At 39.1% G+C, this 62,433-nt stretch overlaps 2 protein-coding genes across 3 annotated transcripts; one reads left to right on the plus strand and one right to left on the minus strand.

Moving 5' to 3' along the window:
- Nucleotides 1-4,531: 4,531 nt before the first annotated feature.
- Nucleotides 4,532-24,724, minus strand: LOC120424504 (xaa-Pro aminopeptidase ApepP). Its single transcript, XM_039588655.2, has 8 exons — nucleotides 24,095-24,724; nucleotides 6,918-7,024; nucleotides 6,054-6,847; nucleotides 5,720-5,987; nucleotides 5,217-5,664; nucleotides 5,094-5,162; nucleotides 4,864-5,036; nucleotides 4,532-4,803 (listed from the first exon to the last, which is right to left on the minus strand). Exons 1-8 carry the CDS (start codon nucleotides 24,126-24,128, stop codon nucleotides 4,576-4,578), a joined length of 2,121 nt encoding a protein of 706 aa, XP_039444589.1. The 5' UTR covers nucleotides 24,129-24,724; the 3' UTR covers nucleotides 4,532-4,575.
- Nucleotides 24,725-37,081: 12,357 nt separating this feature from the next.
- On the plus strand, nucleotides 37,082-49,611 carry LOC120424510 (lachesin-like). Of its 2 annotated transcripts, XR_005606388.2 has the most exons (5): nucleotides 37,082-37,415; nucleotides 43,869-44,125; nucleotides 48,192-48,855; nucleotides 48,921-49,018; nucleotides 49,079-49,123. XR_005606388.2 is itself a non-coding variant. In XM_039588663.1 (4 exons), the coding sequence occupies exons 1-4, from the start codon at nucleotides 37,361-37,363 to the stop codon at nucleotides 49,192-49,194; spliced, it is 1,092 nt and encodes a 363-aa protein (XP_039444597.1). In that variant the 5' UTR covers nucleotides 37,082-37,360; the 3' UTR covers nucleotides 49,195-49,611. The 2 variants fall into 2 exon arrangements, 1 of the variants encoding a protein (XP_039444597.1); XM_039588663.1 differs by lacking the exon at nucleotides 48,921-49,018 and having other exon boundaries at nucleotides 49,079-49,611.
- Nucleotides 49,612-62,433: the final 12,822 nt, after the last annotated feature.

Here is a 62,433-nt window from a genome sequence, read left to right on the forward strand (position 1 = left end):
CGTTAGTGTATCACCCGCACATCACCCGCCATGTTTTTACACATGATTTTCAAATTATTTTGTTCTAGCTGCTACGTCTGTGGTCTGTGATACAATGTCACTGAAGCCTAAAAAGTACCAAAGTCTTGGTGTCTATAGTGTCAAAATTATGGGGAATTGCACAATATTTGAATATTTTTTATTGGTTTCAGTTGGAATAGACACAAAACAACAAAATTAGTTTCTAAATTTGAACTTTTATGTTTAAAAACAGCTGTTCATAGAAGGCTTTCTGGTCGAAAATTTTTCAACACATCAAACCACGGGGTACCATAGAAGTTGGTTTGTTTGATTCAAAAACATGCTTTCTTGTAAACGCAAATGTGGTAAAATGTACCATGCTTCCTCGAAACTGGTAGTGAATACTAAATCATTATCATCTTTTCTGTATTGGAGGGTTAAAAATTGACAACGTAATTTATTCAAATCAAGTTTGTACGGTTTGTTTTTAGCAAAATACATCGGTGTGTGCCTCAATTTAACTCCACAATATGGTAGCCAGAACCATGGTTGGGCTTTCAGTGCATGATGATTTGAGTATTATCTAGCTTTAAACTTAATGTTACGATGATTTTTTTTGAGGTGGAAATTTTTGCTCGGATATCCCATTTTTTTTAGATGGATTTATCAAATTCGAGTTCCTGAGCCAATTTCAGAATAACATGTTTTTTAAACTAAAATTTTAAAAAATCTCCTTTTCACATTTATTGGAAATTAGGTTCATATCCAACAATACGAAATGTCAACCGACAAGAGCAGATTCTTATTTTTTGACTTTAATTTTTAAAGAGTAGGAAATGGATGGAAATCAACTTTTTGATTCTTACATGTCGCCAATGAGCTCTAGGTCGAAATGTCGAAAACTGCAATTTTTTTAACTAAAATGCTTATAACTTCCGTTAGATTTGAACAATTGGGATGCTTCACCCTTCATTTTGTAGCATTTTTTTAAGCCCTGTTTAAGAATTTTGAGACTCAATTGAAATTTGCCTTAGTTGCAGATATTTAATTTTTTTAGGTATTTAAAAGCCCAAAAGTTGTGTCCAGATTTGTCCCACTTTCCATTGAGCCAGAGTGCTCATATTTAGCCCAGATGTTAGTTATATAAGTTCACACAACCCCTGAATTTCAGGCAGATTGGTGAGCTCCATAACATCCCTAACAATGGGCTATGCCCTGTTCGTGGACTCGCTCTTAAGGTTTCCCAACAACATGGTTGAGCTCACATACGTTATAAACGCCCCAAATTGTAGATTTAAATTAACATTATGGACGGTTTCCACGCGAAAACGACCACTCAAAATCCGGACCATTTCCGATCTTAATAAAACTTGCTGGATCGTTTGTCCTACTCAAATCAACAACTCCTGTGCACTCAGTTTAGTAATTCACAATGGCATTTGAATTTTAGGAACACTTTTAGTTTTAAATTTTTTGTAATTACGTTTAAATTGGATAAATAATATCTTTCGAAGGAGATTTTAAAAAAATCGATCGAAAGTGTGTTTTATCGGAAATCGTGCGCTCTTTTCAATGAAAATATTTTCAAAAGCCTAAACTTTCATTTTTGATCAAAAAACAGCCAAAAATAAAATTTTCTTCAAAAATCAGGCTGAATACACCCTTTGATTCAAATTCTGTCATTACCATTCGAAAGAGCGGCCAATTTCCTACTTTTCTTCCATAGACACCAAGTTGGAGCGAAAGCGTTTTCGAGTGGTTTTTAAATAAAAACTTTTTTTCGGGTTTTTTTTAATTTTTTTCAAAAAGCTAAATTACATGTTTTACAACAAATTTTGTAACAGATCCCATTTTTAAACATGAAACAAAGTTCTGCTCCGTGTTTTTGAGTTTTTCTTGACGTACCAGTTTTAAATAGTAACGAAATAATTACTAAAGATAACCAAAAAAGGTGCACTTAAAATAACATTTCCTGAACCACTATTATTATGGAAAAATGTTTATCTCACTCGTCAGTGTTGTTAATACATGTAAAATAGTTTTTTTTCCTATTTTTTGTCATTACTGTGATGACAATTTTGAGTATTTTTTAAATAATCATTGTCAATCGCCGTTTCAACTGAACTAATGCGTATTTTTCCTTGAAAGCCTAATAAGTCACTTTTTTTGTACAAACCGGATAACTATATTTGGTTGAATCAATGCCAAGTAATGGTTTTGGAAATATGTGTTTTTTCTTGCGAAATTGCCATATTTGCCATTTTAAAACCCACCCTGACGCGCCAAGAACCACCCTAATGACCTAACAAAAATTATGTATAAAACTATTACTGTGTAGAGAATCCCGAAAATTTGATGCCGATCCGAGCACTTTAGAGTTAGGCCATGCCGTTTGCGTAGGAAATTGTTGTAAAAACAACATTTGTTTTCAACAATACACCTAAGTCGCTTAGCAGAATTTTGTATGATGTTCAATAATTTGTCAACGTGTTTTTTTCTACAGTTAAAATAATATTAGAATGCAACACAGGGGTTTTGATTTGGCATCCTAAAATTAAATTAATTCGTAGAAGACTAAAAGGGAATAAATATCACAGAATTTTTTAAATTTGCAGCTATTTCTACACTTAAATTGTTGTAACTTTTCAGAGATTTGATGAAATAGCATGTTCATTCTGCTAATTTATTCTGGATGTTCTTTGCTAAAAATCTACGCAAACAGTTTTGATAAACACGAATAAAGTTGATGTTTCCAGATGAATTTGGAAAAAAGGAAAAAAAAATACATGTATTAACAACACTAACGAGTGAGATAAACATTTTTCCATAATAAAAGTGGTTCAGGAAATTTTAATTTAAGTGCACCTTTTTTGGTTATCTTTAGCAATTATTTCGTTCCTATTATATGTATTTAAAACTGGTATGTCAAGAAAAAAAAACTCAAAAACACGGAGCAGAACTTTGTTTCATGTTTAAAAATGGGATCTGTTACAAAATTTGTCATAAAACATGTAATTTAGCTTTTTGGAAAAAATAAAAAAAACACAAAAAAAAGTTTTTATTTAAAAACCACTCGAAAACGCTTTCGCTCCAACTTGGTGTCTATGGAAGAAAAGTAGGAAATTGTCCGCTCTTTCGAATGGTAATGACAAAATTTGAATCAAAGGGTGTATTCAGCCTGATTTTTGAAGAAAATTTTATTTTTGGCTGTTTTTTGATCAAAAATGAAAGTTTAGGCTTTTGAAAATATTTTCATTGCAAAGAGCGCACGATTTCCGATAAAACACACTTTCAATCGATTTTTTTTAAATCTCCTTCGAAAGATATTATTTATCCAATTTAAACGTAATTACAAATAATTTAAAACTAAAAGTGTTCCTAAACTTCAAATGCCATTGTGAATTACTAAACTGAGTGCACAGGAGTTGTTGATTTGAGTAGGACAAACGATCCAGCTAGTTTTATTAAGATCGGAAATGTTCCGGTTCAAAATCGTATTTTTATGGTCGATTTCGCGTGGAAACCGTCTATGATGATCTGTAAGTTCTTTGGCCAAATAAGAATTTGCTGAAGATATTTCAGAGGATTTGAAAAAGACACCTGCTGGGAAGCTTTGCCTGAGACCTGATGCTGAAAATATATTGTTGTTGGCGGCATTTTTGGTTTATTTTAATGAAAAGAATCATTCTGAGCAGCTACAGGATTTTTTTCCAAAAAAATAAAAATAAATAATATTTATTATTGACCCTCTGAAATGTTATTCCCGAAATAGCGCCACCAAACATTTGGTGGCGACTTCAGCAAGCTACGTCAGTATCACGGGCCTGCCCAGTCACGAAATATTCTAGCAGAGCTGGTTCTGTTAGAATCCTGCTAGAACGGTGGAACATTTCTGCTAGAATGCTCTAAGAATATCCAGCTCTCTAAGAATTCTGCTATAATCCTGCTAGAACGTCGTGACTGGGTGGGTGCTGACAAGGAAATTTACAAAAAATCATCAGCAGATTGATTTTCATGGAGAATTTCGGGAGCGATTTTCTTTTGCGTGATTTGCCTCCTCTCTCTTTCGCGAGTGAAGAACGTTCGCAATCGAAATTGATTTTTGAATCTTTACTAAAGTGTTGTGTACCACGGACTCAAGGATTGGCTTATTTACATTCTTTATATGACAAGTTTAAACTTGACTGTCATCCATAATTCAAAACAAACTTTGTTTAGTTTCGGACTAGTACTCATTTAATCTCCAATAAGTTTCACGATTGACAAAATAAAAATATCACTTTGTTGCGCTCTGCCGGTAGTTTAACATCGATATAAATTAGATTGGTTGGTTTGCAATAAATAAGTTAACATTGAACAGCGTTTTTTGTATTTTCTTTGTTACTATAACCTACACTTAGATACTACAGTTTCTGGGGATAGAGAGACAGCGATAGTAGTGAATTTCTTAGATTTCGTTTTTTTTTTAGATTCTAGAGATAGATTAGTTTTAGATGGGTTTCGTTCTGATTTCGTGTTTTTTTTTTAAGAGAGAAATGGGATAATAAGAGATAAAATGTTTTAAGTCAGCGTTGATTAGGACACCATCAGCAACAAACTCGCGATCGCGGCACTGATCGCGAGTGTTACGATTTGCAGGTTAAGTGAAACGTGCCGGGCCGCGCTGTCCGCGTCCGATCGGTACTCGGGCACGTTCCGCGTCTTGTTCATCATCCAGTAGAACGCGTCCATCTTTTGCTTCCGCTTGAGCTCCTCCCCGACCAGGGTGCGAATGCGGGCGTTGTAGTCGTTGATCCATTTGACCTGGGTATTTTGGAAGAGTTTGTAAGTTTGAGGTTGTGAAGGTTTGAAGGTTGTGATTACCTCTGGGGCACTCAGCAAAGACCGGTCGATCATTTTGGGCTCAAACGGAACCAGCGTTACGTCTTGGAAGGAGAGGAACTTGGCCCCGGAGGGGTGAACCTTTCCGGTGTCGAGCACCTCTAGTACGTTCTCAAGTCGGATTCCGAAGTCGCCGCTCTTGTAGTATCCAGGTTCTGTGGAATATCAAGTAGATGTTGAGAGTTGAAGATCTTACCGTTTGAAGGTCTTACCGTTGGAGAAGAAGTAGCCTTCCTTGAAGCCGTAGCGTTGCTTGGAGGTGTACGAAATGCTGATTGGAGCTGAAACAAAGATTGCGGTCAGTTTTTTGAAGAAGAACAACAGTTAATACTTACATTCATGCACGGAAAGATAAGACCCAATCCCGTGCCCAGTCCCATGCGGATAGTCGTTCATATCTCCCCAAACCGGTCCCCGCGCCAACGCATCCAACTCGGCCGGTTTCAAGTTCTCCGGGAACGTCAACACCGACAACCGGATCATTCCAATCAGCACATTCGTGTACGCCCTAATCTGCTCCGGCGTAGGCTCGCCCAAATGAACCGTCCGGCTGACATCGGTCGTCCCGTCCTGGTACTGACCACCCGAGTCGATCAGCACCGTGCTGAACTCGGTGATTTCCACGTTCGTTCGGTTGCTCGAGCTGTAGTGCGGGATGGCGCTGTGCGGTCCGAACGCCACAATCGTCCGGAACGACACGCCCTCGTTCAGGTCCTGGATCTTGCGCCGCCGGTCGACCTCGCGCGACAGCGACAGCTCCGTGAAGTGATCGCCGGCGAGGAACTGCGAGTTTAAGGTTAGGTTTGAGATCAGAGTTAGTTGATTTGCGTCTACTCACCCGATCTTCCAGAAAGCTCAACACCTCGCACATCGCCGCTCCATCCCGGATGTGGGCCTTCTTCATACCCTGCTTCTCGACCTCGTTCTTCTGCGCCCGCATGAAGATAACCGGTGAGGGTCGGTCCAGAACTAGCTCGCGAGGAATCGCTCCGTGGATCGCCTCCGACGCTCCCATGTCGAAAACGGCCGCCGTCGGCACCAGGATGCGCTTCCAGTGCTGGGACAGGGTGCGCAGGTCCCGCCACACGTCCTGGTACTCTTTGAGTCTGTTCAGGGGGGAGATTTTGAGGTTAGAATCTATGGACGGGTTTGTGAAAGGCCTTGAGGCTTACTGAACGCAGTACTCGTTGTGACAGCTGTGCGACTTGAGGTGGTTGACCAACCCGACATTGATGCGCGTCTTGTTGGTGTACAGGATGATCTCGCGGTTGCTGATCAGCAGGTACGCCTTGAAGACCGGTGTGTACGGGATGTCGCTTCCGCGAACGTTCAGGATGTACGCTACCTCGGTGAGCGAGGTTATGATCATGGCGTCGCATCGCATCGCAGTGAGGTTCGAGCGCAACCGGTTGACCTTGGCGTCCCAGGAATCGCCGGCGAGCCACATCGGGTGAACCTTGACGGAGCCGGATCGAGGCAGCGGGCGTCGCGATCCCCAGACGAGGTCCACCAGGTTGCGGTGCAGCTTAACAAGTTTGATAAACTCCGAGTTGAGTTGACGGTCCAGGTTGATCCACAGCGAGTGCGGAACGAAGTGAGGATCGGCACCGACTCGGGAATCCCCTGGGAGTTCGTTCATAATCCACTCCCCAATCGTTGGATGTTCCCCCCGCCGGAAGATCTTCCAGTCGCAGTTCACCTCATGATCAGCTTGATCGTAGAACCTCGCGTCAACCCACAGCGCAGCGGACTTCCCCGTAACAACAGCTTCCCCAGAGTTCCCGCTAAACCCGCTCAAGAACTTCAACCGTTGGTCGGCCTCCATCAAATTATCCGACATGTGCTCGTCGTAGGACGTCACCAGGTACGCGTCCACCTCGGTACTCTGCGTCGAAGGCCTGGTCCGCATCTCGTTACGGATGGACTGCAGCCGTTGGTGTAGAACTTTGTCATGACCATCGTACAGCTACGAAACAAAGAAACACCCCCCAAATTAGTCAACAATTGATCAATCTGCTAGACGCCACGTCCCGTACCTGTATCCGATCCTGATTTAGACATTTGGCACGGCGTGGTCCCCGCTGTTGGTGCTGCTGCTGGCCATTGGCGGCATCCGCTGGGACCAGTGCCAACAGCGTTGAGGCTGCAAATTAGAAAACATAGACGCGACCATTAGTCATCGCGCGATCAGTCGGGGCGTTTGCCCCGCGGGGATCATCAGCTGCGCTGTTTTACAGACAAAGTTCAACGTGACGCTCGGGAAGAATCGAGTGCATTGTGTTTGGTCTATTCATCGAAGTTGGCCGCGTAATTTGGTGCAACGCGATTTATTGGCGGATCGATCAACGATGGCGCTGCGGTACATCACGTACGAGCACGTGCGACGCGCATTGGAAATGCACAACCAGCGCCTACTTTGGTGAAGTGTCAATTCGACATCGGTTGCTGGTTGGAGGCTGGTCGTGAATATTAAAATGCAGATCGCAGCGATTGGGGGTCCGCGGATGGGATTGATTTGGTAGTGTGAAATCGTGATATTCCTGATTTGCAAATTTGTTTATCAAGTTCAATGCTCAAATTTTGACAGTTAGCGGTTGGTAAAGTACGTAAATGTTGAATGACCTTGCCTTGGCAGTTCAATGTCTATAAACATGTAGGTAACGTAATGTCAAATGACGCTGATAAATAGGTTTGTTGAATAATCCTAAATTTGAAGAAGTATTCTTTTAAATTTCATCCTTCAGTCTTTTCGTTACAAATCCAGCGAACTGAAGCAATTCGAACCGCCCCTCGAATCAAATCAATAAATCACGGGAATGAAACGAAGAATCTGTCGGCGCATCGCAATTAAGTGCGTCACAAGTCGCTTAACCGCACCGCGGAATTCACGTTCTAGGTGAGTATAAGATCAATGTCAATGTGAACTCGCGCACACACACACTAAGTGCAGTGCCCAGGAATGTCACATGTTTGTGGATATAAATATTAAACCCCCCCCCCCCCATCTCTTCCCTCTTCCCACCTGTCAAAACCACGACCTACTTGATCAAAACGAAGATGAGCTCGTTTCGTGCCAACTGACATTTCGGCAAGCGCAGTGTCACGCGCGCCAACTTGGAATCACAGAAAGTGGTTTGTTTCTTTTCTTTGTGACAGCCGGCGCGTCGCGTCGGCGGTCTTGTTTGTTTACAAACACGACACGACGTCGTCGCGTGCGGCAAACCGTTTTCGAAGCGGAGCTTCTCAGACGATAGGGATGAAAACCAGAACGGAATCGCTAACATTCTCTAAATTCCAGGAAAACAAAGCCGATCGTTAATAAATCGAACATCAAACGACTTAACGGGCTGTCAAATCGGCTGCTGCCCTACTGACACCATTTGGAGGTTAAAAGAGTCTGGACGCCGCCACCAAGTCGACTCGGGGGGAAACAATGATCCCTTTTCAGCGGATTGCTTTACTTGGAATCACTGCAACCGTTTGCAGCCTGGACGCTCTGGAAAGTAAACAAATCCGGTCAGCTTCAAACTCAAAGCCATTAGTTGGATTGTTTTTGCGGAGTCCGAGCGCGCGCGCGGAGCATGTGTGTGAAGAAGCGGTTCACATCTGGCCGGAAGCGCGGCCTTGAAATCGATACATGAAGGAGAATCCGGGCGGATCGGTGACGCCATTAGGACACCGACTCAGAATGCAGATGGCATAGCGCGGTTGGTTTTTACGAAGATATTTCGTGGGTGTGCCCCTTTCGGAATGCTCAGTAAAAGCCAGTCATGTCGGGGAGGAAGGCCAATCCGCAACCATAATTAGTGTGATTTATTACATCACATTCTGATGGGAAGTAATTGGATTGGCCATTTTCATTATGGCGGATTTTGATAGATGGTAAGGGATGATTGTATTGCTTTATTAATTCTAGATTTTTTTTGTTTCAAACTTCATCATGTAGTTTGCTCTAAGTTGTGTTAAGTATATCTGTGAACTCAGTCAATTCTGTCAACTCTGTCAGCGCTGTCAATTCTGTCAACTCTGTCAACTCTATCAATTCTGTCAAATCTGTCAATTCTGTCAACTCTTTGAACTCTGTCAATATTGCAAACTCCATCACAGAGTGATGGCTATCTTCAAACAGAAGTATCAAATCTACAAATTACAACCAGCTTGATTTCCATGGTAATTTCGAGCATCTCATCAAAATATTTTGCCAATCATGGCTGCATAATAAAAGTCAATTATCTCCATACCCTTTCCCAACTCCAGCCAGGACTGTCCTAAGCCCCGCCGTCTTGGGGACGGTCGTCATTTTCCCACGAAGATTACATGTCCCAAAGCTCCCCCCCCTCCCCAAACCCAATCGTCCAAATGGAATCAATAAATTAAATGTGGAACCCAAGTGGAGCCACCCCCAATATCAGCCCCTCTCCCCCCATTTCTAGACAGTGTCCCAACTATTTTTTCGCTTCTAGGATGTCGTCATGACATTTACAGCAAGATAGCAAACACCAACCAGCCAAGAGAGTTTTACGAGGCTAGAATCACTGGCGCCAGAGGCCATCCGTTTTGCGGGCCCCGCACCGGTGCTGACTCCCCCCAACCAAAAATGGGACATACAAGGAGTTGGGGCCCTAGCAAAAACATTGTGTGGATAAGATTTTGGCGAGGTCACACGTGTTGTAACGGGCTGGGAATGGGGTGTCCTTGGGAAAGGAGGTACCTGTTGGACCTTTTTTTGGGATTGAGGGTTCTATCTTTGGATTTGTAGTTGCTTAAGGGGTTACATACATGTAAATCGGCAAAAAATTCAGAGGTTGGTTTGAGCACACGCTTAAACTTTTTTTAAATCTGTTTTCAGGGCATTAAAATATACATTTTCATCTATCAATAAAATAAATTTGAACACATTTGGTTGTATCATTGCCGAGATATAGTTATTTGAAGTTAGCAGTTTCAAAAAACGGGTGCCACGATATCTCAACACTGCTTTGACCAAATCGGCTCAAAATTTTGGTGAAGACTCTCTAAACTGGTCCCGTGTGCATGACGAAGGCCGATTTTAAATATGTCTTGAGAGTCTTCACCCCAAATTTCAGCCAATTAGGTCCATCCCATCTCGAGATATCGTGGCACCCGGAAATCAACTCGGTGTTCCGAGAAAAACGCTCACAAAGTTTGACAGTCAGCTTTGCACATGGCAAAATTTTAAACTTAAATCGTCTTCTACTCACTTAAATCACGACATATCTCCATGAAACTTTCAGGAGTGATTGGAATTCATCTTTGTAAAGGATTTAATAAATATTCGTAATTATGAAATATTGATTATTATTATTATAGTTTATTATTGACACTTTACCATAATGTGGCATTCGTGTCAAAATGAAATATTGAGATTTTCTACATGTATGTAACCCCTTAAAAAAAAACCTTTTATTTTTTTATGAATTTTAATTAAAATTAAATTTATAAAACAGATTCAAAGATCACGATATGATAAAGCGATATTTTTTCAATAAATGCATAATTTCAAAAACTATTGATATGATTTTTTTTTCACTTTTGTACTCTCATTCAAAGCACTCAGATTTGGTCTCATATAAATTATTTTCATAGAATTCATTTAATTTGTGAAATGATTCAGGACCATTCTCTTGCTATTTAAAGTAGTTCTTTTTGTCTTTGTTACTGAGAAAAGGTATATGATTTGCTTTTAACAAAATTCTGCATTCAAAGACAATTTTACCAAGAGCAGCAACACACTGCCTCCAAATAGCCTGTTCCATAATTGTGGTATGTTATTGTACCACCCACAATTGTGGAACACGTTAAAACTGATGATTTCACACACAAATTAGCACAACATCATGGAGGCATACAAAACTTTAGTTTCATTGATTTCAAACCTTGAATGCATGACTTTGTAAAAACAGTGCACTCTAGGAAAGATCCTAAGTTTGTTTACATCTGCAAAAAAAGTGTTTCAAAGTTGTGGATTTCAAGGGTCAATGTTTTGGTTCAAAAATTTGATATAAAACGTTGAAATTAACAGACAATCGATACATCATTCGAATGGTCACAAGAAAAGTTTTCAAATGAAGGTAGATGCGAATCATTTTATAATGCTCAATAATACATTTTCTATGATTTTTCAAATATGTCCGATCTGCAAACAGTTCCGAATATGAGGGAATTATTTCAGTTATGAAGTCACAAAAAAAAAAACAAAATTACAGTCCAGACTCGATTATCCGAAGCCTCGATTATCCGAAGTTCTTCGGGACTTCGGTTAATCGAATCACGAACAAAAAAAATCGTTTCTATATTTTCTTACTTTTAACATCAAATTCGAGTTCTGTAGTCCTATTTTAGTCAAATTTGAAACGATGAATGCCGATTAAATTAGAAAATTTATTTTTTGAAGATTTCATTCCTGCCATTTTGGCCGCCATCTTGGATTTATAAATTTTAAATCATTTTAGAGTAGTTTAGAGGTCAAGAATCAAAAATAAGACAACGAAGTGAAATTTTGCCAAGACCTTCGGATAATCGAGTCTGGACTGTATAAAATTATTAAAGAAATATTTGATTAAACTGCCCACCATTGAAAAAACGGCTAATATCCACTTTTGGCAAAAACGAGACATTAGCACCAGGAGGTAGAGGATGTTCCAACGCATCTTCTGGAACTTGAATTTTACTGAAATAGTGCTTAGACTTGGCTGCCAATGCGAAAAAACAAACGGCTAATATGCCACTCTTATGGGAAATTGCCTTGACGGAGATTTTGTCACAAACACTAAAACGCGTTTTTCTCGGAATACTTGATTTGGCATAATAGCCGAATTTTCAATTATGGGCAGTAAACAGATGATGTTTCCAAAATTTTAAGTTTTTTTTTAAGGTAATCACAAAAGTCAACTGTGGCAAGATTTCATAAAAATTGTGTTTAGCGCAGATCATTTTCAATTTTCTTTTATAAATGAGAATTGAATATTTTTTTTAAATGAGGTCATCGTTTAAATGTTTATATGAAAGATATGGATTTTTTTGGCTTTGAGTTACCCCGATCGTTTTGCTGAAAAATTATAATTCCAACGTTTGGGATTGCGTGATTTGCTTATACAAATTTGCTGAAATCTTTCCTAAAATCATTCCAATTGGACGAAATTATTAATTCTGTGTTAGATTCAACAACCTTTTTGTTCTAAATTTAATATCTGGGTCTGGGTAATTCTCTGCCAACTAACACGAAATAGAAAAAATGCCCCAATGAGCTGCTTGAATTGGTGATAATTTGGTGATTTGAAGAAAAATACATCATTTTGCTATCAAAAAATTACAAAATCAGTGTTTAAACCTTTGCCATTTTTCGTTATTCAACTTTAAAATAGTGGAACATGCCTTTAGATGCCAAATTTAATGCTCATTAAGAATCTGCAATAACTCACGGGTAATTTTTGATTTAAAAAAAAAAACATTTTAGAACGAAAGGTTTTGTTGTAACATTGCACGATTTTTTAATTATTTTTAAAATGTACCAGTAGTGACATTGGGTCTGGGGGTGAGATTGGGTCATAAACATTTCAGTAGAGGTGGGCAGAAAAGGAGCAATCCGCTCAAAGAGCCGGTTCACTAAAAAGAGCGAACAATCCATGGCTCACAAAAAAGAGCCGCGGTTCTTTTTTAAACTCCGAACTTTTGAAAAAACAGGTCAAAGAATAAAATCCATTGAATTAACAACATATTGTAGTATTAATTTTTTTTCTTGAGAGTTGAGAATGTAATTTCGAATATTTCAATGCCTATAAATAATGCCAATTTTAAAAAATTATCCCACGGTGTACTTTTCCGAGTTCTGTAAATTAAAAAGGCAGGTTAAAACGGAGCTATTTCTTAACATTTTGAAAACTGAGCAGAATATTTTCTCAAAATAAAATATCAGCATTTGTTTAATTTAAGCAGATGTAAACGCAATTTCGTAAAATTAATAGCAATTTTCTTCAATATCTTAGATTTAAGTTTGGGTGCTCTCCCCTTCCAAACATTCGAACGTTTAGGTTCGAGTAGAAATCTTGACATAGATACCGCCAAGAGTTTCAAACGAATCTCCTCGTTTTTTGTTTTTTTTTGTTGTAATAGTTTATAAAAATCCAATGAAAAAAAAATATAAAGATCACCCCATTCTTCAAAATAGCTTTTTTATCAAAATTTTGAAACAGAACAAAAGAGCCTTTCAAAAGAGCCGCTCATTATAATGAGCGAGCGAAAATGAGCGGCTCCTAAAAAAGAGCGGTTTTACCCACCTATAAATTTCAGCATTTATGTATGATCCAATCTCACCCCCAGACCCAATGTCACCGATACGGTAGATCAGAAAATTAAAAAAATGACGATGATCATAAGGTTTTGCGAATTTACAAAAAAAGTTTCAATAAATGAAGAGAAATTTTAATTTTTTTTATGGGTTTTACGAACACAGTATTTTTTTTTAACAGTGGTGCAATCAAGGAAGTTATTGTCATTTCATTACAAAATTTACAAACTTTACTCTGCAACAATCTGTCAAAATTTGTTGCAAATAACATTGTCGTAATTTGTATAAAGTACATTAGGAGATGAAAAAAAACTAGATGTTCAGGTACAAATGGGCAAAGTTGATCCTTTTTCGGAGTCTCCGGTGGAACAGACCAGTACCAATCTATTTTTCAAGATTTTTAACATATATATATATATCATTAATTTTTTGACATTGAGATAAAATATTGGAAAAAACGTAGCAGTTAAGGAAAAATTTTGTTTATTTATTAATATTTTTTATATTTTCAACAGTAGCATTACTGTAATTGGAGTTACTGAATCAAAATGTTTGCAAATATGGTTGTAAAAACAAAAACTTTGAATAAAATAAGTAATAGCCTCATCAGTAACGTGGTTCACAGATATATGAAAAATACAAAAATGTTCAATTTCAAACGCATCAACCGGAATTTTAAAGTACTATGACGCCAGAAGCTGAGCTCGTTTGGCTAAAGTTTAGTTGCTTCAGTTTTGATCTGAAGTTAGTATGAAACATAAATTTATTTACTATGGAGAATTATAACTTTTTACATCTTCTCAGAGAAAGTTTCCCAAAATCCTATCAAATTTTCCTATTCTTCGAGTTCTTATAGGTTTTGATCTGAAGAACAACTTTGTAGAACACTGCAATGCGCTATGAATTGATTTCGAAAAAGTACAAATGTTGTTTGGAGTTTACTTTTTTTGGCAAAACTTCAAAATATGCTCAAAAAATTAACCTATATCCTTTCGGAAACATTTCCTAGCGCTTTGAGATTTTCTACAAAATTATCGGGTTGAGGAAAACTATCTAGAAGACCAGTTAAAAAGTGAAAAATATATTAATTAAATTAATTGAAATCCATTTCAACTTCAGATCAAAACTGGAGCAACAATACCTTAACCAAATGAGCAAAAATTTTCAGGCTAGCTTCTGGTACTCCCGCCCGTGTGGATCAATCGGACCGCGCACTGGACTCACAATCCAGAGGTCGCCGGTTCGAATCCCGCGGCGGGCGCTCTAAAATTCTTTGTGTAAATATGGGTATTCGGCGCCGTCGCTCCGTGCCATACTTTCATACACTTAGGAGCCCAGGGCGGCGAAGTCCTTGTAGATAAAAAGGAAGACACTAGTGGTTGGTACTAGCAATGGTGGCCGACAGCTATAAAGTCAACTTCGTTTTTTCTGGGACTATACTGCCGTTCTACGCATAATTGTCCCATGTTCAAAAAAGTGCAACTGAGAAAAACGCGATTGAAATTTTTCGTCCGTTTTTTGTGTTTCTACGCATAATTGTCCCGTGGGTCCCTATTCACCCCACAAGTCCCTAATCATCCCAGATAGCAGTATATCACTCTTATTTGTAATCCTCTTGCTATGCAATAGGTAAACAAGACACAATACGTCGTAAAACTGATAATTTCGTGAAATAAAATACTTGGTGGGACAATTATGCGTAGAAGTTCAACGATGGGACAAACAGACTTGGTGTTGTTTTCAATGAGTTTCCGAACAAAGTACTAGATTTTATGTGTTTTTCGAAAAGTAAACGTCAAACTAAACCTAAAAATGAAAAAAAGTCAGAATCGACCAAAAATGACATGGGACAATTATGCGTAGAACGGCAGTATAGTGCTTGAAAAATCCGGTTGATGCGTTCGGAATTAAAAACTTTCGTCTTTTTCATATATCCGTGAACCACGCTACTCATCAGTCATTACACTTTAATCTGAAATTTCAAAAGCCACGTTGTATTCTCTCCCTATTTTACCAACTATAGAGAAGGGATAACTGTTCTGACTACTGACCCAACTTTCAAGTACCCTATAGTTTACGTCATATATTTGTCATTGTTTTGAAAACAAATTTAAATAACATTTACAACAAAGTATAAAGAGTAGAAACTATGAACCTTTGGTTGATTGAATTGGTGATTAAAATGTAAACAAATATGGGTAATTCTCTACCAACTCACACGAAATCGGGAAAAGAGGTGTTTTTCAATAATTTGCAGCCTAAAACTGTGATGAGATAGAAATTTGATGTCAAAGGGACTTTTATGTAAAATTAAACGCCCGATTTGATGGCGTACTCAGAATTCCGAAAAAACGTATTTTTTATCGAAAAAAACACTAAAAAAGTTTTAAAAATTCTCCCATTTTCCGTTATTCGACAGTACAAAATTTTGGAACATGTCATTTTATGGGAAATTTAATGTACTTTTCGAATCTACATTGACCCAGAAGGGTCAGTTTTTCATTTAGAACAAAATTTTTCATTTTAAATTTTCGTGTTTTTTCTAACTTTGCAGGATTATTTTTTAGAGTGTAACAATGTTCTACAAAGTTGTAGAGCAGACATAACAAAAATTTTGATATATAGACATAAGGGGTTTGCTTATAAACATCACGAGTTATCGCGATTTTACGAAAAAAAGTTTTGAAAATTTTACTTTTTGCGTTTCTCTTTGTTTCGTCGTCCGTGTCTGTCGCGGGTGACCATGAACGGCCATGATCGATGACGACCAACTTTTTCAAAATTTTTTTTCGTAAAATCGCGATAACTCGTGATGTTTATAAGCAAACCCCTTATGTTTACATATCAATTTTTTTTTAATTGTCTGCTCTACAACTTTGTAGAACATTGTTACACTCTAAAAAATAACCCTGCTAAGTTAGAAAAAACACGAAATTTTCAATGCAATTCAATTCGGTTTTATTTGTGAATAATCCAAGTTACAATGAGTTCATTTAGGTATATAACAGAGTTTTGGAGTTCTTTCAGCTGTGTTTTACATCGTAATTCAATCGAAAAATTATTACTTATAACTATGGAATAGACAAGAGTAAGAAAAAGTTTTCAAAAAACTTACAGAAAGTGCAATGGGAAAAGGATAGATAAAGAGAAAGCTTAAAACTAGATCACAGACAAAAATAATCAGTTATAGATGTGCTTGATCATCAGCTCCCCGAGGGCCAGAAATTGCTCCGCCTTGTTACGGCAGCTCCGAAACCGCGTCATCATCTCCCCCGCGAGAGCAAAGAACTCCGGCAGGGTAAAGAGATCTTCCCCGGTGACTCCTTGCTGGGCCGCATCGCCGCTACCGGCAGCGACCACGCTGGCAAACGAACGCCCCCATCCAGGAGGGATCGCTGGGTTGTCCGCTGGAACCGTAGGCTGTCCAGCTGCAGGAACGGCTGCGCTCGTTCTTCGCTGAGGAGGGTGGGCTTTCTTCTTCCTCTTTTCCTGCTCCTCGAGGTAGGCCTTGCGCGCAACGCATCCGCGGTAATTGCCAGTATAGTTGCCGTCACAGTTCGCGCACTTAATGCGCGCCTTGGTTTGCTCTGCCTTGTCCCCCAAGTCCACCTTTAGTGGCAGTGCGCACGCCTCGGAGAGGTGTGATTCACCGCACTTCACGCAGCGGGGCCGGAGGTTGCAGTTCCGCGAGCCGTGGCCGAATTTCTGGCAACGGTGGCATTGCGCTACGTCCGTCGGGTTCTTGGAGTAAAACCGCCAGTTTACCCAAAAACCGTCCAATGTCTTAGTCCGCCGCAGGTCTTGGATCTTGACGGTGCCGCGGTCGAAGTACAACAGGTACAGAGTGTGCACACCCGTTACCGTTGTCTTGCGCGAGAGCACTTTTATCTCCCGTGGCTTTATTCCGGCGTCCGAAAGGTGTTTCTTCAGGTCGGTGACCGGACGGTCTTGATAACCCTGCAAGACGACCTTAACAGGGGGCTTCTCGGGGTTGAATGTGTAGAAGTTGAAGTTGCTACGCTTCAATTCTTCAAACACCAGGTCGAAATCCTTTTTGCTCAGTGTAATCACTTGCACTGTCGACTTACCGATTTTCAGACAATATCCGAGGCCTTCCAGCAACTCGTCAACATCGTCCGCCAACGTGTCCAAAACAAAAATTGGAGGTGGTCTACGTTCCGCTGGAGAGTTGTTCTTTTTTGACGTCGGCACTTTTTTCCGTGCACAACCATCATCGTCGTCGTCGTCGTCGGTAGTGCTGCTACCGTCGGTGTTGTTGTTGTTGTTTTCTTCATCGTCGCTCAGCATCTGGAACTCGTTCCTGATGGGGATGTTGGCGGATGTTGATGTGCCACTGGTCGTGGCACCGGAGGTACCGGAACGGGTTCGCACTGGTGATCTCGGAACATATCCGGGATGTAGTAACTTTTTGTCGATTCCTTCTGCGCTCACTCTCCCCTGCGCGATGGCGGTCGACACGGCGTTGTTTTGTTTACCTTTTTGCACACGGCCGGTAGACGAACTTCGCGGGTTTTTCGAGGCCGCACTCGAACTGCCACGGCCACGGCCGGCCCTTGGCATGCTGGTGGAGCAAACTCGCGGCTAATCACGGTAAATTACGGCGAAAAATTTCGAAAAAACGATGGAGCACTGAGCACTTGACTGCTGCTTGCACTCGTGCGTACACGGAGGGGTGAACACGAAATTTTAACACGAAATTTTAAAATGAAAAATTTTGTTCTAAATGAAAAAATGACCCTTCTGGGTCAATGTAGATTCGAAAAGTACATTAAATTTCCCATAAAATGACATGTTCCAAAATTTTTTACTGTCGAGTAACGGAAAATGGGAGAATTTTTAAAACTTTTTTAGTGTTTTTTTCGATGAAAACGTTTTTTCGGAATTCTGAGTGAGCCATCAAATCGGGCGTCTAATTTTACATAAAAGTCCCTTTGACACCAAATTTCTATCTCATCACCGTTTCAGGCTGCAAATTATTGAAAAACACCTCTTTTTTCGCATGTTCAAAAATGAAAGGGGTCGTACCGCCCTCCGTCACGAGATATCAAAAAACGGACCTCGGATTCGTGATCAGGGACAAAAGTTACCCCTTAGGACAAAGTTTCACGCAAATCGAAGAGGGGTCGGGGCAACTGCTGTGTGATTTGGCGGAGAATTACCCATATGCAAAATGTGACGATTGTAGGTTTCAATACATGTTCAATACCATTAAAAAAGTTTTTTTCATCCTTGAGCTGATCAACACGACATGAAAAACAAATTGAGCAGTACATAGTTGAAGTTTTCCGGGTTCTGAAATCACAAATTCAACAAAATCGTGTTCCCATCACAGTGTTCCCGCCTTAACATAATCATTGAAAAATCATCAACAACTCCCGCGTAATGAAAACCCGCGCTTGCCGTAGAATCTCGTGGCGTGAAGGCAATTTTCTAAATTTAATTGACCACACGAAATCGATCGCCGATATGGCCAACAACGAGGAGTGGGGAGGCCAGCAAACGGCTGGAGGGTGAATTTCGCGGGAAAAATCAACGGAAAATCACTCTGGTGCCTCCTCCATCCTCTGCAGGGGAAGCACACGCCCCGAGAATTGCGTCATTGCGGTTTTTCGGTCGGCAAGACGGTGGCAAGTCAGAAACGAAGAAAGTGAGTTTATATTCCCAATGTGTGTAGATTACCGACTGGCGATGTTTTAGTAACGGTTATGCAAGAGTGTCCTAGCCTGGCTTTAAATTTTTTTTCAAATATTTTTTTTCTATGATTCATTTATCATTTTTTTTCACTTGAAATACTTAAAAAAGTTGATGCTAAATATTGACAGTTTGCTGGGTGGGTCCATACAATGTTGGAAATGGATGATCGTGTTCAAGCTGTATTCTTTTGGCATAAATATAGCACGTTTAGAGTGAATTTTTCCAACAAAAATTAAATTTCAAGATAGAATTCACCAACTTCAATTCTAAACTTCACAAGGTTCTGATATTCCGAATATTTAGGACTAATAAAAGTTCTTAAAAAGTATATATTTTTCAAACTGAGGGTCCGAGTTTATTTGAAGAAGAAAAAAATCGCGAGATCGATTCCAGATGCCAGAGGGGTCACTCATGGCCGTTAAGATTAATTAAATCCAATTATATTTCCTCTGTGCAAACCTTCAATCGAGCCGTTAATCATGAAGTAATCGTTGGAATGTTTCACAGAAGAGGAAAAAAAATGATTCAAAGTAAGGTGATAGGATAGATGAGTAATTTCAACTTTTAAGAAACAGTGTCAACGTTGACGTTCTGGAACGACAAGTGTGGATTACAACAAGCCTTCCAGCTTCCGTCGAGCGGAAATCGAGAGTAAACATTAGAGGGGCCACTTAGGGGGTTGTTCTTGACAACAGCAACTTGCAAGCAACGCCTTCAGAGACCAGATCCGACCACTTGATCGGTTGCCTATAAAGTAAATTTCACTTACATAACTTCAGCAGAACTACAGAACTCGGCAAACTCAAGTGTGTTTGTATTTAAATTTCGAAACTCACCGCACTGTCACAGACAAGCAGATGAAATACTCTTAAAAAATTTATGAAATTTAACTTTCAAAAAACTTGTCTTATTTAAGAAAAAAGTTGAATTATTGATCCTTAAAAAAAATCTTCAAGTTCTACTTGTCTGTGACAACCACCGTGACGCTGCAAAGCGTTTAGCATTATAAACAAAAAAAAAGTAAATAAAATAAAAATAAATTAGAACAACCCAAACAGGCCAATCAAGCAATTCCCTCTCCCCGTATATAAACAAGACGCCGCGCGCCCGCACGTCCAAATTGGCATTCATCGCCGGGCTGAACTTGAACTTGGCGCGACGCGATCGCCCTTTTCTACTGCCTGCGAGAAGTGGAATTTCAGTTCACAGAGATCTTTGCCAACGTGTAGGGGATCTCCCCCTACGCGCGCGCACGCGGTATAAAGCATGCCATGACGAGGTTAGGTTATGATACCTACACGAGAACTCAAAAGAGGTAGCCGACTCTATTCGATCGAGGAAATGGTCGCCAAAATTTGAGCCCACGACGGTTTGAAGTTGTTCACGGTGAGCTTCCAGTTTGATTTCTGGATGAGAACAGATCTTGGAATGAGGGCTTGAAACTTTGTTGGTTACTTTAAAGTTTTTTTAATTTTTAATCGTTATAAGGAGATAAAAATGACAAATTTTGGCTTTTTATAAAGAATAAAATGTGTTTGACAGCTATATAGATGTACAGTCCAGACTCAATTTTCCGAAGGCCTTGGAAAAATTTCACTTCGGATAATCGAACCACGAAAAAAATATTTTTTTCGTTAGCTTAAGTATGACCCATAAACTACTCTAAAATGATTAAGAATGTTTAAATCCAAGATGGCACCCAAAATGGCGGTGATAACATATTGAAAAATTGCATTTTTCAATTTAAAAGGCAATCAAATATTCAAATTTGACTAAAATGGGGTCGCAGAACTCGAGTTTGATGTTCAAAGTAGAAAAAAAAATATATTTTTTTCGTGATCCGATTATTCGAAGTCCCATACAAACCTTCGGATAATCGAGTCTGGACTGTATTGATAAGGACTATTCACAAAAAAATAGGTACACGAATTTTGTTTTTCAATTTCCTCAAATCTATATTTTTTATTCATTTTTTTTTGTTTAATTTGTTTTAGGGGACAAAACCAAAAAAAAAATACAAAATTGGAAATTTTAGTAAAAAAAATCAATAGCCAGTATCTTAGCAACTAATGATCCAATGTCGAAAAATTAATAAATTGTGAAACCTTATGATCTTTTCTTAAGAAATAAATTGAAAATTGTGTAATTAAGACTTGCATTTCAATTGAGCGTAATATTGAATGTTTTGAAATGTACCATACAAACCTTCAGATAATCGAGACTTCGCATAATCGAGTCGGGATTGTAAATGTTAAGAGCCTGTTGTAAAGTTCTTTGTCATATTGGTCATGTGTAACATAACCACCTGCACCTTTTTTCTATCAAAACAATTTCAATTTTCTAGAAATAAGATTAACCTTTTGGAAAACGTTTCTACACTTGTTTTGAAAATTTTAAAATTTTGGGTTAGATTTTAAAATTTCAAAATTATTTTTATTGAAATTATCAGAAATTTTCACAAAAGTGGAAAATGGGACCAATTACTTCCGAGAAATAGCCAGTTGAAACTGAGAACTAAGAAAATGTCCGATCAACAAAGTCAAAATATGAAAATTTATTGGAATTTGCTCGGCCTTTCGAAACTATATTTTTAGAGGGGTGCTTTTCGTTCTTAAAGTTATTTTGGATTGCTAAAAGCTGAAAAAAATTCAAATAAAATCCCAAAATAATTAAAAATTAAAAACGGTGCCCTTTATCAGTAAGCAAAGTCATTTTCGATTTAAAATTTGATTTTGTATCTAAATTTGATTTATGAAAATTTGTTGCACTGTATTTAAAATCTTTTTTTTTCAAAAAAAAACAACACAATTTTAAACCATCCAAATCTCCAGAAAAAAAGATGCATTTTTAGTTCATTAAATAATATAAAAAAAATAAAAAAAATTAATTGAACTTATAGGGACAAAAAGCCAATTAAAAAAATAGAGGAAATTTGTTTTCCGTTTAACTTTCATTCTGAAAAGTCCTTATCTCAACCTACAATTTTTCGCAAGTAGAAAATTGCTTTGCAAAAGTACAGATTTTCGAAAATTCACAAACTCATTTTGTATGACAAGCCCGAAAAGTTGTTGCAATAATGGCTTCTTTCGACATAGGGAATGGCATGGACCAGGTTAAATTGTAACAAAAAATACAAACTTAAAAATATTTTAAAACAGTTGCAAAATTCTAGGGAATTAAACATTAAAAAAAGTAATAAATTGCTCAAACTTGCAAAAATATTGTTTAAAAGTTTTAAAATCAGAAACATCTTTTTAATTCTAATTTTTTCCTGAAAAATCAAATTTGCTATCGGAAAGTAAAATACACTGTTTTCATACAAAAGCCACTTATTACCTGTGTTTATTGTTCGACTTTGGACAAATGGACAATACATTATTAAGAAAAAGCCGCTCAAAGAATCGAAAAATAGAAAAATGAGTTTTTCTTAGTGCTTCCCGGGCGGTTTTATCGATATCTCTGCAACTTTTTACCTAATTTGCAATTTTTGATCATCCAACTCAACCCTTAAATTTAAAATAAATATACTTTAAATCTGGGTAGGTAAATGGTAATTGCTTGAAAATATTTATATTCAAAAGAACAGAAATGTGAATAAAAATTAGCTGAGGTATTAAAACGAACCGTTTTTAATGTTTAAGTAAATTCTCGTAAAATGCTTAAGCCATGATTACAGATTAGATACTGTCAAACATTTTCAAAAGCTGAAGCTACACTGAAACCCCGATGGTTTGACAGCAATTGTTGTCAAACGAACGGGGTCACTTTTTAGTTTGACACCCCTTTTACACGGAGTTCACACACACTACCAAACGTTTGTTTTAATAGTGTGCGTGAGCGCCGTGTAAAAGTGACAGTTCGTCACTTTTTAGTTTGACTTTGACCAACCAACACTAAAAACTAAAAAAGTGTCAAACGAAAAGGTGACCAACCACTGGGGGTTGAGTGTATTTCCTCTAAAGGTTTCACGTCTTTTCCGCTGAAAATCTCAAGATTGAAATTTATCCAATTTGAATACAAATTTCAATGACCAAATATTTTAATTTTATAGGGGAGAGTGGGGAGACTTGATCCCCGGGGACACTTGATCCCAAGCCTGTATCTCGTCAGCATATGGGTAAAACAATTAGCTTTGTTCTAGAAAGTTGTGCGAAATTAACTAAAACTCATTGTAGAAAACAAAGAAAAAAATTAAAAAAATTTTAGAATGAGTTACACACATTTTTCTAAAACGACCTGCAAAAAACTTCCAAGAGATCTTTTTTTCTTTGTTTTGATATGTATAGAAAACACTCAAAAATTATTCACAAAAATATTTTTTATACATGAATTGTTTGATAAACTTATCAACTCCAAACCCCTTACGCATTTGATGTTAAATTTATCGTCATACTATTTTTACAATCAATTGTTTAAAAAAGTGCGTTAAGGGAGACTTGATCCTTGATTTTTACAGTCACTGGAATCAGCTTCAAGATTAATTAATTGGGCTGGGTTTTATACATAGTTTCCTTTAGTATAGTTGTACAGAACTTACTGCAGTTAGAACCTTTTTTCAAAAGTTTTGTAAACAAAAAATTTCCAGCTATTGTAAACATGCTTAATTTTGGTCTACAAAATTATATTTTAAGTTTTTAAATATTTTACATACTAAACTTGTTATATTTTGAACACAAATGTACAGGTTTTATGTGAAATTGTTGTAACTTATAGAAAATTAAATGTTTGGATGAATAAGGAACATTTTGCTTAAGATTTCTTCAAAATGTTGAAAGGGGGATCAAGTTACCCCTAACATTTTGAAAATGCCGGTTTAAAATATTTTTTTAAAACGCTTGGCATGATTCGAAGAGTTCATCTGATGAAATACCCTTATTAGCCAAACATAGATGAATGTTTAAGCTTTCAATTCATGCAAAAAGTTTATAGTTTTGTGAGAAATTGACAGAGTTATGTGCGATACAAGAAAAGGGGATCAAGTCTCCCCACTCTCCCCTATATTTTAATTTTAATTGGTTGGTGATTATTTTTTAATTCATTTATTAGAAAATATTTAAAAAAAAATCGATTTGGTCTACGTGATGGTTTTAAAATATATTTTTCTGGAAAAAAATCATAAACATTTTTTTTTTCAACTAGAAATCCATATGTCCTCTCAACTGCATTTTCGAAATATCTCTAATCTCTCACCGAGTAGAAAATTCGTCGCTAATTTCCACACCATTTCGCCGTGGCTGGGAAACGATTTTACACCACACTTTTCACTTTGTATCTTCCTGTTTTCCTTGGCGCTTCAGCTACAGTTTCTCGTTCCAGCACTCATCGATGATCGACGACTTTGCCTGTTTATTTTTTTATTTTTTGTGCTTCTCTAACGTTTTAGATCATTTTTCACTGCCAACTAAGTCGCTCTGTTTTGAGCTGGTTTATAATCCACGAATTATGGTTGTGCAAATTTATGCTCGTTTTCTGATCTGTTTTCTTTCTGACTCTTTTTTTTCGAAGTTGATTACTCAACTGTCAGCACTTTATTAGTTTTTCTTGTTTCTGGTGTGGAACTGTGATTCAATTTATTTTAAAGTTTTTTTTTATGTCACAAATAACTGACGCTAATTTTTATGAGACAACTTAATTTGAGAAAAAAACGCGCGCGCGGTTGTTCACCATCCTCAAATGAATGAACGCGATCCACTGAGGAGGAGAGGTGCAGTAGAAGCGGTGTGGATTACGGATCCACTCGAATCGTGACGTCAGAGTTTGGCTTAGCTAGAGCTGCTAGAACGGGGCGCGTCTTAATCGCAGCAAAATCGGAACTAGACTGAACCGCGAACCAGCGATTTTCTGGCTAGTCTCCACAACAGGGCTGGTGCTGTGTGTTCGCTGAGGTTCACAGCTGAGTACACAGACACAGCATCGGCTAGGAGAGAGATAGCGTAGAACGAAACTGGTTGGCGGTTGGGTGGGTGGTTGGTGGTCTTGATAGTAAGTATGAGCTGATCTAAGTATATGAACTAGCGGGAGCGGGAAAAGCGCGAAACGGTGCGGATGCATGGGAATTATATCGAACACTAATATTTGCAGGAGGGATGGTCGGGTGCGTTGGCAATTGTTGTACTTAATATTTCATTTTTATTTTTTGATTTATTTTAACTGCCCATTTTTTGCATAAATGTCTGATATGCATTTTCAATACTTTTGAGGTGATGTAGTTTGCTTCTTGTGATTCTTGGGTTATACGATAAATTTACATGGGTCATTCTCCACCAACTCACGCAGCAGTTGCCCCGACCCCTCTTCGATTGGCGTGAAACTTTGTCCTAAGGTGTAACTTTTGGCCTTGATCACGAATCCGAGGTTCTTTTTTTATATCTCGTAACGGACCTTCAATTTTTGAACATACGGGTTATGTAGGTTCGAAAAGAACATTAAATTTCCCTTAAAATGACATGTTCAAAAAAATAGTTTAGTAACGAAAAATGGCAGAGATTTTAAATTTTTTGGTGTTTTTTTTTTCGATGAAAAGTACGTATTTTTCTGAATTTTGGATACGCAATCAAATCGGGCGTCCAATTTTACATAAAAGTCCCTGCAAATTTTCGAATCACATGTCTTTTTTTGCATGTTCAAAAATTGCAGGGGTCGTACCACCTCTCCGTCGCGAGACATCGAAAAACCGGACCTCGGATTCGTGATCAGGAACAAAAGTTACCCCTTTGGACAACGTTTCACGCAAATCGAATAGAGGTCGGGGCAACATTTCCCGATTTCGTGTGAGTTGGTAGAAAATTACCTACATAGAAACACAAAAAATGACCATAAATCGACATTTTGATTTTTGATTCAGCGTGCAAAATTACATGGACAATTTTTAAATTTCGTTAGGGTCGTACCTTACACTTTTACCTTGAAAATTATACCCCTGAGATTTTTTTTTTGAGCTTGTGTCCTCTTTGGAATGCAATTTGGCGCTTAAATATGGCATGCGCCTTATCTGGCTATTCAAGTTTGTAATTTTCATCTTTTTTGGCTGTAACTTTTAACCCTTGAGTTTAAATTGACTTGTCAAAGACTAAAAATGAGCCTTGAACATCACTTTCTTTTTCAAAACTTAACCCTGATTTCCTACGATCAAGGTGCGTTTGCTTTTGCAGATGCTTTTTTCTAAATTTGGTCATAGAAGGCGTAGATTGCGAGGTAAAATGTTGGTGTCTTCGACAAAGTTTCTTGGATAAGCAAGCTCAATAACTTTCTAGAAGCTAAAACAAAAGTACATACATATCGATGAGCAGGTGTTTTCAAAACTTTTTGTTTGTCTTTAATGCACGGTTTCAAATTAACAATCGATCTTAAACGTTTTGATTTCTCGACAATATCACGGCACCTAATTTAAAAAAAAAGCTGAAAGTATGTTTTTTTTTATCAAATCTTGACGCAAAGAGTTCACTTCAAACAATTATTAAAGTTAAATGTTGCTGTTGCTTTTAAATACTCTAATTACAATAATATTCCAACACGGAAAGGGGATCCATCGCCAAAACGTGATAAAATCCGCTAAAACTAGCGAAAAAAGTCGCTAATTTCTCAGCCTGCAGAAAAATTACCTGGAATCGCTACATTTTTTCGCTGGTTTAAAAGTCAGTCAAATTTGATCGAACCAGTGAAAACATTTACTTGTTTAGTGAAAATTTTCGCTGCTTGGGGGATACGTTTCGCTAGAATCAGCGATTAGTTTTGCTGGTTCATGAGAAGCTTCCAGATTCCATAATCAACCAGGAGATTCTTCTGCTCGTTTCGGGAGACAATGCGCTGGTCCAGTGGGTTTTTTCGCTGGTTCAGCGCATTTTGGCACTGGATCAGCGTTTTGTTTCGCTGACGTCTGGATTCTTTTTCCGGCGGCAGTAGCTCGTGTCAAAATAAACCAGAAAATTGTTCTGCTGGTTTTGGGAGAAACTGTTATCATTGCTAGCGTTTTTTTTTTGCAGATTTCGTAACAAATGTCATGTTTGCAAATAAATTCCCCCTTCATGGTATTTGTTTACTTACGCGTTGGATTTGTTGATTTGATAATCCGGCACTGTGAGAACATGAAATTTCAAGTGAGTGGTCGATTTCACTGCATTTTACCACTTCACTACACAAATTTAGTTTCAAAAGCTTGTTGAATTCCATCAATCAACTCGGAGATGAAAACGACAACTGTCATTTCTGCAGCTACCTCTTACAGTAGAATTTCTGCCACAGTAGTGGAGATCTACGCTGTAAACAGCGAAAAGTTTCGCTAGAATTTCTGCTGTCAAATATGTTTGCCAGTAATTAGCGAAAACAAACCAGCAGAACTATGTTGCTGGATTTGATTTTGCTCAGCCGCTGGTCTCAGCGAAAAATTTCGCTAGTTTAGTGAAATTTTTCGCAAATATCAGCAAAACCTAACCAGGAAAATCCTTCTGCTGATTTGGCGATGGATCCCCTTTCCGTGAAAGTATCATTTAAAGCGTTATATTTGCTTAAAATATCGGAGCATGGAAGGTTTTTATTTTGCTTGTTTAAAAGCGAATATATTATCTTAGTTTTGAATAGCTATGACAAAGTAAATTACTAGATTTATAGTACTTTTTTTGTGGTATATTTAAAAAATCACGAATGTTTAAAAATTCGGAAAGTGATAAATTAATTTATTATCAGCTGAAAACAAATAAAAAACAAATCCAGCATTTTGAAGAAAAACCTGTGCGCGTGTTTTTTTGTTACCCTCTACTGCCCAATTTTTTTTATTTTTTTTTTGTCATTTTGAGCAACTTTTGTTCTACGAAAAACTTTACTTCTCTAATTTTATGTTTTTATTGTTTTATTTTTAGTATTTTGATTTGCATTAATCTTGTTTTGTTTATGATTGTTTTTGGTAGTATTTGGCCTATTTTACCACCTTCTATCTTTACCTTTTGCCTTTCTAATTTGTTTGTTTATTTGTTAGTAGCGTAAGGGAAACCCTTTTTGATTGCTACTTTCGTATTTGTCGCAGTAATACAACTTTACTTAAAAACTATTTCAAAACGCGAGACACTTCCCATGAAAACCTGCTTCTGTTCTCGATCGCTTTTTCAGGTTTTTACTGTCATTTTTTAAACATTTTGCTTGTTTTTCACATTTTTTGCTATATAATGGTAACATTATTATTTAAATTGTAAAAAATGCTTATAGGCATTGTTGGTACTGGGCGCTCGGCCGGCGATGATCTACCGCAAGGCCCCTCGGCTCAGGCAGGAGCCCTACCATGACTTACTCGGATCCGTCACGTAGCTGGTAGCCGTCACTGACTGATCGTGTCAAACTACATGATACGACAAAGTTGAAGCTGATTGTCTACCACGTTCACTGGTTTGCAGGAAAAAATTTGGTATTCTTAATATTAATATTTCGGATGATATCAATTTGCGACTCGAGATAGTAATCTTGCATTATTTGAGCAGTACGTTTGTTGTTTCTCTTTTTTGCATTTATTTGTAACTATATCTAAATTTTACAGTTTATTGAGCAGTTTATTAGAATACGGTGTGAGAAGGTGTTTCTTACAACCTCAAAGTTATTTAGTTGACGTATGTTAGTTGACTGATTTCTCCACTCCTGTATTAATTATAGAACTATTATTTCAGCTTAGATATTGATTAGGCGGTGGTTTGGTCAGGGCTTTCTTCCCCCTTTTTCACTTTACGAAGAAATCGTAGGTTTATGAATTTATCGTACCATATCAGTTATTAATTGAACTAAACTACCACCCAGGGTTGAATTTGCCATAAGTTGTTTACCGGTGGAGAGGAAACTAGCAGTTTAAGCAGGTCACCGAAACTGTAAGAAAACCTAGTTGAAATGGTAAACAGTTTATTAATGCTCCTTATTCTCGATTGTAGCTTAATAGCAACATCTACAACAAATATATCGTCGTTCGCTAAAGAGTCGCTGACTTAGTATTTCCTCCCGGTGTCAACAGGCATAGTCTAGGGCGCTACAAAATTATTGAGCAATTCTCTACGAAATCGGTCGTTTTTCTTCAATTTTAATTTTTGTATTTTTTAATCCGGCTGAAACTTTTTTGGTGCCTTCGGTATGCCCAAAGAAGCCATTTTGCATCATTAGTTTGTCCATATAGTTGCAGGTATGGATACGGACTACACTGGAAAAAATGTTACACGGTAAAAAAAAATTTGGTGATTTTTTATTTAACTTTTTGTCACTAAAACTTGATTTGCAAAAAACACTATTTTTATTTTTTTTCATTTTTTGAAATGTTTTAGAGGACATCAAATGCCAACTTTTTAGAAACTTCCAGGGTGTGCAAAAAATCTTTGACCGAGTCAGGAATTTTTCAATCAATACTGATTAAAAAAAAATCGAAATATCGGTCGCAAAATTTTTTCAACTTCATTTTTCGATTTAAAATCAAATTTGCAATCAAAAAGTACTCTAGTGAAATTTTGATAAAGTGCACCGTTTTCAAGTTAAATCCCTTTTTAGGTTACTTTTTTGAAAAAAAAAGACACCGTTTTTCATTTTTTTTAAATTACTGCACATGTTTTTGAATTTTTTTTTGAAATTAAATATGTCTTTATTGAACATTCTTATAATAATTACATTTATTTTACATGCTAAGTGGTATGGCCTAATGCTCTTCATCTTTGTTGTATTTTTCGTTTGATTATTAACTGATCACATTTATTTTATTTACTTCAAATTGTTTTCGTTTTTGCATTGAATCGAATACATTTGGGTAAAAAAGAAAAAAAAATCACTTTAACAACTAATCCTAACTTAAAACTAAAAAAATAAATTCATTGAAATATTCAAAATCACTAGAACGAGTAAACTACGAACTGTATTTTAAGATGAATGCTCCAAGAGTTCTTACTTGTTCCTGGCGAGTTTTGCAACAACGCAGTGTTGTTGTCATCTCGATGAAAATGTTCAAAAGTTCTTGTGGTGAAAACAGGTCACTGCTGCCTTCTCCCGTTGATGCTGGTTGGTTTTCCTTCGTTTGCTGACTGAAGCCTGGAGGTGTTGTATTCTCTGCAACTTTTTGCCGTTGATTCAACGGCAATGGCTGCAGATTTGGAACCACTCGAACAGATCCTGCTCCTGGTGACGCCAAAGCAGGAAAATCCACGTCCGTGAATGCTGGTGGTGATTTGGTTGGTGCCTCGTCATCGCTTGCTGCCGAATTTTTACAAACTCAGCTCGTTTTGGGCAGCTTCGATTCTTGGTCGAATGGTCGCCGCCGCAATTGAAGCATTTCGCTTCGATGTTCTCGTTGATTGTTTCGCAAGCTTGAGTTTTGTGCTCACCTCCGCAGGTTGCACAACGACTCTTGATTAAACAGTTCCTTCCACCATGTCCAAACTGCAAACAGTTCGAACACTGTGTCACGTCACGGTGCACTGGACGATAGCGTTCCCAAGTCACGATGATGTTGAAAATTGCCCGAACTGCTTTCAGCTCAGACGGCGTTGTCGATCCTTTCTCGAGATGAACCAGGTACAGTTGATCACGATACTTGATGTCCTTGTTGTGTCTCGTCATCTTGAAGACTTCGATCACGTTCAACTTAAGAGTTTTGAGCTCTTCTTTCAGCACACTCACATCCATGTCGTACAGGCCTCGGAGGACCTGTTTCATGGGGCGTTTACCTGGATCGTCATGGCTGTAGTATTCAATCTTGGTGTTGTTCAGGAAATCCCGAACGTAGTTGTAATCCTTTCTGGTAGGTAGCAGAATTTTGAGTCCATCAGCACACAAGCGAATGGAAGCTTGCAAAGCACCAGATTTGATAAACCCGGTCAGCCACTTTCGCACCGAATCCGATGAAGATGTTTTCACAAAAATGGGTGGCAACTTTTCCCGTCGTTCAAATTCTTCCTTCTCGCTCACGTCCACAGGGAGGGTAGCGAACTGGTTTCCAGACGAATTTTGAGCGTCCTTGCTCAAACTGCCTGGCTTTGCAGGTAGCGCTTCGGCATTCTTTAGCTTCTTCAAATCTGCCGATCCTGCTGGTGAGGACCGCCTCTTTTTCTTGCCGTGAGGCATTTTTGCACTTTTTAAGCACTTTTCAGGAGCTAATATCCAGGAGTACCTCACTGATTGGTGGTCCACAAATGAATCCTACTGCACATGTTTTTTTGCACAACCTGGAAATTTCTGAAAAGTTGGCATTTGATGTCCTCTAAAACATATCAAAAAATGAAAAAAAATAGTGTTTTTTTTGCAAATCAAGTTTGAGAGACAAAACGTTAAATAAAATATCACCAAATTTTTTTTACCGTGTATCATTTTTTCCAGTATTGTCCGTATCCATACCTACAACTTTGCCAAAGACACCAAATCGATCAAAAATTCCTTCAAAAGATACAGATTTTTGAATTTTCATACATCATTTTTGTATGGACAGCTGCCGAATTTGTATGGAAAATTATATGAACAAACTAATGATGCAAAATGGCTTCTTTGGGCATACCGAAGGCACCAAAAAAGTTTCAGTCGGATTAAAAAAAACAAAAAAAAATCGAATGACCGAAATCTGAGAGAACTGCTCTACTGCATACTTCTATTACTTAAAATATAGGAAATGTTAGTAAAAAACACAGCCAAATTTGATCCTTAAAAAATAACATTTTAAAAAACATTGGTAAAGTCACATTAAACAACTCAAACCTTCAAACGTTAAATTTTCTAAAATTTGAAGAGATCTTTTTTTCAAATGCTTTTAAAGATCAAAAATTGGTTGAAAAATTATTTTTGGCGATTTTTGTGTTGTATGCGGGGTTGGGTTGTAGAGGTTTTTTTTTTTTTCATAAAATTATTTTTATTAGGTCCTTTTCGGTACTGGGACCTGGCTAGGACCGAGTCGACTTTTGTAATTACATTTGACTTAATAATTACAGAGGATCTTGTGTGTAAATGTTAGTGGGAGGGGAGCCGATTACCCGCGGCCTACTCGGGGTTAGTAGGGAAGGGATTGATGTTAAAAGACAAGGCGTGGGAAGGGAAGGGGGATTGTGTAGGGGTGGGTTGTAGAGGTTTAATATGTTAAACAAGCCTTACCCGACAAACTTCGTTCTGCCTTTTTTTCGTTTGTTGACGTTTTCAGCTTGTTTACTTATTCAGCCTCCTGTGATCAAAATTTGATTTTACGCAACTTTTCCCAAACAATCTGCAGATTTTCCGGAATCGGTTCCAGAGTGGCCAAAGTTGTAACTTTTTGGCGTAAGAACCTTCGTTGGACTTATACGAACTCAACGCAACAAAGAGCACCTCGATCCGACGTTCCGTGTTGAATTGATTCGCGTTCGAACAAAACCGTCGAAATTTTTTTATATATATAGATATTCCATAAAGTTGCTGAACATTGAAGCTCCGCCAAAATAAAAATCTAGTTTGAAATAGAATAACAGAGTGGTCCTTTAAAAATATCACAAATTTAATAAACAATTAATAATTAAAGCAGGGCTGAGCTGTAGGTAAGTCGTCAACAAATTAGTTTAAAATAAATAAAAATATTTAACTCGCTTTTCTTAAACAATATGGGCCCAAGAGCAACTTAGCATTTTGCAAATTTGCCAAATTGGGTCCCAAAATTAAGCTTAAATTTGTGCTATTATTGTTAACATAAATCTTATTTTTCGGAGTGCAAGGATCCTTTGTACGACCACAAAGGATTTAACTTCGCGGCTCTTCTTGACAGAAAAGGTCTTACTTGACAGCTCGTTCCAAAAAGACCATAGTTGATCCATAAAAAAAAATGGTGTCTTGTCACTTTATTTTTTTTTTGCATTTAAATGAAAAAAGTGCCAATTTCAAAAGCCAAACTGTATCATTGATTTAAATTTTAAGAAAAAAAATATAAAACTTTTTAAAGCATTTCATGAGTTATTCAACGTGTCACAAAACGATTTCATATCAATCTGTTAACTATTACCAATCACTAAAGGCACTTAATGGGACCGTATGATTAACTAGGTCGAGATTCGTCGGAAATGATTTGCGTACCGAGTTTAGTCGGCATGGCGCGTGTGTGTGTGTGTGTGTGCATGTGTTTTGTTTATTCAGACGTTCACCACTGAGTCGGCCGCGGCAGCCGCGTTTGTGTTTTCAAGTCTGCCAACGGAAGTGCTCCCTGGGCTGGCGTAAAACGGAGGGAAAACAAACCAGCTACTGTGGCGAGTCTGAGCTGATGCATACTGTGCGAGCAGTGCAAGTTGCATAAAGTACAAAGTTTGGCAGCTGCTGACTGCGCCACTAACTACACTGTCATCATTTTTGCTTGTTTTTCCGTTGGATCTCGGTGGGAGACTTATCCCAGGGAGAACCGCGAAAAGAACGGCTATTAATGCTTAATTGGCTGAAAAAAGGCACTAGATTCTCGCCACTCAAAACTATTCCAATGATTTTAAAAGCAACGAATATGTCTGGACATAAAATCTTCATCTGTTTGTCTGTGAATTAAAAATAGATGTTATTTTAATGTGTCTGGTTTACTATTTGTGCTGACAGGAGTGTGGCATTGACAGTGGAAATAATTTATGACTTACGTTATTTAAAGAAGCGTTCGCGAAATAAATACTTATCCACACAAATAATTGGATAAAAGATCTATTGAATTATTACATTTTTAAATATTTTTATCAATGGTCCTAATTTAGCATTAGCATTAGCATTAGCATTTGGAGGACGCCCCACCACCGGAAGGCTCCACAACGCTTATCCCTCTGTTTGGTCTGGTTGTGTTAGACCCTCATCCGGAACAATAATCCAACACGGGAGATACCATGTCTTCATCTTTTGATGAGTGTGTAATACAGCCCAGGGCATAAGGGGGTCCAGGCCGGGTCCAAGCTATCCTCAGGGATATGAAGGATCGTTAGTAAACACCTATCTAAAGTGCGCAAGGACCCCTACGTCACCTTAGTGGTATAGATGTTTGTAGGGAGGTTTTGGACTCAATGTTAGTAGGAGAGGTAGAACCCTAGGATACACCTCGAAAGGCGTTGCGGGTTGGTTGTAACAGTATTCCTAATTCCAGTCTATGCTCACCAAGTCGCCATGGCCTAGTGGTTAGCATTTTTGCTTACCAATCCAAAGGACGGGGGTTCGAACCCCGCCTTCGGCGACTTTGATTTTTCGTTTATATTCAGCATTTCAAGTATTTCTATGTCCTTAACTTTCTCGATGGGAGCAGATGGGAATCGAACCCAGAACCATTCGCTTACAAAGCAAACACTGTAACCATTCAGCCACAGCTGCTCCCATTTATATCAATGGTCCTAATTTATTGTTCAAATTCAAGGATACAGATATTGTATGTTTTCAAGGTTACCCATTGTTTCCGGAAATGCGTACGCCGTACACGTATCTCGTTCATCAAAAACTCAAGAATCTCCTGGAGAGGGTAGATGGTGTCTGTACCAAATACGAGCCTTGTTACGCGATATCTTCATCAACCATCCAACCATAGGGTTGCGCGCTCCCTTCTTTGCAGCTGAAAAGTCACACGCAAACTGCACAAACACAGACGCCTACCCTCTAATTAAAGTTCTAGCTATTCCAGCAAACAAGTCGGAGGGGAGTTCCCCGGTCGTGCATGTTAATATCCCTTTTTTCGAGGTTCAGTTGAACCGCATCCTGTAAAAACCCTTAACCAGCCAGCGATCCGACGAGAAAACCAGACAATGGAAAATAGCTGACATTCCAAAGTTCTTACAATCTGGGATTGGGATATTTATGGGTCCGGTGGCCTAGAAAGCCTGTATTCATCCTTAAGGTAAAGACATCTATGTTGACCTTAAAATAAAAAGTGAATTTGGATTAAATTCTCACAATTTGAAGCAATTAGTTAAAATTTTCAAAGAAAACCATAAAAAATATGTTAAAAAGTATTGACACTTCTGACAATTTAGAATAGGACACCCTACCCTACCCTGAATTCCCAAAAGCAAGTACAGGTTCTTCTACCCCACGAGGACACTCCGGATAACCGAAAACTCCAAAAGCATGTGCAAGGTGTGAACTGACTGCCTGATAAACAATCTGTGCACTGGTCTGCTTTTACACTTTGCGCTTCTTCTTTTTATATTTTTATTTGTTATTTCCATCCCATTCAAAGTTTTACGACTTTTTGTCGCCGAGAGATCCTTTTGATGGCGGGACTTTAGCTGGAAACTTCTTTCTTTCAATTTTCCTCTTATTCACAGACCGTGTAATGGGAAATGTACCTGCTTCAAATGTGTCATCCACCCTTCTTCCCCTTTCATTCGTGTGGGCCTAGCTAGACAGATTTGAGTGCCTATCTGTCCTACTTACAGGCATGTCCTGTGTGAATGTGTGAAAGTGTCTGCTAAACCAGGGCTAAAGGATGCTGTAATACATGTACGCGGGGGATGAAAACAAGAATGGCAGTGCATTTTCCTCTGAAGTTTGTAAGAGGAAAACAGGTTCTTTTCAATGCGCACCAATACTGTGAAAACCGGGAGGTTTACCTGTGTTGGTGGCGAGCTCTACAAAACGGGAGAGAGGATGCTGAGAAGAGAAAATTTGGAGATGTTTTGAAAAAGGGAGAGAATAGTCAGAACACAAACTTAGGCGAAAAGTGTTCTAGCTTTACATGACTCCAACCATTTTGATGTTTAGAAATCTAATCTAATCAGACTCTAGCGCAACCAATCCTGGAAAGTGCCTTAGGTTAGATGAGGCCTAGCACTCTTCTTGTCTTTTATTAACATTTGTAGTGCGCCATTGCATTAAAATGTATTGAAACATCACAAGCGTTAAAGCGGCCAGGCCTACTGCGTAAAGCCGTATCGCAGAGATGTTTCGTAATTGGGTTGAGTTTGAGCATTGAGTGTTCGAACAACAACACAATTCTAAATCGACAGGGGAGGAAGAAGCGTGGAGACACACGTCGTGTTTCTTATTAAATTGTTTTTATTTTACAAATATAACATAAAAACAGAAAAACAAAAAAAAACAGAAAAACAGAAAAACAGAAAAACAGAAAAACAGAAAAACAGAAAAACAGAAAAACAGAAAAACAGAAAAACAGAAAAACAGAAAAACAGAAAAACAGAAAAACAGAAAAACAGAAAAACAGAAAAACAGAAAAACAGAAAAACAGAAAAACAGAAAAACAGAAAAACAGAAAAACAGAAAAACAGAAAAACAGAAAAGCAGAAAAACAGAAAAACAGAAAAACAGAAAAACAGAAATAAAGAAAAACAGAAAAACAGAAAAACAGAAAAACTGAAAAACCTAAAAACTGAAAGAATTAAGAACTGAACCCGACGCTGTCGTGCTAACTTGTCGCAAGTTTCATTGTGACGTACCGAAAAAAACGCGTTTCAATGTTTGACCTTGAATAAACAATAACGAGAGCACGCCATGTAAACAATGACAAACACGTTTTGTTTGGTTGACTTTTCTGTGCATTGTCCTGAAGTTTGGTTGAATTTGGCTTCTGGAGTGCCGAGTTATAATTACAAACGTTTACGGTAGTCGGGCATGTACGTGTGTCAAACGCGTTCTGACCTGAAATTCCTTTGGCGAGTTGTCGCACTCACATTAATTTTTAAGGGTGTGTCAAGATAGCACGACAAGATTGAAACTTCTTTCATATGAAGAGGTCAAAGGTCGAGGCATTGTGAGCTGCACAAAATAGCGTTCTTATCTCAATTTGGTCTAAAATGCACGAGCGACAAGTTAGCATGACAGCGACGAACTGACAAAAAAATAGTTATGTAACATCAAAATCGATTTTTAAAGGAAGATTTTCAGAAAAGTGAATATTTGACCATATCCTGGCAAATTTCACAAACTCTAGAAATTACGTTACACTTCTATCGAGAAATTAAAAGTGAGAGTATGTGCAACATGGAGTTAAACTTTCTGTGCAGTTGCTGTGAAGGTTTCCATGGCACTTCGAAAAGTTCAACTCCATGTTGCACGCACACACTCTCACTTTTAATTTCTCGATTACAATACTTTTCACAATGCATCCTCTCCCGTTCCTCCTTACCATCTTGGTGGTAGTGATTCCTTCTCTCTCAATTTCTCCTTCTCTCGATAACCCTCTTCCTCTCTATCGCTACATCACACGAAACTTTCCCTGTGCCATGCTGCGCCCGTCCCCGAATTCTCGCAGCATCAGTTCAGTTCTTCTCCATCGTTTGTTCGCATCACATCGCGTGGTTCTGCTTAGTGTTTTGAACCAGCATTCCGGTGTTCTTCCCATTCCCAGCCCCAGGAATCTCTTCCCTGTGTGTTTGTGTGGAACGTGAGGAACGCTCCGTTGAATTACACTACGATTGCTACGCAGGAAGCTTTGCCGGTTTCTCCGACTCCCGCAAAGTCCCGGCTACCCATTCCAGATTGCCGGAGTAGGCGTTGAGTTCGTGCCTGGAGTGTGTGTCCTAGGAAATCGCAATGAGGCTTCTTCAATTGGATTTGCTAATAATTTGCCTGATCGCAGTGCACCTGTGTAAGTGTGTGTGTGTTTTTATGTGTTGCCATGGCAGCCTTGTGATTATGAATAAGAGATGTTGATGCCGGTTCAAGCTACCGGAGGATGCTTGTTTGATGAATGAAACCGTCAACGGTTGGAACGTGCCAACTTTTTTGCTTGTTTCGGGGGTTCGGCAGAATACGTTGATAAGGGAACAACGGCAAAGATAGACGACGCGGGTTCAACTCCGGACGGATGCGTATCGAGAATGGTTTTGTTTGGACTTCTTTTTTGTTTGCAAAAGTATCAGTAGCTATCGCTCTGGAGGTGGTACATGGAGGGCTGTAAATTTTGCATAAAATGAAGAAGTGAAAAATTTAGATGTGAAAGATCGAACATTGTTTATTAATTGTATCATAAGATTTCTTGTGTCTCAATACATTAAGGGGTTACATACATGTAGAAAATCAAAAATTTCATATTTCAGAAAAATTAGATTTTCAATCAATCCTGAAAGTTTCATGAAGATATTTCATGATTAAACTGAGTAAGAGACGATTTACGTTCAAAATTTTGCCATGCGCAAAGCTAAAGTTCTGTCAAACTTTCTGAGCAATTTTCTCTGAACACCGAGTTGATTTACGGGTGCCACGATATCTCAAGATGGGATGGCTGAAATTTGGGGTGAAGACTCCGAAGACATATTCCGTGTGCATGACGAAGCCTGATTTTGAGATTTTGCTTTTTAAAAAAATACAAAAATCTAAAACTGGCGATTTTTTATATGAAAAACATAAAAATATTTTTATCTTTTTTTCAAACAAACTTTTTGAAAATCGGGCTTCGTCATGCACACAGGACTGATTTAACGAGGCTTCACCAAAATTTTGAGCCGATTTGGTCAAAGCAGTGTGGAGATATCGTGGCACCCGTTTTTTGAAACTGCTAACTTAAAATGGCTATATCTCGGCAATGATACAACCAAATATCTTCAAATTTATTTTGATAATAGTTGAAAATATGTATTTTAATGCCCTTAAAACATAATTAAAAAAAAGTTTAAATGTGTGCCCAAACCAACCTCTTACATTTTTGTCGATTTACATGTATGTAACCCCTTAATTTGATAACTGTTGAGTGATTATAGTAATTTGATATGTAATAATGGGTTGGAACCCAGATTCCTAATACACTCTGAAACATACAAAAGGTGTGTCTTTGAACTGAAAACTCTTACCTGTTATCACCCTTTTTAAAGTATCTAAGAAGATATGTTGATTTCAATCTAAATCTAAATTATTCGCTCTACAGCATTGCCTTGGCGTTCTCGATTGCGAGATTCCTACTCGAAACTAGGTTTCTGAAGGCTTGATTGTTGAGGCAATTGCAAACCTCTTTTTACACCTAACCTTCCATCCACCCCGGGATTCGAACTGACGACCTTTGGATTGTGAGTCCAACAGTCCAACTGGGCCCAGGGAGACGACTCCTACACCTGGACTGAGCTATCGACCTAACCTCTAGGTTAGACCGGGTCCAACATTTACTTCCCCGTCCGACGGAAGGCATGATCAGACAAATCTCGTCTCGAAAAATGCCACATTTCAATACTCTTTCATTTATGATGATGCAGAAAAATTGCAATATTTTTAAAAATACTTGGAAGTTAAAGATTAGTTAATCTATTTATTAATAAAATCGAGCAATATTCCTATTTATGAAGCTAACGATAACAATATATTAAAATGTAACTATCAATTGTATATATTTGAAACTACAACCAACTATCGATAAAATTTGAAATTCATATCTTAAGGTTTTTTAAAAGGTTACAATTCTTCAGTTGATGTTTTCAAACTAAAAGTTATGTTAGAAAACATAAAGAAATTACTGTTCAAATACCACCCAGAACTGGGCATCGGTGTACGAGAGGATAAAGAGCATGGTTCGGTAGTAAAATGGCACTGTGGACGGACGGAGAGGATAAATCCCGAAATTACCGAGAGTACTTTACTCATGGGTTCATCTTTTAAAAAAGTTCATCTGTCAAAAAAAGTACCGGTACCGAGACTAGAACCCAAGACCTTCGGCATATTGAACCGTGCCTTTGACGTATGGGCCAACATGGTTCGGTGACAAGTGGCGGTCATTTGTCCAAATAAGCCACTCAATAGGATGAACTGTTCCAATGAACGAATGAACACGCGAGAGGACTATACTCTCGCAAAATAGCACTTTCCTCACGTTCTTTTCGTGAGGACTATCCTCTCGTTCTTTAACTTTGGGTGTAAAAATCTCAATAAGAATGAAGCTTAAAAAAACACTTCTGGAGTTTTTTTTTTTTGAAGAGGTCCCATAAATCAAATTTTCAGTTTTTGCTTTTTGGGTGTTTTAATACCTCTGACTTAAGGCGGTTTCAAAAACACCCAAAAAGCAACAAACTGAAAATTTGGTTTATTGGACCTTTAAAAAAAATACTCCAGACTTGAGCATTGAAATGAATCTGTTTATAATCGATTGAACCATTTATGCATTGAGTTTTTATTCATTTAGCTGAAAAAATATTTTGATTTAAAAAAATCAATAAATATAAAATCAAACCATGTTTCAAATAAAAGCAATTTAAGGACAGATAATGATCGGGACTGGCAACACCAGCCAGCAACAGTCTACTGTTCGGAGCTCCTCAAACTTTTCGATTTTTTCGCCGTAATTTACCGTGATTATCCGCGAGTTTGCTGCTCCAGCATGCCAAGGGCCGGCCGTGGCCGTGGCAGTTCGAGTGCGGCCTCGAAAAACCCGCGAAGCTCATCTACCGGCAGAGTGCAGAAAGGTAAACACACCAACGCTGCATCGACCGCCATCGCGCACGGGAGCGTGCCCAGTGACGTCATCGATGAATCGCTATTACACGTGTCATACCGTCCACGTGAGTCCCCTGTACGGACGAGACAATCCACCCGGGCATCCGGGAGCACTTCCGGCCAGCAGCAGCAGCAGCAGTCCACAAGCACCACGACGACAACCACTTCCAACGTTCCCACCAGAAACGAATTTGAGATTCTGAGTGGAGAAGAAAACAACACCGACAGTGACAGCAGCAATGCTAGCGACGACGATTACGATGATGAACTTGCGCGCAAGCAAGAAAAGAAGAAAAAATGCAACTCTCCGAAGGAACGACGTCCACCTCCAATTTTTGTTTTGGAAACGTTGGCAGACGATATTGACGAGTTGCTTGAGGGACTCCAATATTGTCTGAAAATAAGTAAAACTTCTGTGCAAGTTATTACGCACAATAAACAGAATTTCGACCTGGTGGTGAAGAAGATGAAGTTGCGAAACTTCAAATTCTTCACATTTGATCCTGCAGAGAAGGTCCCTGTGAAGATCGTCCTTCAGGGATATCCGGACCGCCCGATCTCCGACCTGGAAGAACACCTGTCGGGCATCAAGGTTAAGCCTCGAGAGGTTAAGGTGCTCTCGAAATCGACAACAGTGACAGGTACGTACACATTGTACCTCCTGTACTTCGATCGTGGGTCCGTCAAAATCCAGGACTTACGGCGGATCAAAGCACTGGACGGCTTCTTCGTGACGTGGCGATTCTACACGAAGAATCCGACCGACGCAGCGCAATGCCACCGCTGTCAAAAATTCGGACACGGTTCAAGAAACTGTAATCTTCCGCCCCGGTGCGTAAAGTGCGGTGAGACCCACTTCACCGAAAGGTGCAATCTTCCGCGGAAAGACCAGCTGGGGGAAAACGCCCAGCAGCACAAAGCGCGCGTCAAGTGCGCGAACTGTGGTGGAAACCACACGGCGAATTTCCGTGGCTGTGCCGCGCGGAAAAAGTACCTCGAGGAGCAGGACAAGAAGAAGAAAGCGCCAGCGTCCCGCCAACCTCCGAAGACTTCGAGCTCGAACGCTGCAGCAGCTGGCGGCGGAGCGGTTCCATCGACCAACCCAGCGTTCCCTCCCGGTTGGGGAGGTTCGTACGCTAGAGTAGCCGCTTCTGGGAGCGGTACTTCACCGGGACAGGCAGACGTCACCGGAGATGACCTCTTCACGCTTCCCGAGTTTTTCGCTCTTGCTGGAGAGATGCTCACGCGCTTTCGTGCCTGCCGGAACAAGGCAGAACAATTCCAAGCTCTTAGTGAGCTGATGATGAAGTATATCTACAACGGATAAGCTGCCTAGTGCAGCGCAGTTTTTTCGACGTCAACAGACAAAACAAATTGTGATCTAGTTTTAAGCTTTTCTATTTCTATCCTTTTCCTTAGCAAATTTCGAAGGTTTTTTTTTTTTTTAATAATTTTTCCTTCTCTTGGCAAATCCATTGTTAGAATATCCAATTACATCAAAATGAACTATAGTACAAATCATAGTTGAAAGGTACTCCAAAACTCTATTAGGTTATAAAAATTACGATATTGTGAATTGATTATTTACTAATAAAAACTAATTGAATTGAATTGAGGACAGATAATTTTGCCTGATAAAAAATCACAAAACTATTCAACAATGAATTTAAAAAATCCAAGTATCTGTGAAACATTCATAAGCTACAGTTACCAGTATTCATCAAAATTTAAGATTTATATTTTCATATTACGTTTCTTTTTTTTAAGGCTAAACGGATCAAATCTTGTCTTAACATCTTATCTAATATTCAGATCTTCTGTGAAAAGTAGCTGCGCTGAAAAGTTTTAGTTATGAGAATAAATTTTTAAAGAACAAAAAATTTCTGAGGAAATAGGTGAAGATCACAAACTTACAATTCTCGCTTACTTTTTCAAAAGGTCCTATGTACATAGGAATCCCATGGCGGTGGTTTTGAAAAAAGTTAACTAAAATTCATTTTTTTAAGAAATTAATTACTGCATAATTGTCCCACGTATTTTTTGACGATTTTGACCTTTTCTCATAAATAATTTTGTATTGGTGCACTAAAAAAATTAACAAAAAAGTACTCGATTATCCGAAGCCTCGAGTTTCGATTTTCCGAAGTTCGATTATCCGAAGGTTTGTATGGGACTTCGGAAATTCGAATCACGAACAACATTTTTTTTCTAGTTTTTTTTTTCTTTTTCTTGTTTTCTACAACAAATTCGAATTCCGCGACCCCAATTTAGTCAAATTTGTATTGTTGATTGCCTATTAAATAATAATATTATATTTGCAATATTTCATCAACGCCATTTTGGCCGCCATATTGGATTTAAACATTCTAAACCACTTAAGCGTATTTTAGGGGTTAGCTCAACAATCAAAAATAAGACAACGAAAAAAAATCGTGATTCGAATATCCAAAATTTAGATTATCCGAAGTGAAATTTTTCCGAGTCCTTCGGATAATCAAGTCTGGACTATAGTATCTGTACTTTTTTTAAACTCTTCATTTTCACAAAACTACGTTATTTGATATTTGTATAACATGGATAACAAATAAACGATAACCTCTCAAATATATCGATGGTAATAGATTTATTTTTTAAAACATTAAAATTTTTCTCAAAACAACTTATTTTTTAAATGAAAACTTAAATTTCTGTTTTTGCAATCTAATGATCGGGTTTTCGCATAACAGAGTCTTTTCGAAACAAAAACTCAAATTTATTGTTTGTGCAATATGGAAATCAAATAATTTAGAATTTTTTTTCAAATTTCCACAGCATGTTATTTGAAATATTTTTTTAATAAACAGTTTACAAAAAAAAATGTTATGAGTATTAAATGATCAGAAAAATATTATAGATTTCAAAAGCATAAAATTGTTTTTCAAATACGCATAAAAATGCGTTTTTTTTAAAGTACTCAAATTTAAAGTCGGGAAATTTCGGGATCATTTCAAGCCAAATTGCATAAACAAAACAATAGAGTTTTTTTTTTAATACGTGCTTTTATGAACATTCCGAGTATTTAAAAAAATCATAACTATCGATATCTATGAGAAAACGTTTAATTTTATTTTTCAAATTAAAAAAAAACAAATTATGCGTACTTTTGTGAAATTTTTTGAAAGTATTTTGAAAATATAGTTTTAAAAAAGTTTTTGATAGATAAGTAAGGTAGATTTAATTTAAAAAATACTACGGCCTAGCTAAGATTTTTTTTATTGAAGTAGATGAGTCTCGTTCACTTTAATGTGTGATATGCAAATGTCAATTTGGTTTGGTTTTGGTTTTGATCTTTATCGTTTTCAAACCGTCAACTAGAGTGAATCGAGACAAAAGTATAAATGCTGACAACAGTAGTTGGAGCCCCCTATAAGCTACTGATTGGAATATCACGGATTTATTTTTGCGAAACATAATTGAATCAAAAGCAAAGGTTAAAAGGTTCCATATTTTGAAACTTTTATCCTGCGGTGCAATTCTTCTCCTACTTCATCTTTTTATGCTATCCATGCTAATGAAATCGACACTAAATCAACATTTACTTTTCCATTTCCGCCTTTTTTTTACCTTCCCCTCCTCCGTCCCACAGGCCATGCCCAGCAGCAACCGCCCTTCCCGACCATCTCCGCCATCAGCCCGGAGCAGATCAAGGACATCGGCGAAAGCGTTACGCTCGAGTGTGACATCACCAACGTGGGCAAGTTCACCGTCGGATGGCAAAAGACGAACCGCGAGCGGTCCCAGCAGGTCAACACCATCTCCCTCGGACCGACGCTGGCCGTCGCCGAGGAACGGTTCCGGGTCGACGTAGACAAGGAGAATAACACCATGAAGTACAAGCTGACGGTAAGGATTTGGAGAGTTTTAAAGTTATAAAATCAGATTTCAGCAAACAAAGAAAACCAGTTAATTGAACACCTATCTGACGGTAATCTAATAAAATAGCTCGTTTAAATTAAACAATAATATCCTGTATCCGTTCCGAGACCCTTCAACAATGGCGTCCCTTTTGTCGAATTATCGTTGATACAATTGCAATATGCCATTCTTCAACGCGATTTGCATCGGACCATGACCAATCACCCTCGAAATGTTGCTGCTTTCGAAACCACGGTCCCGGTTCGAATGTCAAGAGCAACTCATCAATTATGCATTTTAATAACTCCATTATGAGCGCATGAAGCTGCACGTATTCTTCGCATTTGTTCTCCCCCTTTGGAATTGGCCAAATCCCTCGACGCTTTCCAGCACCCACTCCATAGGTGTTCTGGGGTTGGAGGCTGCGCAGACAGCAATCTAATTAACAACCCTTTGCAACGGGGAATGTTCACGATTGGCAAACCGGAGTGTGTTTTGACATTGTTGGCCCAACACTGCCCAACGATACTCAATGTCACGTTGCACTTTATTCACATTTAAAAAAACCTATAGTCTTGAATTACTTTTGTTGAAATATTCCTATTATGCTGGTTCATTGTTGTATGGAAAAATGATCAAAAAATTAAGCCAGAGTTTTTTTTCTGTCTTTTGAGCCCTAAAACAACCTCCCATCAAATTGGAATCAAATGATTTCTTTGATCATCGACTAGTCACCTTAACACACATTTGGTTTTGAAAAAAAAAAGAAATTTGGTGGAAAAAGTGGATTTTGGTCATTTATATACGTGAGACTTGATTTATCAGTCTCGAAAATGTTTTCACGGGAAAGCCCGTCAAATTTCGCAAAGTCAAAAAAAATGTCATCAAAATGGCGTGTATTTTTCTTTCAGTGTATTTTCAGAGAAAGCCCGTTAAATTTCCTACAAGTTTATCTTTTAGCACTTTTTGTTTTGATGCATCGGTTTCGATATATAAAATTATTCAAATTACGAAATTCACATATATTTAAAAAAACTTACGCCCTTCTCAAGTGTCTTTCTCGAGTGCAACTGGCTCCATATACACTAAAATGGCTTATATAAGCTCAGAATAACATGTCTACAAAGTTTCATTGATATCGGAGTGAGTCACGTAAAAAGTAGCTGGAAATTTCTTGCTTTGGGCTGGAATTGCTCTTTTTTATTTATACACCCCCAACCCCATAAACCTTTTTTTCAAATCAGTGCCAAAAAACATTTAAACATAAATGGTTGAATTTTTCAACCATTTTCCATCTTTGTTGAGAAAAGGATTCAAATTTAAGCTTCAGATCAACAGATTGGAAAACGACATAGCACTCTAAGGAAATAATCTCTTGATTTTGCCAATTTTTGGCATTTTTAACAATTTGAAAAAATAATCAAGAATCTAATTTTTCCCCTACTCTTTTTATTCTTTCATACATTGAAAGAATTTATAAAAAAAATAATTTACAATTAACACAAAAAAATTTTTTTTTTTGGAACTTAACAATTTCAATGAAAATTCAAGGGAATTAGCTGAAATTAATTTAAAATGCATTTCCCTTCGTTTAGAATCATTTTTAGCATGTTTAAGTCAATTTAAAAATCTTTAGAATTTTTAAAAATTTTCGATTTTGTTATCGCAAAAAGTTTTTTTTTCGCTAAAATTTTGTTTTTGTCAAATCTTAAATTTTTTGAAAACTAATGATTACAGAACAACTGAACTAGTGTAAAATGCAATTTAAAACACTATTTCCATGCAAATGTTGAAACTATGGCTTGTTATTTCAAAATTTATATTTTTTCCGAAAAGAAATTTTTCCGAATACCATATTCCCGAATTGTCTTTTACCCGTAAACCATTTCCTCAAACAATTCATTATCCTGAAAGCCTAAACAAAATACTTGATTTATTTAAATTTTGAAATGGATCGACATTTTATTACAATTCCATTTTTAGCTAACTTTAAGAAAATAAACGTCTCTCCTACAAAAAAAAAAAAAGTAAATAAAGCACCCTGTCTTGTTTCGTATTCATCAGCTTGATAAAAGTTTATTCGGATTAAAAAGTTTTTTTTTTTCACGGAAAATGCTTTTGCAGTACTGTGCATCTTTATTTACATATTTAACAATGTTCATAACTGTTTTCTGTTATATTAAAAAAAATTACAATATGAAAGTATTATTTGAGCAGTTTTATTCAATGCTCTTCGAATTCAAATTAATATTCGCAATAATTTTAAACGTGTCCAAGAGCGAGTTGTGGCGCTATAACCACGGCAAATTGTGTCCAGGGCATTCGTGGAAATACAATGTCCCATCCCAGAGGGTCCCGGAGTACCAAACCTTCTTAGCATGGTGCTCCCAACGAATACAACCAAAAAATCTCGGAGCGTATGGTGGTGTGTTCCCACGCTTCTTCCTCCCCTGTCGATTCAGAATTGTTTTGTTGTTCGAACACTCAGTGCTCAAACTCAAACCCAATTACGAGTCATCTCTGCGAAACGGCTTTACGCAGTAGGCCTGGCCGGTTTAACGCTTGTGATGTTTCAATGCATTCCGATGCAATGGCGCACTACAAATGTTAATAAATGACAAGAAGAGTGCTAGGCGTCATCTAACCTAAGGCACTCTCCAGGATCCCTTCGAAAGATTGGCTGCGCTAGGGTCTGATTTGATTAGATTAGAAAATAGTGTTAATCGTGTCCAAACATACTTGAAATGATTTTCAATGTAAACACATTATTTGCATTGTTTTCCTAGACATTTTTGATTTCTTAAAAATCAATTATTTGTTCTCTAATTTTTTGAGCCTTCAGTATTGGAGGTTAGAAAAAGGAAACCTTGCAAAATATTATGATTATAAAATGATTTTTATATCCATTTAGGCTTGTACAAATTTTATTTAAAGTTGTTGTCCCTCGGCTAGAAGAGGCATAAATATGATAAAATAAACTAAATTTCACATTTAAAGCCTCTAATTGTTTCACACTTCATTACAGTTATGCTTCTGACACATATTTGCAAATATTTATGAAATCTTGAAAATAATGTTTTCCCCTAAGTTTCGCATCTTTTTCCGATCTATGGTCAAATGTCAAAAATGCACTTTTTGATAATAAATGCAGAAATAAGCATCAATCACATTCATTGTACAATTTATTTTCAATGTAAATTTATATTTATGCATTTTTTTTTGCCACCTGATTTTTTGAGGAACTTCTGAAGGGGGCAAAACATTTCTAATTAGCTATGAACTGAAAGATCTTTAAAAACAAAACTAGTTTCAATAGAAAAGGATTAAATTCAAACAAAATCTATGAATTCGAATCAAAACTGATTATAATTCTAAAATACTTAATTTTTACCGGAGATAATACGGATTTCGTTGGGGTACCTCGGCCTCCTATATGGGTTTTTGGGTTTTGATTGTTTTTGGTTAATATAACAAAACATCCAATTTGGTCAATTCTACCAAAAGTTATAAGATGTTTAAGAAAAAAAAATAGGGGACTACCCGATCGTTTGAGCTAGTTACACGGAATCTTTGTTATAATTTTTTTGTTATTTTAACAGCTAATCCGATCATCCCAATAACAGTTGGAGGTATTCTTCCTTAACAAAAAATGTTATTCCAAAGTTGTTTTGGCTTTCCACCAATATCAGACCAATAACAAATTTTGTTGTGATAACATAAATTGTTATTAAACCCTTATGTAAACATGGATTTATCAAGAAGATCCCATAACACTTTCTGTTATTTTAACAATATTTGTTATTGAAATGGCATGAATTTTGTTATTACCGTCTGCCCGGGTCCTAAGGTTTCGTTGATAAGGTCAAGTTTGTGACGATACACTACCTTCCCTTTACTAAGTAATCGAATCCAGAAAGGAAAAAGAACATCAGTTGTGTTGGTCAGATATTTGAAAAAGATTGAAGGTTTAAAAACCCAACAAAAAAACTTTTCATACATTTTTTAAAGCCTCACTTCAAATAATTAACACATTTTCATTACATTTCCTGCACAGATCAGCGACATCATCAACACCGATGCCGGCCTGTACGAGTGCCAGATCCAGGTCAACAGCACCAGCAAGGTGACGAACACTGTTGAACTCCAGGTGCGCCACCCACCGATCCTGCAAGACAACCTCATGTCCACGACGGTGACCAAGGCCGAAGGCGAAGACGTGAAGCTGTCCTGTGTAGCCGAAGGCTACCCGCGACCATCAATCACGTGGAAGCGCGAGTACAACGCCATCCTCCCGATTGGAGGACACTCGTTCAGTGGAAACGAACTGTCGCTAAGCTCGCTGGCCAAGGAAGATCGCGGTCCGTACTACTGCGTGGCGGACAACGGCGTGGGAAAGGCGGACTCGAGGACGATCAATCTGGAGGTGGAGTTTGCTCCGGTCATTTCCGTTCCGCGCCCAAAGGTAGCCCAGGCCGTCGAGTACGACATTGAGCTGGAGTGCATCGTGCAGGCGTTCCCGTCACCGGCGATCTCGTGGTTCAAGAACGGACAGCAGATTCACAACGGAGGATCGTACAGCATCTCGCAGACCGGTCAGCCGGACGACGTGACCACTTCCGTGGTCAAGATCAGCTCGGTGGAGAGTTCGCACTATGGCGATTACATTTGCAAGGCTTCGAACAAAGTTGGCCACGCCGAGTCAAGACTGAATCTGTATGGTGAGTGGGGCCTACTTTGATTGGTGTTTTGATTTGTTTTATTTATTTATTTTTATTTTTTTTAGAATCGGTTATTCCTGTGTCTTATTAAAATTTAAATGTTCTTACTTTATTTTTAAAAACGGTTGAGTTTGTTTCGGTTTATTTGCGTTTTTTTAAAAAGGTATGATTTCATCATTATTTCAAACATTCAATTCCAAATTTAACGATTCCATCTTCGCAGAGCAACGGTTACCCAACATCAACTTTTCCGGCCTGAAGTGGGCCAGCACGGGCCGTGTCCTGTCCAGCCAGCTGGGCATCCTTGCGGTCACCGTACTGCTGGCAACACTGTTGTGAATAAGACGGCGAAGCTAGTTGCTGTCGCCGGCCAATCCTTGGGCAACTACCTGCAGCCATAAAACTGGCCCATCAAACCGAACCCTAACGAACCCAACCACAAATCGACAAAAGTGCAAATTTTTACAAACAGACAGCCAGCAGAATAAAATTTACCCCCTCCCTGAGCGGTCAAGCATATCTTTAACACAAAAGTAGATTGACATTTTCTACCCGTTTAGGAACCCTGTACAAAAAGAGCGTAACAAATGGAACAAATTAGCGAACCTTTTTGCCACGCGGGCAGTCGAATTTTAATATTTGAGATAACTTACCTGAACATGAACCATGACGGACTGAATGGCGTCGATTAGCAGCTAAGCCAACCAATTTTGGGAACTTACATGTGTGAGAATAAAAGACAGTTCTACAAACGTATGGTTCCGTGTTTGTGAACGTTTATTTAAAACCGAATTCCTACGCCAAGCCTTCCCAACCTCCGGCCCGCGATGGCCTTTCAAAATACAGTACTTGTTCGGTAACTGGGCGTTGTTTAACTGAACTGCTTTTTAACTGGGCTGCTTTTTAACTGGGCGCTCGATAACTGCGTCGCAGTCCAGTTAAAAAGCAGACAAACGTCAAAAAACCAAAACAAACCGTAATAACCGAGGGGCTAATGGATGCAAAAATGTGGGGGTGACATTGGGTCTGGGGGGTGAGATTGGGTCAAAGTGATTTTTTACGGTTTTTACCATTTCTCAGGTTATTCTCAATGAAACTGAATTCAGTTCAAACGGTTGTGTAGGGGACATCTTAAGATGACTTCGCTGAAAAAATCTCGTTCCTAGAACAAATCCTGTTATTTTGGCAGATGTCTAATTTTGGGGTACGTTTTTGGCCAAAAATGACCTCTCGAAAAATCATTTTTTCTAATATTTTTGTTAGAATTGCTCGAAACTACTCAAACATTGTAGCCACGGTGTGTTTTTTAGAACAAACCAGCGCCGTACCTAGGGGTTGGCGCGGTTGGCGACCGCCAAGGGCGCCAGCCCTTGGGGGGCGCCGAAATCGATGATTGTACAAAATGTTCATGTCAACTATAACATCCTCATTAGATAAAAAAAAAACACAGAAAGGGCGCCGAATTATGAAACAGAATTAAAAATAACTAGATAATTTGGTTTAAAATATAAAAAAAAATATTTAGGGGCGCCAAAATCAATTGTATGAATATTTCTAGAGTTTTACTTGAAAAGGACCTATAAACTATTGTCTTTCATATGTTTAAAGGGCCCATTAAAAAAAAAAAAAACTCTAGATTTCTACCGAAGTGTTTTTTTTTTTGAAAATTCATACTTAATGCTAAATTTATTTTTTCATCAAAGAAGGGGCGCTCAAGTGGCAGAAAGTTAAAGGAGTTCTAGAAGAGCTTCTCAAAATAAATACACGTTAAAGTTTGGACCGTTGTATAATGAAGTTTAAGTCATACCTTCCAGACTAAAAAAATGTCCAACTATATGTTATTTTCACGTTAATTTGGCTGTGAATCACAATCAGCCAAATTGTGAAAAAATATGGTCATATTTTGAGCTTCTTTGAAATAGGAATTATTTTAACATTAAAATCTACACATTTCTTTTGAAATTTTTACGTTCTCCAGTAAAAAAAAATGCCCTTTGAAATATTTTCAGCTCGATTTCCCATTTTTTAATCAACTTCGTGCATAAAAATTTACATACTCTTTTTCAAAATGCAAGAGTTTTGAATGTGGAAAACTGCTGTAAATTTTCACCGATAAAACCAACATTATTTGTTCAGAGCGAGTTGTGGCGCTTTAACCATGGCAAATGTAAAAACAAAAAAATATATATTTTATCAAGGTTTAAAAACATTTGTATAGTTTTGCGCAAAACATATTTTTCTGAAATATAAAATTTTATTTAACGAATTAAAAGTTAACCAATGAATACTGATGGAAATAAATATCAATGCAAAACATAATTTAAAAAAATAAAATTATGAAATACGGGCAAATTACTCGTCAATCCTTAGAAATTTTGGAAACTTATGATTGCAAAACAACTGGACAGGTGTATAATGCATTTTAAAACACTTTTTTTTTATTCAAATGTTGAAACCGTGGCCTGTAATTTCAATTTTTTAACTTTTTTTATTTTTTTGGTCAGAGTCGAGGGACATAAACTTCAAAAAATATTTGCAAAGGCCTAAATTGATTTTGACGAAATTTTATACTTCGATGAACTAAGCTTGCTGGGATTCCTATCTAGATAGAACAAGATAGCACACGGGCATCGAGTCATTATTTTTTTTCAATTTTGAAGAAGGATTTTTTTTCTTTTTTCGTTGTAATTAACAAAATAAAATCCAAAGCTAAATCAGCTAATTATTTTACGAATCCGGGGAAATTCTTTGCTCATACAATCAAATATTAGATCAGATCAAATTATGCAGCCTTAGAAATATGAAATTTGCTAACAAGCTATAGCTAATTTATCATTATTGAGCATTTAATTCTGTGCATTTATCTGAAAAATAAATTAAAAAAAAAACAAAAACCGGCTATCATTATTGATTTTATGAAATCTGAGAAAATATTCAGCCAACTTAACTCCTATAATAAAATTTCAATTTGGGAGGGGCGCCAAATTGATGCTTCGCCAAGGGCCCGTGGACCCAAGGTACGGCTCTGGAACAAACTAATGATAAAAAATCGGTATGTCTGGTATTTGGCACCGTGAAAGAAGGGCTCTTTCCCGACATTTTGCGGGGTAAACCGAAATATTTCGTCGGGGGGTCTAGAGCAACTTTTTTTTTGAAGATTTTTTTTTTTGATTTTGTGGGATATTTGTTCTAAAAAATCACAGAAAATCTGTGCATTCATGTTGATATCACTCAAATTTCTTATGAATATGCCTTGGGGACTCTAATCAACTATTTTTGACCAATATTTGATCTCCAATAAAAAAAATCGAACCAAACTTACCAGATGTCTAGCTTTCTTTGAAATTACCCCAAAATCCAAGCTAGAAACCCCCAATATGACCGAAAATAAATCTTTTCTTTGTACAATTTGTCATGAAATTACAGCAACAAATTGTCCGGATACAAATTTGATCTTTAAACAATGCAAAATATAGATAATTTATATAATAAGCTGTTTATTACCCAATAGGTTTCAAAAATATTTTTTTCATTCCTCTGCCATATTACACCATTACATTTTAAAACATTTTAGAATTAATCACATTGTAGCGAACAGTTTTCGAGGGCAAGTTCCATAAAAAAGTATCAGTTTTGGTTCAATATAAGCAGAGATATGCCCAATTTCCTGAAATAAATAGTGCCTTTCTCAAAAATTTCTTAATTTAATTACCATTCACATGATGGGCACTGTCTACTGTGAATTTTTTGAAAATAATCTTCAAAAAAAAAGTTGCTCTAGACCCCCCGACGAAATATTTAGGTTTACCCCGCAAAATGTCGGGAAAAAGCCCTTCTTTCACGGTGCCAAATACCAGACATACCGAATTTTTTATCTTTGAGGTCTCGAAAAAATACACCGTGTAGCGTGTTAATACGATTCCCTCGAACAAGAAAAACTGTTGGATGACTTGTTTTTACCATATAATTGTATTTGAGCATCATTTTAGTTTCATTTGACCCAATGTCACCCCCTCTAAGGAGTGAGATTGGGTCAATTTTCAAACTATTGGCATTTAAGGTAGTGTTCATCAAAATCCACCATATTTTGGGAAAATGTTAGTAAACTATCTAAGAACAAATCTACGTTGAAAGATTTTGGATGTTATTTAAATTGTTTTTGTTATTAAGAAATTACGAGAGGTGTATCGTTGTTTTACCCAAAGTTACCCCCACTGACGGGAAATTAAAAAAAAATGTTTTTCAGACTTTTATTAATTTCAAGTTACAATTAAAGGAATATAAAAAGCAAGCATTGTAAAAAAAATTGAGTTACATTAATTTTTATATTACATCAGAAAAATAGTATGCATCGATGGTCACCTCGTAATTTTACGTTCAGCTCAGTTAGCGAGCAGCGTTTTGGTCTACGAAAACTTTACTTATCTTATTTTATTTTTTTCTTGTTTCATTTTAGTATTATAATTTGAGTTTATCTTTTCATACTTTTTTAATTTTTTGCATGTTTTTCACATTTTCAAGTTTCATTTCTTACTTTTTAAGAGTTCTTCTTTCCAAGGCTTTGAGAGATCAAAAAATGGTTGCAAAATTGATCGTTGGTGAATTTTTAGATCGAAGCCCGCCTAGAGGCGGGGTTGGGTTGTAGAGTGTTAATATTACTGAATTAAGGTGCACAGTATCCCAAAATTCTTTTTTTTTTGTAAAAAAAGATGGTCGGACCCGTGAATTGGCCTACCTCGAACCGCGCTCACCTGAGATTAATTCTCTGTTCGAGGTAGGCCAATTCACGGGTCCGACCATTGGTGCCGTGACCAGGATTCGTAACTCGGGTGGCCCATCGAACGCCATCGCGATCATCTGCGCGCTTGCTTTCGAGCTGTTCGGACTTCAAGAAGTTGGCGCTGGATGGTCGAAACAGGCTGGTTTTATCGAAGAGGCTCTGCAGAACTTGTCTGTGGAGTGGCCATTTCGTGAGGGACTGCAATGTCAGGAGTCGCTGCTCCAGTTGCAGCGAGAAGCACAACACATTGCTGCATCCTGTTGGTAGGCCTTGTTCCGGTTCCACTCCGAACGATGCGGTAACGGGAGATTCACAGGAGGAGGAGGGTGGGAGATTCGCAAGCGGTGACGAGTTCGGTGGCCACAATTTACGCTGCAAATGTGGCAGCGGAGTCGCGGAAGGTCCACGTGTTCCTGTCGACGGTGCTCGTGGCGGTGAAGGATTGCCATGGCCGGTTGCACACCGCAAGAGCGTTGCTCGATAGTGGGTCGCAGGCGAATCTGATCAGTGAGCAGCTGTGCCAGATCTTGAGATTGCCGCGGAAGAAGGTGAGCGTGCCGATCTCCGGCGTCGGAAGTTCCCGTATGCAGGTTGATAGCTCGGTGTCGGCGATTGTATCCTCGCGTGTCACCAACTATACGGTCCCGATGGAGTGTCTGGTGCTGAAGAAGGTGACGGAGGACCAGCCGTCGGCCACAATTCCGATCGACCAGTGGAACTTACCCTCTGGCATGGTGTTGGCGGATCCCGGATTCCACAAGCGGGCTCCAATGGATTTGCTGCTGGGGCTGGAGTTCTTCTACGAGTTCCTGCTGCTGAATGGTGGCCGGGTGCAGATCCAGCGGCCGGGAGAAGGTCTTCCACTGTTCGTGAACACGGTCTTCGGTTGGATAGCTGCGGGAAAGACCGATCTGGGGAGTCTAAACCCCGTCCCGAGCTGTCACGTTTCCGTCAATGCGACCCTGGAGGAGAAGATCGAGCGTTTTTGGGCGATTGAGGAGCTGCAGGAGGCACCGAAGCGGTCGCAAGAGGAACAGGACTGTGAGGAGCATTTTCAGGCCACGTTTTCACGCGACGTCACGGGTCGTGGCTTCCGAAGCGCATGGGTTTCGAGAAGATGGTCGGCGAATCGCGAAATATGGCGGTGCGGCGGACATCGAGAAGATGTATCTGCAGGTTAAGGTCTATCCGGACTATACCCCTTTGCAGCGGATTCTGTGGAGGCCTCCGCCGTCAGAGCCAGTCAGGAAATACGAGATGCTACGGGTGACGTTTGGGTTGGCCCCATCGTCATACCTCGCAACGCGCTGTATGCAGCAGTTGGCGCAGGACGTGCGAAGGAAGCACTGTTGCGTGACTTCTACGTGGACGATTTTATCGGCGGAGCGGACTCCGAAGAAGAAGCGCTTCTGTTGCGGCAGGAGCTGGAGCAGCTGTTGCCGAAGGGTGGATTTAGGCTGCGCAAGTGGGTGTCAAACTCCACAGGGGCGTTGGCAGGGCTGGCTGCGGACGATTTGGGTACGCAGACCACGCTCAGTTTCGACCAGGAGCAGGTGAAGACGCTGGGAATAAACTGGTAGCCAGGGCCAGACGTTCTCAGCATCGATGTCACGAGTTTGTCCGTGAATGGGCAATGGACCAGACGGAAGGTCTATTCGGTCATTGCCCAACTTTGGGATCCAACTGGGATCACTGCTCCGGTCATTTCGTGGGCCAAGATTCGAATGCAGCTGCTGTGGGTCGCGACTCAAGGCTGGGACGACCCATTGAGACCGGATTTGGCCGGGAGGTGACCGAGTTCTACCAGCAGTTGCCGGAGTTGTCGAAGATTTCGGTCGACAGGTGCGCTTTCATGGAAAATCCGGTCCATGTCGAGTTTCACGTATTCGCGGATGCGTCCGAAGCGGCCTACGGAGCGTGCATCTACGCTCGATCGATCAGCCAGTCGGGGCTGGTCAAAATTTCGCTGTTGGCTGCCAAGTCGCGCCCCGCATGGTTGAAAAAGGTCACCCTGGCGAGGTTGGAGCTGTGTGCAGCTTTGATGGCAGCAAGGCTGTACCGGAAGGTCGTGCAAGCCCTCAAGATGGAGGGCACGGAGAGTTGGTTCTGGTCGGACTCGACAGTCGTGCTGGCGTGGTTGAGGTCACCGTCGTACGTGTGGCCCACGTTCGTTGCGAACCGAGTCTCGCACATCCAGGAGTTGACGAAAGGGCATCGCTGGAACCACGTCAAGGGGACTGAAAACCCAGCGGATCTCGTTTCCCGTGGAGTCATGCCGAAAGATCTCGTTGGATTGCGGCTGTGGTTCTACGGTCCGAAGTGGTTGGAGTCTTTCGAGGAGTACTGGAGCAGAGTGAAGCATTTGGAGGTCGACGAGCCTGCTGAAGAGTTGCTGGAGAAGAGGAAGAACGTGCTGATCGTGGCTGCTTCCCCAGAACCTCACCCGCTCATCGATCGCTACGGCAGTTACTGGAAGCTGCTAAGGATTACGGCGTACTGCGTGAGGTTTGTCCGGAGATGTCCGCGACGCAAGCAGCCCCCTAGAACCCCATTTCTCACCGTTGGAGAACCCTTCGTCGCGGAGATCAAGGCGCTCGCAAACCACCGACTCGTTCCGGCTCACTCGTCGCTGAAGCTGCTCAACCCGTTTCTCGACTAGCAGGGCATTCTACGCGTTGGTGGCCGGCTTGGACTCGCTGGCGAAGCGTACTCTACCCGACACCCCATGATCCTTCCCAGCAGCAACGTTTTCACGCGACAAATGGCGGTCGCGTACCACGAAACCTCGCTCCACTCTGGCCCCGTATGACACTCGCTCAGATTCGGCACGGATTCTGGCCGTTGAACGGCAAACAATTGGCAACCTACACCTTTCACAACTGTGTGCGCTGTTTTCGTACCAACCTTGTCCCTGTAAAGCAACCCCCTGGTCAACTCCCAAAACCTCGAACAATCCCCTCTCGCGCATTTACCGTAACCGGCGTAGACTATTGTGGCCCTGTCTACCTGAAGCCCGTACACCGTCGAGCAGCTGCGCAGAAGGCGTACATTGCGGTCTTCGTGTGCTTCAGCACGAAAGCGGTCCACCTGGAGCTGGTGGGGGACTTGACCACCGCTGCGTTTCTTGCTGCCCTGCGTCGTTTTGTTTCTCGCCGAGGTCTACCGTCCGAGATCCACTCGGACAACGGTCTCAACTTCCAGGGAGCAAGCAACCACCTGCGCGAGCTGTACGAGCTGCTTCGAGACACCAAGGTGATCACGGAGATCACCAGCGGAGCGTCCCGTCGTGGGATCGAGTGGAAGTTCATCCCGCCGAACTTCGGCGGCCTATGGGAGGCGGCCGTGAAGTAGGCCAAGACATCGCTCGTCCGTGTGCTGGGTCAACGACAACTTTCCTTCGAGGACATGGCGACCGTCCTCACCCAGATCGAAGCGGCCATGACTTCGCACCCGCTAACCCCGTTGTCGGAGGACCCGGATGAACTGGACGTGCTCACGCCCGGCATTTTCTCGCCGGATCGTCGCTGCAACACTACCAGCAACTGCAACAGCTGGTGCAACAACACTGGAAGCGGTGGAGACGGGAGTACATCTTGCAGCTCCACAACCAGAACCAGAAATTCCCGCAAGCGACCCTGCTGAAGGCTGGACAGATGGTGGTCCTCAAGGAGGATAACAAGGCGGCAATCGAGTGGCCCCTCGCGCGGATCGTTGAGGTCTACCCAGGCCCCGACGGCGTCGTCCGCGTTGTTAAGCTGCGTTTGCCGAACGGTGCGGTCTACAAGCGGCAATCCGCACGGATCTGTTTGCTGCCGTTCGAGAAGGACTCGGCGGTGCAGCTCACGAACGCCTTCAACCCTCAACCGACACAAGGCGCAGCGTAGGAGGAAGATCGCCGTCAACCGTCAACCCTACGGCGCAACGGAGTTGGTGAAGAAGACGTCAGAAAAAAAATGAATTTTTGAAATGCTAGTTTTAAGTAGATTTAGTTTGAATAGTAAAAATGACTCGCCACCCTGTCGTGTAGCATAAATTCTCTTGCTATAATTTGCGTACATACACGGCAGGTGGTAGTGGTGTTGATGATCGTCGCGATCACGCGCACCGTCACACCATCTTTGTGTATTCCTCTTCACACTGCCTGGGCCAAATATCAGTTGAATAAAATCGTTTTGCGAATAAAGTCTCGGTCGGAAGAATACAATTGTAGTTTTACAAAGTAAACGTCGTTTTCTGTGCTACCTGTGAAGAAAAATAATTACCTGCGTTACTTACCCGTTTGACCACTGCGAACCCTGGTCGATTCCGCCGTTCTCGTGCGCCGTTTTGGAGTTCGTTTGCCTGAAAAGAAGAAGTTTTCCGCCATCGTAGTTTCGCCTGCTGTGGGAAGAAAGTTACTGCTGCCGCTGCTGGAACCGCCTGAAAATACTTACCTGTGGAACCTGAAAAGAAAGAAGGAAGGAAACGGGATCGGGAGGAAGGAGATTTTTTGGAACGGAACAAAGATTAAAACTCAGGTGAGCGCGGTTCGAGGTAGGCCAATTCACGGGTCCGAACAAAAGATTTTAATCTAAACTTAGTTATGAAATATCATAACTGCAAAACAACAGTAATCATCTCGGCAATCATGTCTTATTGATTTTTTTGTGTTGAGGAAATTAATCTTCTGAAAATTCCGATGAAATTTGTTTTTTTTTTATTTTGAATTTAGGTGTTTTAATGGCAATCGACAAAAACAATTACAATTCAAATTCAAGCACTTCAAAATATGAAAAAAGCATGTTCGAAAGTTACCTTTATATTTCTTTTTTAAATCAAAATCCTGTTTCTTTTTAAAACCAAAACGTAAATGTTGCAATACTATTTAATACATTTGTTTTCATTTCAACTTTTATCAAACTTTATTTCCGGGCCGCCAGTGCTTCAAAATATCCAGATATCCAGAATTGGCCCTCAGTGCCAAAAGGTTGGGCACCCCTGTCCTACGCTTTCCATCACCTAATTTATGGAAAATGTCACATTTATAAACAAGTGAACAACATAACGAAATCAAGAAACATTATATAAAAAAAAGTTCAAGATGGTATGTCAGAGACATAGCCGAAAGACATAGGACCAAACAATTTTAATGAGATTGTTGATGTTTTTGGATTGCTAGTGAAATTTAGAATAAGATTATTTTATTTTGTTTCATAGATTTGTCGGCAAAATTGTCATAAATGTTCCCCAAGGTGAACCTTCCATGAGGGCACCGGCTACTCCAGGTTGTGGCCACTACTGTCGAAATTGCCATTTTCATGTTCAGTATCAAAAACCATGAATTTTGATACCCATATTGGCAAAACTCGTATGCTTCTGTAGAAGGCCCTCCGGACCCAAGGGGAACCTGCTTGGAGATCACCGGCCACTCCAGGTTGTGGCCACTACTGTCGAAATGGCCATTTTCAAAAACCATGAATTTTGATACCCATATTGCCACAACTCGTATGATTCTTTAAAAGTCCCCCCGGGCCCCGGGAGAACCTGCTTGGAGATCACCGACCACTCCAGGTTGTGGCCACCACTGTCGAAATGGCTATGTTTCATGAGAACCGCCACATCATGGTGACTTCCACCGGTCCGCTTGGTGCGCCTTTGTAAGAATTTCCTCCTTCTGCTGCTGGGGTTCTTCCTTCTGGTTGCTGGTCCTCTTCTTCTATTGGCTGCTGCTGCTGCTGCTCCGCGCTGGCTCGATGTACCCGGTTCCCACTCGGAAAATAATCTGGTAAATTTGAGTGTCTGGCGCTGGCGGACGTTTGTCGTGCAGTTCAGACACACTTGGCACACTTATCCTAGACAAGTTTTGCGTAACGCCAGATGAATCTGGCGAAAATCGGGCGAAAGTTCTGCCAGCTGTCTGGCACAAAAATCAACCGGTTCAATCGGTTGAACCGTGCACGACCGGTTTGTGTCATATTCGCCAGAAAACATGGCAGAAATCTGGGGTAAATCTGGGGGAAATTCTGCCAGATGGCTGGCGCAAGCCCCCAGACGAACGCCAGAATTGTGCCCGCCATTTCCGACCGGGTTCGAGTGCTTGTTCCAAAGTGATTTGCATTTGCGAAATTTTCTGCTTATATAGCGACACAGCCGGAGAACGGCACAAAAGGGGTGTGGCCTCGAATGCATACGCCCGCTCTGATTGGTCATCTGCCCGATTTGAACTGAAAAATTACTCATTTTGATTGCATGTTTTAAGCGCTTTAACTATGTTTAGTCAAAGTTATTATGTAAAAAAACGATAGCTTAAGTCTTCCCCTTTCGACTGGTGATTGAATCTTCTGGATTAATCGATTGGGGGAAAAGATATAAGCGTTTGAAATATGTCAATTTTTTTCGCACGCTTGTGACGGTTTGGATCGAATTTCTAAACTGGCCCCCCAATATTGTAAGTAGAGACATAGTCCTATGTCAAAACGTTACTTAATCCACCTTTAGGTGTTTGGTGCCTTCCTCGCATTCATAAAGTGAATACTCTACACAGCTTCAAAAAAGTGCATAAATTACATTTATTTTTTATCAAAATATCTGAGATCCGGCCACAAAAAATGTATTAAAAACACTAAAGTACTTATAACTTTTGATAGGGTTGTCAGATTTTCAATCTTTTGGGCTTGTTGGAAAGGTCTTTTGATTACCTATCCAACGATGGGTCGCAAGATAGATCCGGACAACTTTTTCATCAAAATATTGGAGATCCGGCCTCAAAAAAGTGTATAAATAACACTTAACTGCCCATGTTCACATAAATGTCCCATATGCAAAAACAGCAAGCTGAGAAAAACGCATTTGAAGTTTGTCCCACACATAAGGCTACGTGTTAAGTTTTCACGAAAAAACTGGATTTCCTCCTGATTTCTAGAACAAAGTACTGGATGTTATAGGCTCTTTTGAAAGAGCACACGATTTTGAACCAAACTGCATCAATAACTCAAAAGTGATGAAAATGCATATGGGACATTTATGCGATCATGGGCAGTTAAGTACTTATAACTTTTGATAGGGTTGTCAGATCTTCAATTTTTTGAAGGCGTTGGAAAGGTCTTTCAAGTCCCTTTCTAACAATATATTGCATGACGAGGTTTCTTACAAAAACCACCCTTTTTACAATCTTCCGAAGTTTAGCTAAAATCGTTTTTTTAGCATAACTTTTGAAGTACTTTTCTAAACTTCATAATATTAACTAGGGTCTTGTGGGACCCCAAGACGGATCGAATGAGACCAACACGGTCCAAATCGGTTCAGCCAGTCCGGAGATAATCGCGTGCGTATTTTTCGGTGTACGGACTTACAGACATACACACGCACAGATATTTGTTCAGTCCTTAAAATAAGTCATGGTGCCAATTTTGAGCGAAATCGTTTAAGGATTAAGGTTCGCTTTTTATCTTTGAATCTATCGTTTTTATCGTATAGGAAAACTCGCAAAAAATTATGGGAAAAGCAAAAATTAAAAAATTCACCCCAAAAGGTGGCGTTAAATGTGTCGGATCACTGTCAAGTGTGATCTTATGTAAAATTTTATGACAAACAACTTAGTTAAAGACCGCAAAACGATCCGAGTTAACCCTGACGAGTTATTAGCGATTTAAAGAAGACGTTTTTATATGAAAAGATTTATTTAATCAACTTTAACGTTCTATTGCGACCCTTAAACCTTAAAAGATTCCGCTCAACTTTTCACAGTTATTTATTTTTGCCAAAAGAATCAAATAAGGGGGTATCCATGAGGTTTTTTATTGTCACCCTAGTGTGCATTTGAAATTGTGTTGTGGTTGAGGACAAAAGTTGTGTTGTGGTTGAGGACAAAAAGTTATTGTCATTTAATTTCAAACATCACTTTTTAAGAACCATTCATTCCTAAAATTTCAATAGATGCGCGAAACCCCCCTAGCATTTCAAACCAATCTAATATTATAGCATGAAAGTTCCCACTAGAGCACAGTCCCGAAGCTTACTGCTCCCATAATTCAAAGAAAAAGCTCTTCGCCGGGTTCAACCATTCAAGCTTTTCGCCCTTAGTTCTGGAAGATGCCAACAGAGGGACATTCCCTCTGTTGATTTTACTGCACCGTTTTTTCAGCTATCCACGAAAATGTAGCTTGTTGGGACTCGAAAAAGACTCAGGTTAAATTTTTTTTCCTGAAAGCAAAAAAGATGGTGTGCTCTAAAGTCCCGAAGAATTACTTTTGTTTAATTTGGTGTAAATAGATAAAAGATTCTATAAAGGTTGCTGAGAAATAGTCTCAATAGATAAACGAGCAAAATGAAGATATCAATGCTCAACCTTTCAATGTGTTTGAAGATTTTTATTTAACTTTTTGGACCTTCAATGTAAATGTTTGCCCCGGCTCAGAGGTAACGTCGTTGGATCAGTCCAGTTGGAAAATGTATAAACCTGCTGCAGTAGAGTCACTGGTCAGCATTTGGACTCACAACTTGAAGATCGTCAAGTAATTTGGACAAATATTTGATATCCGGCCACGAAAAGTGCATTACGTAACGCAAACAATGCACTGTTTTTATTGTTCTGTGTCTGTTCTATCTGAAATCAATAAACTATCGGCACTGATCAGCAATTATGACGAATATAAAGCAAATTATCTGTTTACTGTAATTTTACTGTAAATTATTTACTTCAGTCAAAAAATCAGCATGATTTATCATACTCCCTATGGAAATCGATGCCGTTTATTACGCTGGCGCCTCCGAATTTTGTCATTAACCCTCTACTGCCCAAATTTTTTTTCGAAAATATT

This window comes from Culex pipiens, chromosome 1 (assembly GCF_016801865.2).
Source record: "Culex pipiens pallens isolate TS chromosome 1, TS_CPP_V2, whole genome shotgun sequence".
Taxonomy (NCBI): Eukaryota; Metazoa; Arthropoda; class Insecta; order Diptera; family Culicidae; genus Culex; species Culex pipiens.

What these genes read in the sequence shown, in the direction of transcription:
- LOC120424510 (XM_039588663.1), top strand. Translation starts at nt 37,361, where the DNA reads ATGAGGCTTCTTCAATTGGATTTGCTAATAATTTGCCTGATCGCAGTG. An exon ending in CCATGAAGTACAAGCTGACG is followed by an intron (nt 44,126 to 48,191) that starts GTAAGGATTTGG and finishes TTTCCTGCACAG; the next exon opens with ATCAGCGACATCATCAACAC. An exon ending in GTCAAGACTGAATCTGTATG is followed by an intron (nt 48,856 to 49,078) that starts GTGAGTGGGGCC and finishes CCATCTTCGCAG; the next exon opens with AGCAACGGTTACCCAACATC.
- LOC120424504 (XM_039588655.2), bottom strand. Translation starts at nt 24,128, where the DNA reads ATGGTGTGGAAATTAGCGACGAATTTTCTACTCG. An exon ending in CACAACGAGTACTGCGTTCA is followed by an intron (nt 5,988 to 6,053) that starts GTAAGCCTCAAG and finishes CCCCCTGAACAG; the next exon opens with ACTCAAAGAGTACCAGGACG. An exon ending in TGAGCTTTCTGGAAGATCGG is followed by an intron (nt 5,665 to 5,719) that starts GTGAGTAGACGC and finishes TTAAACTCGCAG; the next exon opens with TTCCTCGCCGGCGATCACTT.